The sequence below is a fragment of the Panicum virgatum genome, chromosome 7K (assembly GCF_016808335.1).
Source record: "Panicum virgatum strain AP13 chromosome 7K, P.virgatum_v5, whole genome shotgun sequence".
Lineage (NCBI taxonomy): Eukaryota > Viridiplantae > Streptophyta > Magnoliopsida > Poales > Poaceae > Panicum > Panicum virgatum.
Genome location: NC_053142.1, coordinates 43,806,564 through 43,878,165, shown reverse-complemented (window position 1 = coordinate 43,878,165; position 71,602 = coordinate 43,806,564). Strand labels below are relative to the sequence as shown.

Here is a 71,602-nt window from a genome sequence, read left to right as displayed (position 1 = left end):
TTTTCGGGTAGTGAGTAGCATCGATCCATATGGGGTGATCGTCGTGGAAATTGACCGCTCGATCGTTGGTGCTCGATCTATGTTATGCCGTAAACATTGCAGACAACTATTTTTCTTTGCAAGACCCTTATGGTGACTTTGTAAATGTCAACATTTGCTAGCTTATTAGTCTATAGATTGTGCTAATAAGAATCGGATAAGTGTGCATGCATATGTTATGTGAGCATGAGAGCATCTACATGTAAACCGTGTTCTACAAAAAATTTAAAAAAAAAAACAAACAAGTAGGATGGAACCACCCGCAGTCAGTAACAAAAAAGAAACTTTTTTTTTGGGAATGTAACAAAAAAGAAACTTAGACCGGGTGGGGATGACGACTCCAACCATTTTTTATTAAGAGCAAACAACCGGTTTTTCGATCGAGAAAACTTCTGAACTGTGACAGTGAGTAACCAAGTAGCCCGATATTTAAATTGTGGCGCTGCATGCATGGAACATGCACACTCACTTCGAGAGATCGGGTCAGCTCGCTTCAGATTTTTTTGCAGTTGCTTGGGCTGGCTGTACAGCGAGCCGCTCGGCTAAGCTTTCAGCAGCTGCTGTACACCACGAAGAAATAGCTTGACCGCAGCAGCGGCAGCGCTGCAGCAGCAAGCTGAAGCGAGCAGACCCATCGTCTTTTTTAATGCGACCCGTACGGAATGGCCCCACCACGTCCCGGAAAACTTTGTCTTGTTCCTGTGGAATTTTGGTTGACTGCGAAATGGACATTGGGCGGATTCCTCTGAAATGTCAAAAAGTATCTGTGTCTCGTCCACAACCCTCGGCGGCAAAATGGACATTTCTACTACAAAAAGAAGCAAGTAAGACTTTTTTTTCGTTCGTCCTCCCTTCGTTTCGTCCGTTCCGTCCCACGTCGCCGTCAGTTTTTTTTTCGTTCCTCCTCCCTTCGTTTCGTCCGTTCTGTCCCACGCCCCCGTCAGTTTCGTGATTATCGGTCCGCTGCGTGCGATCCTGACGCCATCCGAACAACCCTCTCCCACGCTCGCCTCGCATCGCGCCCTCCCCTCCGAACATCACGCGCCGCATCTGCTCTGCACGCACGCATGCTCGCGCCGATCGCGCCCGCTCCGATCGGTAATCTCGCCAGCGCGCGTCGCCATCGCCCTGACGACCATGCCCGTGACGATCGCGACTCGCCCTGCTAGTGGGCCGGAACCCAACCTGTACCCACACCGGTCTGTGCTAGTCTCGTAAAAAATAAACCCACTCCAACTTGATCCATTGATAACTAAAACCAACCCACCGTCATGATTATATTACATTATCCCATATACTGTACCAACCCACCCCAAAACTATGGTTTCAACCCATTTGAATATCCACGGTGTATCCACCATGCAGCTTGCATGTACTTGTGCTGGGCTGGGAAAACATCCTCATGCGGATAATGTAAGTCCTCATGCAGATAACATAGCTCTAAAACTCTGACTACGGTGATCTGAATATACACAGTCATAGTTAAAATAGATGGTGCAGAATTGTAAAAAGATCAAAAACAACCTATTTGCACAAGAGCTAATGAGAGCGACGGAGCGACTCTGCTTCCTGCATCCCTGCACCTATTTGCAAAGCATTGATAGCCTAGTTGAATGCTGAGTATTGAAGTTGGATAGAAAAATGGTTGGTTCAGCTCAAGAGAGTTATTTGCTACCATTTCAAAAACAACTTTAGAACAGAATTCAGAGAAACACTACAAAGCATTGATAGCTTAATTCTCATGTCAATGTTTCCGAAGCAGCAACACTTTTGAATTTTGATGAGATGAACTGTGAAGGGGTTGGGTCTGTCAGGAGACCTGCCCTCATACACCTCTTGGGTTTACCATCGGGCGCCATAATTTTTGAAGAACTAAATTCACATGGGAACAAGAAAATAGGGCAGTTACATAGTGTAGCATGAGTAAACAACTTTTACAGCAATTCACTTTCATTAATCTTATTGTCTGACAAGTAAAATAACTGAAACTTTTAGAAAAACAAGTACAGGTCATAATAGATGGTAACATACCTGATTCCACCGGTTAAGATCTTATCGGTTCAGTTGATTCCACCTATTCAAGAGGCTTTCAGTAAAAACACAGCACACATATACTACAAATAAATGCAAAAAATCTTGACTAGTGTTGTACCTGATTATCCATACCCGCATCTTTCTCCATGAACAACCAATCTTTTCCACAAACAAGAGCTTCCAACATTTCAGGAGTCAATGAACTCCTTGCCTCTCCAAGTATCCGACCTCCAAGACTAAAGGCAGATTCAGAAGATACAGTGCTGAGAGGAATTGCAAGGAAATCTCGTGCCATAGTTAAAAGCACGGGATACTTTTCAGCATGTGTCTTCCACCATACCAAAATATCAAAACTCTTGCTGTCTACCACATGTTCTTCTTCGAAGTAGGAGTCGATTTCAGATTTTGGTGCACAAGCCCTTCTCCGACTTGACCTGAACTTTTCAAACTCTTCTTCGATATGAATTCTTTTCTAGAAGCATCATCTATGGCAGGACAATACTCTGAGATATGAGTTCTAAGGCTGCTTGTACCAGATTTAGTACTTAAATGGAGTCCACAATACTTTCACACAGCCTTTAAGTTATCATCTACTGCCACCAGATTTGGTTCAAAGTATTGCCATACCTTTGACCTTCGGTTTGGTTGTGACTGAGATGAAAGAGATAAATCTTGAGTTCCCGAACTTTCTGAGGTGTGTGCAGACATGGTTGATGTGTCTAAGATGACAATTGTTTTAGCAGACCTCGACTTCAAGAAGATGACCTTCACAAAATTATTGACATAGCATCAGCAACAAATCTAACTAGCATTTAGAAAAGAGATAAATCTAATTACCATTATTCAGAACCTAACACTAACAGCAACATATAGACCTATCAAGAATTCAGCTAGTTGACTTATCTGTAATTATGAATTTGACTGTATCTTAAACTAGTTTTGTGACTGATTATATTTTGCTGGACTATTAAGCTGCTTAGTGGTTTGACTTACAGAGGAAGCTTTAGACATTCATTGAGAAAACTTGAAGAAACAGCTCTAATTTGAAAAGTCCAGGAGGACAACTGAATTTCCCGCACATACTGACTCCAGAATAGTGCGATACTGATATCTTCATCCAGAACCGTGCGATGAAGTGGACCAGAGCAACTACTTCGGTTTGAACTACCTAAAAACACAAGAAACAAGCATCCAATAGCATCATTTGATAGACAAATTGTCACCATACGTGAATCAGTAAAACATAATTGAGCCCGAGTTTCGTTTCAAAAAAGAAAGACCCTATCAAGAAGGGAAAAGAAAATGAGGAGAAGGGGATGGGCTTGTGAAGGAGCGCCGACGGGGCAAAAAGCAGATCAATCACCTAGCGCGGAGAGACTGGAAGGGCCGGCGCGGCCGGCGTGGACGGCGGCCGGCATGGACGGCGGCCGGCGCGGAGCGCGGCAGGCAGGTAGGGCGGCCGACGCGGAGGGCAGCCGGTGCGGCCTGCCGACGAAGAGGGCGGCCGGCCGGCGAGGAGGGCGGCAGGACCTTAGATCTGCGAAGGCGGCGTCTCCTGCGACTCTGAGAAAGAGAAACCAAGGACTCGACCCAGCCGGTCAGAACCCACGCTTGACCCGCATCTAACCCACGTTTAGTAAAAACCCAACCCAATCCAGCCCAATAGCTCCTAGAATCCATTTCCACCCGAACCAGTAAGGCCCACTTTAATACCCAGTCAAAAAAACCAAAACAATCTAGCCCACTAGCAGGGCGAATCGCGACCGCGCCCTCGCGGAGAAAACGAAACTCCCGCAGTGCTCGCCTCGCCCTCGCCCAACCTACCAGCGTGGCGGCGGCGCCCACGCCCATGCCGATCGCAGCCAACCAGTGCGGCGGCGGCGGAAGGCAGCACTGCCTCCGCCCCTGGAGGGAGGACTGGCAAATCGACCCCGCCAAGCTCATCGCCCGCGGCACCTTGGCGCCGTACACCGCGGCATCTACGACGGCCACGACATCGCAGGTACCGTTCGTTCCGCAGACATCGCCGTACCTAGCTGCTCCGATCCGTCGCCCTCGGACCCGCGTTCGTGGTCGCCTCCCTCACCTGCACTTGCCTTTGCGCATCTCCCGGTGGCGCCCCGTACGATTCGCTCTTCCTGGTTTCACCATCGGCCCTTCCTCGCCTTTTCTGCACGGATCAATGCTTTGCTGTTTGTGTTGTTGTAGTTTTGTATGCTGGTTAAATGCTTCGATTTGATGGTTTGCTATTCTATGCATGAATCGTTTCCTTGGATTGATGCATTAGGGTTAATTTGATTGGGGGAGAATACAGTTGGAGACAGGGGGCGGAGCCAGCAGATGAAGCCGGCGAGGTCAGTTCTCTGCCACAACGTTGTCAGCTCCATATATGAACAGTACAAAACAGTATTTGTTGATTGATTTTGTACCAAATTGTTGATGTCAGCTGACATCAATCATTACATGTAGCTCCGCCCCTGGTTGGAACTAGAAAGAAATAATTTGATTACTGGTCAGCAAAATGTGCGGCACAGCAAAGGACATTGTGCTTAACCTGTAGACATCACTACCGGAAACCCGACGTATGCCGAGTGCCGAAGGCTTTGCCGAGTGCACAATATCGAGCACTCGGCAAAATTACTATTTGCCGAGTGCCTACGAAAAAACACTCGGCAAACAGACAACACTCGGCGGAAGAAAACTTTGCCGAGTGCCAGCCACGTGGCACTCGGCAAATCCACACTTTGTCGAGTGCCTAAATCAAGACACTCGGCGAACGCACCTTTGCCGAGTCCCGCGTGGGCAGCACTCGGCAACAAGTGTCACGTGCGCCACACAAGCCCGCACACGCCCGTTACAACGGGGCCGCCTTTATTCTTTGCCGAGTGCCTCACAGTGTGTACTCGGCAAAGACAATCACGTGCGCCGCACACGACCGTTACCCCGTTGCCACCCTGTTGCCACGAACGTTACACTGTACGAAGACCGTTACCATTATGATTTGCTGAGTGCCAGACTGGGGACACTCGGCAAAACTTTCTGTGCCGAGTGCCGGCTGTCCGGCACTCGGCAAAGCTCTGTGAATGCCGAGTGCAATAGGTCTGGCACTCGGCATTGAAACTCTTTGCCAAGTGCCGACTTTAGCTCTCGGCGAAATAACAAAAAAATTTCTCCAATGCAATCCAAACTTTTTTCTTAGCTACTATACTATACAAAACACTGCATATTAGAATTTGGTATATTTTTCGTTATGTTTACTATATTTAGTTAATTTATTTGGTTAAAAGGATATTTTGGGAATAATACAATTTTGAACTGCAAATATAGTATAAATGAAGTATAATGAATGGAAAAATGATATTTATGTTATTTAGTCCAATTTGAGACATTTTGAAACAATTGAAAGGGAAATTTGAACATCTTGGTCCTGAAACGGGACAAATTACTGGATGGACAAAATGGTTTTTAATTTATAAAAGTCAAAAGTAATCAGAAATTCTTGAAATTTGTCCTGACATCATGGTTTCATATAGGGAGTCTGTGGTAAAAATTTGAAATGGATTTGCAAAAGTTGTCATGTATGTAGTTTACGAAACGAGCCATCTCCGAAGAAGTTTCCGAGAACTCAGAAGGATTCTTTGAGATTTTGAGTCAGAGTGATGTTCGAGTTAGAGTTTTACTTGCAATTTTTTTTGTAGTCATAAGATATGAAGAATTGTGTAATTTTAAATTTTGGCGATTTTTTGAATCCATTTGACAATTTTTAATTTATTTTTCCAAACTAGAGTATTTAAATTGAATTTGAACTAAAAGTGCATGAAATAATGACATTTTTTTTGTTGTAGCATGCTAACTTTTTTGTATATGCAATAGACTGCATAAATTGGTTCATGTTAAATTTGGGTTATTTTTTGAATTTGTTTTGTAATTTTTAATTTTTTTGAAATGAAAAGAATTAGTTCATATAAATTGAAATATAGCTAATAGTGGTTGAAATAATGGAATATTTTTCGTTAAAGCATGAGTAAGAATTGTTGTGTGAAATGGGCAATGAAATCTTTCATTATTTGAAGAAATTTGTGAAAATTTGAATAGTATTCAAATAAATTTCTGAAAACAAATTCAAAAAGGCCACTTTGCCGAGTGTTATTTGTGATATTCGTGCTATGTACCATGAGATATTTGTACTATAATGCGATATTTGTGATGGATGTGCCGTATATATGCTATATTAAATGTCTGGAATGTATATATGCTTTATTTCTGATGGATGTGGTTATTACATAAAAAACAGAAAAATAAAAAAAACAGCAAGCTTTGCCGAGTGTTATTACCCTAACACTCGGCAAAGCAACCATTTTTTTATTTTCTGGAAAAAGGATTCGCCGAGTGCAATTACTTTGACAGTCGGCGAAGTCTGAAACTTTGCCGAGTGCCGGACGCGTGGCACTCGGCACATATCCAAACTTCGCCGAGTGCCGACCTGGCAGCACTCGGCAAAGCTCGAAACTTCGCCGAGTGCTGCCAGCTTGGCACTCGGCGAAGTTTGAATCTTTGCCGAGTGCCACGCGTCTGGCACTCGGAAAAGTTTTCGATCCCGTCCGTTCGTCCTGTTCGCCCGTTCCGTTCGCCGGTTTGCTGTTGTCCGTCCCGTTTCAATTTTTTTTTGCTGAGTGCGGCTTGGCACACGACAAAGGTTTGCCGAGTGCCCGAGAAAAGGCACTCGGCAAAGCCGGCTTCGCCGGTAGAAGAAAGGCCGTGTGCGCTTCGCCGAGTGCTACACTCGGCAAAGAAGTTGCCGAGTGTTTTTCGGCCTTTGCCATAGTGCATGGTGGCAAAATATGGTTTTGTTCTGAACAGTGCAAGATCCTACTACACTAATTGAAGGTGATAATTCTGCCTGCATCAGAGTGGTCTTTAGTTTGCATCATCTGTTACATGGGAAGGTTTGAAGGCTGATTAATGAAATTGCTATGCTCTTGCTGCCAATGACTTGCATAGAACTTATAAGTGAAACTGAAATATATTGCCATGTGGTCGTCATCTGAAAGATGATCTCTTTGCAGTAGAGATATGAGTCCAGAAGGTAACCATTTATGTAAAGGAAGTACCTTGCTACAAGCATACAACAATCTACACAGTTGCATAAACTGAAATTCTTTTAATGTTCTTATTACATGAACAACCATAATTACATCTGAAATTCTAGCATTTTTTAGTCTTTTCTTTCCAGTTCTGCTTACTTTGGCTGCCTGAACTAAACTAGGATCAGGGCAATTTGCCGATGCTGCAAAATCAGAAAGAGTCATGGCAAGCCTCCAGGCATATGGATTTCTTCATTGTTGATGATTAGCAGTTGAACATATTTGATAACCGTGCAACGATTTTATACTTGTTCCAACCCGGCCGCAGGCTGTCAAAATGTAGGAGCGAGAGAACTGAAAAGCTGCAGAGGGAAGTCTGATGAGCAGAAAAATGAACGGAATAAGAAAAGACGAGAGGCTTATATGAAGAAGAAAGTGGACGCCGCAAACAAAGAGAACACGATAGGTGGTTATATTTTCATCACTCTCCATTGGACTGGTAATATTTCGTAGCTCTCGCTAATTCTTCATGTGTGTTCAATATGCCAGCAGGGGCTGTATTTGAGCATCCTCAAACGGAGGTAGTGGTTAACACCGGGCCTTGGATGGAGCTAACTCAAACGCCCGGGTAGTGATTTCGCATTCATTTTTGTATGGTTAGTATAATAATTTTATTGCAAATGCTATGATTGTTTTACTAGATAGTAACCACCAGACATGATGAAATATTTATACGTGCATAAATGACTTATCCACATGATCCTAGGATAAAACGGTGGAACTTTGAGATGTATGTGTTGGCGTATGAGGCAAATGCGCATCGGAATTCGGAAATTACTTCCTACAAATATAAAACACTATCTTAGGCTCATCACAGGGAAAGACGATATAAAGTAGGATTTGTGTTTTGATATCTGCGTCAATTATCTCAGCAAACATTTTTGTATTAATAATTTCTTAAATTTATTTGAAGCATTGTGACACTATTTTGATATTTTTCTGTTAATTCGCTTTTTTGTTGCCCCGTTGCAACGCACGGGCACGGGCACGGACCTAGTAGAAAGAAAAGGGGAATAAACTGGCAGCAGTGCAGCCACGCATTGCGATTCCTATGCGCAATTGGCCTGAGTGCATGCTGTAAAGCAGCAATAATACATCCCTTCGTTCGCAGTGCACGTCGCCATTCCTGATGTGTGAGTATGTTTCTCTTGCATCTTCTTATCTTCATTCACCCATGGCATGGGCATCTATCTTCTGCTGCTCAGCTTCAACTCTGTTGCGTACTTGCGTTGCGTGATTATCGACGAAGCACAGCAGCCAAGGGGGTGCTGTTACGAATTAAGGGCACAGCCAGGCGTGCCGTCACGTGGCACCATGCTGACGTGTCACTCCATCGTACGCAATACCAAAATCTTTTTCACCCAGGACACGGTGCGAGCGCGACCGGAAATATTGTTTTCCCTGCGAACGATACGCGACCAGAATCGATTCTAGCCACGCGCCTGACTGTGAACCTCCCGCCCACCTCACCCGGCTGGCCCTCTCGCTTGCAAAGCGCGAGCGCGCCCGCCCGCCGCTCGCGTCACGTCCGACGGGCACGGCGAGCGTGACGCCCGCGTGCGCGGCGGTGGCCGGCGGAATCGGCCACGTGAAGCCCCCTGCCCCCGGAGGGATGGCCGTTGTTGGTGGAGAGTGGGAACGGACGAATACTACAGCAGTGAAGAAAGAGAGCACCAGTCGAAGTGAGCATCTCCAAGCCAGAAACGAGGCTTCGCACAGTAAATTAGATTCTCCCTATGTATTCAATGTGTCTCATCAATGTACAGGGGTCGGGTATTTATAGGTGACGATTCACCTACCACCCTCCGTTATTACACCGTAATGCCCTCTAACAACTATATTCCCGGAATATTCCCAGGGTACAACCGTATTTTTACATCATTTGGTAAATTACATCCGAGCCTCTTCTGCCAATTGGGCCCATTACAGCCCATTGGGCCCATTACAAGATTCCCTTCGCGGCTTTGGAAGCGCTTACTCACCGACACCTTCCCTTCTGGTCTTCGACTTCGCAATCGGCACCCTGGTCTTCGCCTCTCTTCGCTTCTCTTTGTCTTCGCCTGTGGCGAACAGGTCTTCGCCGTAGGCACCTCGGTCTTCGTCACTCTTCGCTTCTCTTCGTCTTCGCCTGTCGGTCTTCGCCGTAGGCACCTCAGTCTTCGTTACTCTTCGCTTCTCTTCGTCTTCACCTGTGGCGAACCGGTCTTCGCCCGAAGCTTGAAGCCCTTTGACTGCTCGGCTTGCCGAGCCGGGAGGAGACCTTGTCGTTGCATTCAAATTACGCGCGGGCCTTCGGTCGATGGCCGAAGGTGGCGCCCCCAACAGAAGCCCCTCGGAGTCGTTGCCCATCCTTGGAGGGGCGATGACTTCGACTTCTTCTCCCGAAGCGCCACCCTTCGGGCCTCGACCGATCGCTTCGTGGTCCGTCGAGGCCTGAGTCTTTTTAGTTCAGCTGCTAAGCAACGGACCAGACATCGAGGCGTATTAGTAAATGCATTAAAGACTTAATCAAAATTAATTTGACTTTTTTGTTCGACACGTCGCACGAGGCTTCCGGTGCGAAATTCCGACATTGCCCTTCCCCGCGCGATCCCTCCGCGAAAATTCTGGAGGGGTAAAACAGATTTTTCGCGTCCCCCCCTATATAAGTGGGGGTGCTCGGGCGGGGGATGGTACACTTTCTTTGCTTTCCAGCGCCGAACTCTCTTGCTTCACTCTGCTTTTGTTCCTCTTCGTCTCAGTTTTAGTTCCTCTCCCATTGTTTGTGCCACGGTGAACTCACTTGGTCCTGCAATAGCTCCGAAGAAGAGCAAGTTCCCGCCTACCACCTTCTTCGGTCCGATGAAGATGACTCTGGCGATGCTTGGAGAAATGGAGAACCAAGGTGTACTGACTCCTGGCCTTGGACGTGTTCCACCGGAGACGGACACCTACGCGAAGCCAAGAGAAAACGAAGTGATCGTCTTCAAGGACTTCTTTCCCGCTGGGCTTCGCTTCCCCCTCGATCCCGCTGTCGTCGACATCTTCGCCCGGTACGGCGTCTTCCTACACCACATGACCCCGAACTCTTTCACCCGCGTCAACCTTTTCATGTGGTTGTCAAAGACCTGTCACCTCGCCCCGACCTCGGAGAACTTCGCTCGGGTGATGCGGGTGCACTACCAGCCGAAGAGCATCTCCGTTCGTGGCTCTGACGGTATCTCAACGGAGATGGAGCCCCAGTACGGGTGCTACACCTTCGCCTTTAAACATACTGCTCCCAGCCCCGTCGGGGCGTCGAAGAATAAGTGGTCGGGGGACTGGTCTTCGTTCTGGTTTTACCACAAGGTTCCCCTCGACCCGGAGACGAAGCGTCACCCTTTGGTTGTTCAGAAGCTTGGAAATTTGGGCGACACCCCGAAGGTGGACGTGGCTCGCATCCCTGCGAACGAAGCCTTCATGACCATCCTTCGTGAGGTGTCGAAAGTGCTCAGCATGCATGACATAACAGAAGAGTTCGTCGCATGTGGGTGCTTCCCCCTCAGAGAGGGTTGGACCATTTCCTTTTGGGCTCCTTCGGAGAGGGAAGTTTATGGGCTTCCGATGCCCAACTTTAGCGAAGTCTTCGGACTTCGAAAAGAACATAAGTTTTTTTTGCGAGGACAATAAGAACTTTTGCCTTCATTTTCAGAAATAGATGTAGCAGAGGTGGAGACCCGCGCTGAGGAGATGCTTGGACCAGTGTCCGGCAATGAATATGACTTGCTTCTATCCAAACTTGCCGACGCGCGAGGCAATCGGGTGTTTTCCTTCTTCGGCATCGAATCCCCTCAGCGTGGTGCCGAAGCTCTTCTCGCTGTTCAAAAAGCAGGGGGAAAAGCTGGAGGCACCGGTGGCATCACTGCCACACTTGAGAAGAAGAAACGGAAAAAGGGGGGCTCTGGCCCTGGCGGAGCGAAACGCTCGAAGCTTCTAGATTTTCTGACTTCCTCGCCCCTTCGTAGCGCTGGGGAGTCCGAAGACAACGGGGGAAACGGAAATCCCGTCACCGCCACTTCGCCTCCCATTGCCGCTCGTCCTATTGCGGCCGTCGCTCCACCGCCGAAGCCCTCACGGGCTTTAGAGTACAGCGTCAGGGAGCCAGATAGCGATGACGAACTCGTCCAGGAGATCTAATCTGTCCTGGCGACCTCGGAGCCCCATGCTAAAAACTCAGCCGCAGCCCCTTCGTCTCCGGATTCATCATCGACGTCTTCGGATTCGTCGTCGTCAAGCGGCAAGGACGTGGCGGGGTCCGATCCTGGTCCTCAGGGACATGCACTGCCCCCGAGACGGCCCCGACCGTCGCTGTCGGCGAGGGCGGCCGGGTTCCTGCCGCCGGGTCTTCCAGCCGAAGGCCCGCAATGTTCACCTCGACAGAGAGCAGCGGCTACCACATAAGCACCTCCGACCCTGTTGAGGTGGCTGCCGCTCTCGGGATGCCGTAGGCGAGGCTGATCGGGGACAACATCGTTGACAGTCTTCGGTTTTCGAGCAGCGATCGGGAGAGGAGATTCCTCGCCAAAGCCGGCTCCTCCTTCGGCTTTCCCCTTATGGAGAAGCGCCTGATGTCCACCGGAGTGAGACAAATTTTTCAAGACGTCGAAGACCTCTCCTTAAAGGCCTTCGTCGCTTCGCGTTGCGCCTCCCGTCAACTCAGGATTGACAACGAACGAACTTTACAGTTAGCGAGAATGGAGGAGCGTGTGGTAGCCCTGGAAAAGGAAAAAAATGCTCTCGAGGAGGCACTCGTTGCTGCACGTGCTGAGGCGAAGAACCATGCCGTGGCAGCCGAGGCTTCTCGCCGGGACGCAGTTGCTGCGGAGAAGGCCAAGGAAAATGCTGAAAAAGCTAAAGCTGAAGCCGAAGAGGCCCGGAGGGTTGCCGAAGCTCAACGTGCCCGTGGGAAAGATGTTGTTCAGCGATGGCGCACCGCTATAAGCTCCTTCACAGATTTGGTGCAAACTGACATTCACGGCCTGCTCGCGAAGTTCGCTATTGACCCTCCGGAGATATCACAAGAGGAGAACATCGAAGTGGCGGAGCTCTTCCGCTGGATCCGTGCCTCCTTGGCGATGGCCAGATCTGGCGCGGACTTCAAATGCGAGCTATCCGCTACGGTTGCGGCACGTACTCTCAGTGCTCCCGTCTGCCATTTGCTTCCAGCGGAGAGCAGTGCCTCTTCGACGGGCATCGTGAAGGCTCAGCTGCAACTTCTTCGGGACTCGTGTTTTGAATGGCCTTCGCTGGACTCCTTGTGCCCCGAAGCCCTTTCTGCCCTGCCTAAGAATATCGCCAAGAACTTCGCGAAGTACTTCCATGAAAAGGGGCGGCTACTTGTCGATGTTGAGCCGGAGCGCATGAAAGATCAGGTACCATTTCGTGTTTCTCAAGGTTCACTTTTTGTTACCGTCTTCGTTTATCGACATGCTTGATTTCATAGATTCAAGAGAAGGCAGGAATCTTCGCTCGAGGCTTCCTTGGCGAGGCTGAAGCCGGCAACTTGCGCAGCGGCGCTCCTTGTGGCGGCGAAGACGGAGCCCCTGGCCATGGCGAGGGCGAAGATGGCGGGGGGCAAGCGGATGATGCACCGAAGATCGGCGAGGTGTGATGACTGAAGGCCTAGTGATTTTTGTAGTAGTGTAGCATTGAAAACAGAAGTATCACTGTATCTAACGCCTTCGATGTCTGCGCAGGACCCTGCGTTGGCTCCTGCGCGGATCATCGAAGGTATTATTCCTTGGTGCTTGAACCGCGGGAATTTTTATGTTTCTGGTTTAACTTGGGAGAAGTTCCGTGCCCGTCACCCTTGGCTTTTATTTGATGAGTTTTGGTCTGACCGAGAACGCGTATATGACTATCGGAACTCCGATACAAAACGTTTCTTCGCGGAATTCCAGCGCAATTCCGAAGAACACACAAAAGTTCTATCTGAGCGCCGGCTTCGCCATGAAATAAAACGTCTTTTGGACACCGATAGACTTTATAAAGCGCCCATGGGCCTTCTAGAGCCAAAGCCGGAGCCTGTTGAAGACATGGTTGCCCCGCATGAATTCATGTATCATCGCCAAGGGATTTTTGACGAAGGCTCTTCTTAACGATGGGGTGCCCTCGCTTGCAGGGGTTGAATTTGAAGCATTTCTTCGCCGGACAGCCAAAGAAATAATAGATGTTGCAGTCCGCGAAGTCATATCTGACTTGGACCGCCTTATCTTCGACGAAGAAATTTCAGATGTAACTTCATGATTTAGTTTTCGTGGAGTCTTCGACTTAGCGCGAAGGGAAGAAATTTGTACCTTTCTTCGCTTTTGTGTGAAGTGTACACGTGCGTTTTCTTCGCTATTATTGCGAAGTGTATTTTTTCTTGTAACACGAAGTGTTCTTTTTATATACAAATGAATATATTTATGCTTCCTAGTTTTATCCTTTGACTGTGCAAATTTGTATTTTGCGAAGCGCCACCCCCCTTTGCACGGGCGAGAGGATGAAAGTCATTGACGCCGCAGTCGAGCGTATGTACGTTTTGCGAAGCGCCACCCCATCTTTGCTCGACTTGCGGGGGACGATGAATTATCACGCGTGAGATTTCGACTTTGGTTCTTTGCTCATCGACTTTCCTGCCCTGGGATCTTCGCTCATTAAGATTTTTTGTCTTCGAACTTCTGCCTTGGGCTCTTCGCTTGCAAGGACTTTTCTGCCTTAGGCTTTTTGCTCATAAGGACTTTTATGTCTTCGAATTTCTGCCTTGGGCTCTTCGCTCGCAAGGACTTTTCTGCCTTAGGCTTTTCGCTCATAAGGACTTTTATGTCTTCGAATTTCTGCCTTGGGCTCTTTGCTCGCAAGGACTTTTCTGCCTTAGGCTTTTCGCTCATAAGGACTTTTATGTCTTCGAATTTCTGCCTTGGGCTCTTCGCTCGCAAGGACTTTTCTGCCTTAGGCTTTTCGCTCATAAGGACTTTGTTATTTAGTTGGAAGTAAAGCTAAGGGGAGCGAAGACCCTATCCGGGATTGCATCCTGTGCTTACTTCTTTCAAGCGTCATCGCTTGTTTTATGCGCCGATGACTCCCCTCTTCGCTTGGCGAAGAGGGGTCGACGCTTCGGTGCCTTCCCCATATTCCTGTTCGTGAGAGGTTTTTCTTTTCGGGGGACCTTGCTTATATTTCACAAGGGGTTACACAGGGTTCCACCTCGTTAAAAACCTCACACCTCCGACGTCCAGAGTGAACGTGCGAAGCCTTCCCCCGTGAGGAAAAGAGTACGGTCCATTCGATACATTGTGCGAATTTCTCGCAAACAAAAAATAAAATAAAAAAAATTGCGGAAATAAATATTAAACTGTTAAGCCCCTTCGGTTATTTTTATCCGCAGGCTCTTACATTGTTCCTACATATAGTACTTTTGCAGCATATCTTTGTTCCATGAGTATGGGTCTTCGACCCCTTCCAGTGTGCGAAGTCTGCAGGCTTCTGGTCTCACCATGGAGGCGACAATGAATGGTCCATCCCACTTGCTATGCATCTTCCCTTTCTGTTTGGCCTTTGGGATTCTGCGAAGCACAAGATCCCCTTCTTGAATCTCCCTGGGCTTCACCTTCTTGTTCTTCCATCTTCGAGTTTCTTCTTGGTATTTGCCGAGGTTGATTGCTGCTTGCATCTTTGCTGCCTCGATTGTGTCGATTGAAGGCTTTATGTCTTCCTCTATATTGTCCGTCCCATTGGACGTCCTCCAGGATTTGAGCTTGATTTCTTCGGGCGTGACAGCTTCTTCGCCGTACAAGAGCTTGAACGGAGTAAACTTCGTTGTCCTTGACTCTGTCGTATTGTGTGACCAAATTACCCTTGATAACTCATCTATCCACTTCCCCTTCGGCAACTCGGTAATATTCTTCTTTAAGCCTGCGAAGATGATGCCATTGGCCCTTTCCACCGCGTCGTTCGATTGCGGGTGATAGACCGAAGCAAAACATAGCTTTGTCCCAAGCTGCGTGGTGAAGTCTCTGAATGTGGTGCAATCAAATTGCTTGCCGTTGTCTACCGTGACTTCTTTTGGTACGCCGAAGCGGCACACAATGTTTTGCCAGAAGAACTTCTGCAAGACTCCGGCTGTGATATCTCTGAGAGCCTTGGCTTCGACCCACTTCAAGAAATATTCTACTGCGACTGCAGCATACTTGTAGTTTCCTGGCGCCGTGGGCAAAGGCCCTACAATGTCGATGCCCCATCGAGCGAGGGGCCACACCAGAGGCAATAACTGCACTTCGTCTGGTGGAAATTTGCTGTATGGTGCATGCCTTTGGCAATTTGAGCATTTTCGGACCACTTCGTGCGCGTCTGCAACCGCCGAAGGCCAATAGAAGCCTTCGCGAAAGGCTTTGCCTACCAATGCCCTTGTTGCAATGTGCGAAGAGCACATGCCTGCGTGAATCTCTTCGAGCAACTGTCGGCCTTCTTCACAAGAGATGCACTTCAGGAGGGGCGCGCAGACACCCCCTCGATATAGGTTTTCGTTGATGATTTTGTAGTTGCGAGCATGAAGAGCCATTCTCTTTTCTTCCTTGTCATCTTCAGGGATGAAATGCCCTCGCAGATAGGCCATTATGGTTGCCCTCCAGTCTTCGCTGGTTATGGCGTTGATGAATTTTACAGGCTCTTCGGCGTAGTTGACAGAGCTCTGCTTCAATGTTTCAAAGAACACATCTGGTGGCAACGGATCATATTGAGCTGCGGCCTTCGCCAGTATATCGGCTTGCTTGTTTTACAATCATGGGAAGCTCCGTATGTTGAATCCGAGGAAAAACTTCTCCATGCTTCGGACGGCTGCCAGATACTTTGACAGCTCCGGCTTCAGTGCTCTATTAGTCTTATTGATGTGTCCGGTGATTAGCTCCGAGTCGGATCTGATGGACAGCCTTTGCGCTACCAGTACTATTGCCTTGCGAAGACCTAGGAGCAGGCCTTCGTATTCTGCAACATTGTTTGTGCATCCTTTGAAGTCTAGCCTCGTTGCATATTTCAATTGTGTGTCCGATGGGGCAGTGAGGATTGCCGAAGCCCCTGCCCCAAATCTCTGGTATGCCCCATCACATTCAAGCTGCCATATTGATTCTAACTTTGGTGTTTCTTGCGAAGGTACCGCTGGAGTCCAGTCTGCAATGAACTCTGCCAAGACCTGAGACTTGATTGCTGTTCTGGGGACGAAGTCAATTGTATGCTCCACTAGTTTTGTAGCCCATTTGCCTATTCTGCCGGAGGCCTCCTTGTTTTCAAACATATCCCGAAGAGGGAACGAAGTTGGAACTTTTATCTTGTGACTCTAGAAATAGTAGCGAAGCTTGCGCGAAGCCATGACTACTGTGTAAGCCATTTTTTCCATTTCGGAGTATAGTAGTTTCGAGCCACTCAGGGCTTCGGAGACGAAATAGATGGGGACTTGCTTAAGTTCGCCTTCGATTAATCTCTCTTCGACGAGAGCTGCTCTGCTTTCTCAAAAGGGCTGGACATGACTGCCAGGTTTTCTATAAATGTTTTCAAGGCTTCAAACGCCTTCGCTTGCTCTTCGCCCCATTGCATGTTGCCAGCTCCTTTCAGTGCTTTGAAGAATGGGAGAGACTTTTCTGCCGACCTGGAGATGAATCTGTTCAGCAAAGCCAATCGACCTGTCAATTTTTGAACTCCTTTCTTTGTGGTTGGCGGCTTGATCCGCCTGATTGCCTCGATCTTCTCAGGGTTCGCCTCTATACCCCTTTCTGTGATCATACAACCCAACAGCTTGCCTCTTCGAACACCGAAACACATTTTTCAGGGTTTAGCTTTAGCCCGTGCCGGCGAAGGTTTGCAAATGTTTCACGAAGATCTTGTATGTGATCTTCTTTTTTCTTGCTTCAAACGACCACGTCATCCACATATGTGGAGATGTTTCTGTCTAGCTGATCCCCGAGCACCTTCTTGATCATTCTGTTAAATGTACAGCCTGCGTTGCGGAGGCCTTCTGGCATCCTGATGTAACAGTATGTACTGAAGGGAGCGGTGAAACTAGTTTTCTCTTCGTCCCCCGTATTCATGAAAATTTGGTGATAGCCGGAGAAATAATCCAGCATGTTCAGCATTTCTGAGCCGGCCGCCGCATCGACCAATGTGTCGATGCGAGGCAAAAGGGTATTCATCCTTCGGGCAAGCCTTATTGAGGTTGGTGAAGTTGATGCACATTCTCCATTTCCCATTCTTCTTCGGTACCATGACCACATTTGCCAACCACTCTGGGTATTGCACCTCGCGAATGACACCTGCGTCTAGCAATTTCTGCACCTCACCCTGTGATGCTTTCTTCCTCTCTTTGGACATTGACCTCTGCCCCTGCTTTATCGGTTTTGCCTTCGGGTTGACTGTAAGCATATGCTCAATGACTTCTCGACTGACTCCTCGCGGGTCAGACGAATACCATGCGAAGACGTCTTGATTGTTCCTCAGAAATTGTATGAGTCTTTCTTCTTCGTGCTCCTCGAGCTCCTAGCCGATGATCACCAGACGATCAGGCACATCTTCGCATAATGGTACCTTCTTTGTATGTTCTGCTGGTGAGACCCCTTCGTTTTTATGGTCTCTTCGCATGTCTTCCGCAACAAATGTTCTTGTGTCCTCTTCGGTAGCCTCAATGGTATGCACGGTTTTGTTGGTGCTATACGCGTTATCTTCGCACCTGCGCGCTTCTTCTTGATTGCCGTAGACGGTCACGACTCCCCCTGCTGAAGGTATCTTCATGCATAGATACGGCTGATGGATTACAGCTGCAAACTTCACCAGGGTGTTGCGGCCGAAGATGGCATTGTATGGATAGTTGATGTCCACTACATCAAAGGTTATTGCTTCGGTTCTTTGCGTGACCCCTTCGCCGAATGTGACGTTGAGCTTTATCTTGCCGAGGGCCTCGATTCTCTTGCCTCCGAAGCCAATGAGTGGGTATTGCGATTTTTTTAGATCTTGCTCTGTGAACCCCATCTTGACGAAGCACTGCCATACCAGAATGTCTGCGAAGCTGCCATTGTCGACCAATATCCTTCCGATGTCATTTCCAGCAAAGTGTACTGAATTCTTGCCAATGTTGGCTCTGATGACAAGGGGATCATTGTGAGGGTAGTGTTGTAGCCGAAGATCCGCCTGTGTGAAGGTTATTGGGACATGCGACCACGGAGTTCGAAAACATTTGCCTTCGCTCACATGAGAGACAGTTCTGAAGTATTCTTTGCGTTGCCTCTTCGTCTCATGAACCAGTTCATTGAATCCTCCGGAGATGGCGTTGATGATGTTAACCATGATGCCGGAGGGTCCATCGCCTGCTCTTTCCGGTATCTGTCCTGGCTTGATCTTCGGTGGTGGGGGTAAAGGCGTGGAGCTCCTTGACCATGTGTTGGCGTACTGCGGAGCGGGTAGCATCGGCATCGACTGGTGCGAAGGTGGTGGCATGGATTGTTGCGAAGGCAATGACATTGGAGGTATGTATGATGGGTTGTAGTTGTAAACTGGGAATGACACTGGCCAATTTGGTGTTGGGGTCCAGGCGGTTATTGGAAGAGGAACTGGATGCGGTGGTTGCGAAGTGTAATTTACTGGTTTTGCTGATTATGCATTTTTGCGTTCGAGCTCTGCCTTCGTTTCAATTGTGATTGGGCATTCATTGGTCCAATGACCTTGGTCCTTCCCATGGAAATAGCAAAATGGTGTTTTTTTCCCTTCGGCCCCCCTTTTCTCTTCAGCCTTTCTGGTAGCGGTCTTCGCGATTGTTTCTGTCTTTGCGGTTGGACCTGTCATCATGGCTGGGCCTGTCTTCGTGGCTAGATCTATCTTCGTGGCTAGATCTGTCTTCGCGGATAGATCTGTCTTCGCGGTGATCTCTGCCGCCTTTGTTCTTGTGGTGCCTGGTTTCACGTGACTCCTCCTTGGAGACGCTATTGACAGTTTTATGCTTCGACTGGTCGGAATGCCATGGCTTCTGGTGCGACCTCTCGATATTCCTTGACTTCCTTTTCTCATTCATTTCTTCGAGCTTCTCCCTCTTCGCACGTTCTGATATGCAATATTCTTGCATTATCTCGAACAATTTGGTAACTGTCTTCGGCCTTCGTTGGGTTAAGTACTCCCCACATGGGCCGAGGCTGATCCCATTGACTACTGAGTCGATAATGCTCTGGTCAGTGATGTCTGGCCCTCTTGCGCGAAGCTTTATCAAGCTCTGAAGGTACTCCTGTAAAGTCATGCTTCCTTGCTTCAAGTTAAGGAAGTCGCAGGATGTGACTTCGTCGGGCCTGACGGCTCGAAAACTTGAGCGCAACTGGGAACGAAGCTGGTTCCATGATAGAATGCTTCCTGGGGGTATGTTTGCATACCATCGCTGAGCCAGTCCTCGCAGCGCGAGGACAAGTGCCTTCGCCTTGCACGTTGTGCCTCCTCTGGCTGCCTCTATGGTGGCTTCGTATTTCAGGAGAAACTCTTCGGGGTCGGACTCACCATCAAACTGAGGCGATGAGGCCATTGTATCTCTTCCAACTCTTCAGACAATGGCGTTCTTCGCGGGTGGCCCCTTCGATAAAACCATTCCTCCTCTGGCTCAGACTGGTCAGAGATCTCTTCGACTGGTATAGTCCTTGTTCGGACCCTTGCGTTTCTTGGTGGGTTCATTGCGACCGTGCCCTTCGGCAGTGGCTGCGGCGGCTGCAGTGCCTGTATTTTTTCGAGCATCAGTCGTTGTGCTCTGATCTTCTCTTGTAACGCCTTGCAGCGAAGATCTTCTTCTTGCATCTTGTTGTACTGCTCTTGCCTTTCTGCTTCAGTCAACATTATTTCCTTACCCTTTGCCCTCATGATGATTTGAGGCTCCGCAGATTCTTCCTGAAGAGCTTGTATCTTGGCTCTTCGCGCCTCTTCGAGGCGAGAATCAACCCTTCGCATTGCAGCGATGTCTTCGGCAGAGATGCCAAGGTCCAGCAGATCGACTTCGTGTTGACCTTCTGCGATGTCTTCGATGGTGATGTCTTCGTTGCCGGTTGCGGGCTCTTGTCCGGGGGCGGCTTCGTCTTGCGGAGTTGTCATTGTTGTTGTCGTGTCTGTCAAAGTGGTAGTAGCGTCTCCCTTATTCATCGCCGCCATGTGGTGTGGCGTGGTGTGTCGAACCGACGGGTGGGTGCCAAACTGTTGGTGGAGAGTGCTTCCGGAACGGACGAACACTACAACAGTGAAGAAAGAGCGCACCAGCCGAAGTGAGCAACTCCAAGCCAGAAGCGAGGCTTCGCACAGTAAATTGGATTCTCTCTTTGTATTCAATGTGTCCCATCAATGTACAGGGGTCGGGTATTTATAGGTGACGGTTCACCTACCACCCTCCGTTATTACACCGTAATGCCCCCTAACAACTATATTCCCGGAATATTCTCAGGGTACAACCGTATTTTTACATCATTTGGTAAATTACATCCGAACCTCTTATGCCCATTGGGCCCATTACAGCCCATTGGGCCCATTACATGATTCCCTTCGCGGCTTTCGAAGTGCTTACTCTCCGACGCCTTCCATTTTGGTCTTCGACTTCGTAGTCGGCGCCCTGGTCTTCGCCCTAGGCGCCCTGGTCTTCGCCTCTCTTCGCTTCTCTTCGTCTTCGCCTGTGGCGAACAGGTCTTCGCCGTAGGCGCCTCGGTCTTCGTCACTCTTCGCTTCTCTTCGTCTTCGCCTGTCGGTCTTCGCCGTAGGCGCCTCAGTCTTCGTTACTCTTCGCTTCTCTTCGTCTTCGCCTATGGCAAACCGGTCTGCGCCGTAGGCGCCTCTGTCTTCGCCCGAAGCTCGAAGCCCTTTGACTGCTCGGCTAGCCGAGCCGGGAGGAGACCTTGTCGTTGCATTCAAATTGCGCGCGGGCCTTCGGTCGATGGCCGAAGGTGGCGCCCCCAACACCCGTGTCCCGCACCTCGGGGACGGCCAAGGGTGATGCTGACAGCGCCGTCACCTTAGCCAGTTAATTTTGCTACATATAGGATAAATCCAAGCTCTAGTTTTATCAGAGAATATTGTAACCATGAAATAGCATCACAATTTTTTTTTACATATATCTGCATCACAATATCTAATACCAGCATAAAGAAAAACTATATAACCAACGAGTACCACTTTGCTGACCAGTCAAACACATGCTATCTATCACACATAAATAAGATGCCACTGCAATAGCGGAGGAAGTATAACTTGATCAGATTATTTGCAACTTATAAGCCTTCTCCTATTATTTCTTTCATTCATTAGGTGTAAATGGTCTATTTTACAACTTCATGTCTCAAAATACTGGTGCGATTTCGCTTGGTGCATTTTGACTGCTAATTTTTCACATAATATATCACTTGTGGTCTATTTCTAATTGCAATGGATCTTATTTTGCATCGCATGTCTATATGTTAATTGAAGCATTTATTTGTGAATTGATATTCTTATCTCTCCGATCATACATTAATACATGGTGACACATATCGTGAGTAGTATTTTTATATAATAATAATATCAATAATATATTAATAATCATAGAAATAGTAGTTTAAAATTTTATATTGGTGCACTCTAATATTTTCTTGTACTTATATAATTAAAATTCAGATTTAGTGGTTGATTTAACTTTTTACAATAACATAATTGGATAATTGAATGAAACTTTATGGGATAATTTATATTATTTTTATAATGGCATAGATGGATAATTTACATGAAGACTAGGGGTTTACTTCAGATTTTTTATAATGGCAAATGTGAGTAATTTAAATACATATTTAGGGGGTTATTTTAGTCTATTTTCATAATGACAAATGTGGATAATTTATTAGTAAAGATAATAGATCCAACAACTATTATGATTAGAGTTGTCAAATTGATGGCCAGATGCTTCTGATTTCTGTGGAAATTTTTAGAAGTTCTCTATTTTTTCAGAGTGTCCACGTAGAATCATAGGTGGTTTCATGTGGGACTTCAAAGATGCTTTAATAGTAAATAAGGTTGTTGGGAAAATATGCTGCCAGCCTACAGTCGAATCCATTATAGAAATTTTAAGGAGAAAGACATAACAAGATAGAAGGCCGAGGGGGAAAGAGTTGGGCCTATCGGCCGGGAGCCAGATTCGCATACACTGACACTGTAGATTGGTTGATAACGGGAATTGTTTATTCGTCTTGCGGTTTCTGAGTGAGTTTTGAAATTAATTTTTAAATTAGTGTTTGAAAAACCCTCCCGATATTTGGTCAAACATTGATGGAACATTTAAAAATTTTCGTTTTTGGAACTAAACGCCCCCTCATAGAGTGGTCTTTGCTGGCACCGAGCCAAGAGCTTGCATTGACTGCTATACAGGAAATCAATCAGTTCCGATGGCGTACGGAAAGCAAACAGTTGTCTGTTCATGCGTAGGCGAAGATATCTCCAAAAGCAATGGAGTGATGACGATCAACAGTACAGCGCCTTTGCAAAGAGCTGAATTACGCTTAGGGGTTGTTTGGTTTCAGGGACTTTTTTGAAATTCTTGGAATTTTTTTAGTATTTAGAAGTATTAAATAAAAGTTTATTATAAAACTAACTGCAGAACCTTGGGGCTAAATTGCGAGACGAATCTAATGAGATATACTAATATATGATTAGCCGATGGTACTGTAGCAAATTATGAATTAATTAGGCACATTAGATTCGTCTCGTGAAAAAACACTCAGCTGTCAAAAAACATTTATAAACAGATTTTATTTAATACTATAAAATAGGAAGATTCTTTTTGATGTGATAGAGACTTCTGAAAAAAATTTGGTTCCAAGAGCCTTATGCGTTATCCCATCCCGTTCTCCATTCAATCTTTCATTTCAACGGGCCACAGCAGCCACTACAAATCAGAGTGGGGCACTACAATCGTAGCTACCTACCAGCCATCGGACACTAGATGGTTGCTGAGAATCGTGCGTCGAGGAAGCAGTGACTAGCTGCCATTAACAGGCGTTACCGAGCTGTCGGTCCTGTTTAGTTCTCAAAAAATTTTCTATAATACATATCACATCGAATCTTTGGACATATGCACGAAGCATCAAATGTAGTTGAAAGAAATGACCAATTACACAGTCTAACTGATTAGCACGAGATGAATTTTTTAAGCCTAATTAATTCATAGTTAGATATTATTTGTCAAGTAACAACGAAATATACTACGGTACCAAAACCCAATTTTTTTCACCAACTAAACACACCCGAGGGCCACTGCTACATGTTGGCGAGAGGGAGAAGACATCGTCATCTTTACTCCGCCAAGTTCGTCCCGCAACCCGCAATGGAGCGCAGCCACCTTTCCAAGCAACAGTGTCGCCCGAGGACACCATAATGGCAGCGCGGCCATGGTGAGGTCGGCGGCGGCGGCAGGCCTCCTCAAAGCGTCCAGGTATACACGAATCCTTGCTCTAGCCGTCAAGCCTAATCTTTGCCTCTGAGCTGAAAATATTTTTTTCGCTGGACAGTGGATGCTTTTGCTTTGTTCTTGCATGCTCTATTCAGTTTGATTGGGCATGGCCGTGTCAAAACTCATCCTTTTCTTTTTCTATTTTTTGTTTGAGACACTCCACAGGTATTTTCGTGTCAAAACTGATAGTGGCGTGTCTTTTCCCTACGTCTTAAAATGCAGCGATGCAACCTCCGCTTGCTGACGCACGCGGCCAACGGACGCTGGAGCTTCCTGAACCCTGATGTAGTAGCTTAAGTGCCATCTACCCACGGTTTGCAGCATAATATATCCGATATATTATATATATGACTGTATGTATGTGTGTATATCTCTGCAGTTCCATATGTACTGCCACACGGCCGAATGGAGAGGTATCCCACTAGCTAGGTAGAGAGCCAAGTGGAATTTAGTGGAAAAAGAAGAGCTCCCCCTTCTGTCTTCCACAGCAGAAACACACACATCTACTAGGGCCCTGTTTAGATCGTTACCCGTAAACTCATAAACGCAAAAAAATGTCACATTGAATGTTGGGATACATGTATGGAGTACTAAATGAAGTCTATTTACATGTATGAATGGGCTGTAAATCGCGAGACGAATCTAATGAGTCTATTTAATCTATGATTTGCAACAATGATGCTATAGTAACCATCCGCTAATTATGAATTAATCATATATTAATTAGCATCATTAGATTCGTCTCGCGATTTACAATCCATCTATGTAAAAAATTTTGTAAATAGACTTCATTTAGTATTTTAAATTAGCAAAATTCCAACACAAAATTTTTACATGTAAATAACTAAACACGGCCTACGGGTAAAAGGAGAGAAGTGAAAGATACACTGCATCTGCCGGGCTTCCGGCGGAAGACTGAAGCTATCCCACTGTACACACATGGCGGCTGGACTGGATAGGACCAGTATGTACCTCTCTCCTTACCTCTCCACATCATTCTTCTCAGCTTCCAGGTTCAGTAGGAGTGTAGTAGCTGCAGGCAGCAGCAGCCGTTGTAGTAGACCGTATTAGTTCCGTCACCACATCCATTATTACAGCATTCGCCAATTCGCCATTACCGGCATCGATCTACGGATCACGGTAGCTCCAGAGGCTGTCCCCGGCCTCCGACGGGTCGGGCGAGTCGTCGGAGGAGTTGCGGCCGAGCCTCGGGGGGCTCAGCATCATCCCGGCGGCCATGTTGCGCAGGTACTGCGGCGTCTCGAAGAGCGCCTCGTCGTCCAGGTAGTATTGGGTCCCCGCGCCGCTGCCGCCCCCTTCCTGCTGCGCCGCCGCGCCGCTGCTCCCGCCGGCCGTCTGCTGCTGCGCGCCTCCACGGGCCGCCGCAGGAGCAATGCCGCGGGCCGGCCGGCGATCGGGCTCCTGCAGCGCCGCGGCGGCCTCCGCGGCGGCGGCGCGGATGTCGTCCGCTGAGGTGGACGCGGGCGCGGGGCGTGACGCGGCCAGGTCCGGGAAGTTGAGCGCCGTGTCGGGCCCGCGCAGCGCGCGCGCGGCCACATCATAGGCCACGGCGGCCATCTCGGCCGTCGGGAAGGTGCCGAGCCAGATGCGGCGCGTCTTCCTCGGCTCCCGGATCTCCGACACCCACTTGCCGCTGCGGCTCCGGATGCCGCGGTAGAAGGGGTGCTTCCCCGTCCGCGGCGAGGCCGGTCCGCCGTAGTCGGACATTGATCCGCGCCGAGTTAGGGCCAGGAAGCGCACAAGAAGGAAGTAGGAACTCGGCTATTTAAAGAGACGGCGAAGCAGGCGGGAAGCGAGAGGGACGCGGGACGCCATGGCGCGCTTGGCTTGTGGTGATCTGGTGCCCCGGGAGCGAACAACAAATGCACACCAGGCAATATATGGTGCGTTACTTTCGCGTCGCTCTCGAGCTAGCTTTCTAACATTCCTGCGGTTTTTAGTAATCTCTTCCCCCTGATTGATGATTATATTAGGAGCTATTAGTAGCCAATGGATCTGTGTCCGATGTGATCTGCTTCAGTTTTTTTTGGGGAATCGCAAGATTTACTTCCCCTTTTCCAAACTCCTGGTATCTCCTAACCGGTGCTAAAAGATTCAACCTAAGCAAAGAGCAAAGACATTAGCAGCTTGTGCTAACAAGAACTTGCGTACCACTGCTTCTCCCACTTTTTTTTCCAAGAAATGAATAGAAAGATTTTTTCTTGAGGGGAACATAATAGAATATTGCCTCAATAAACTTCATATACTAATTCCAGTACCCAATCTAATAAACAGATGATACTTTCACCTTATTAATAATTGAGATTCGCACATAGAATATTGCTTGTTAAATTAATATGGCCCCACTCGATATTTGAGTGGGGCAACCGCCCCCTCGATAGCTAGACAGTGGCGCCAACGGCCCCAGCAGGGACGACGGCCGGGCGGAGGGAACGAGGGATGCACCTGCTGCGTCGTCGCAGTGGAGTGCTCGGCGGGGAACCCGACGTCATGGGCTTAGGCCGACCGCCCATGGGACCGGGGACCCGTAGAAAGGCGGAAGGACTCATCGCCGCCACAGTGCCGCACTGCCACTGCGTTGCTGACTTCTCCCCGCTAGATTTGGTGGCCAGCTGCCCAGCTCCTACAGTTCCGCCCTCCGCTATTCGCAGTGTGTGTGGCGAGCACTATGGGGAAGACGAGCCCGGCAACAAAAGCGAAAAGTCTGCGCAGCCTTGTGTCTTCCGAGTGACGACGCGACCACTCGTTTTGGAGCTCCCCCGCCCGCTCTGGCGTGAACTTACTCACTGATGGTCTCCAGTACTAGTAGCTTGTGGCCTTGTGGGCGGCGGCGTTTCCCAGCTACAATCGGATGTCTTACCTGCTTCCACGATCCTCTTTTCTAGTAAGCTCGACAGCATTGGATCTCCTCTCGCACCCTTGCCCTAATAATCGCTAACGCCATGTGCGCCATTATTGTATGTCCGCCTGGAAAGCTGCAGCGCGAGATTAGCGAACCAGCAATTACCATCATGGATCTGCCTGCCAATCATGCACCTGCGAAAGGGAGCTCGCGGGCGGCCTCCTTGATGCTGCCGGCCGGAGCAGCCCAGACGGTGAGATGGATGATGATCCAATCCGAGCGAGCTTATTAGCTGTGCCGGTGGCCATGGCCAATTTTGGCCACAGTGCACTCAGTGCTGGCGCCAACGGACGGCCGGGCGGCCAGATTCGCCGTGGCTCCTGGACAAACGCACGGCGGGGCACCAACTGTACGATGAGAACCGCACGTCCGTGACGCCTTGATTCGGCCCGGTCCGGGACGGACCACCTCCCAGCGCCGCCGTGCCGCCAGGGGCTCCGTACCGCCGTGGCCTGGCGATCCGGCAGCCATAGGGGCCCCCGCCGGCCAACGCGGCCACGGCCAAGCCGCGCTTTGGCTGCGCTCGCCTCGCCGGGCAGGCAGCGCGTGCGCGCTCAGTGGCGCAGGGTACGGGACGGTCTGCGCTGAGCGGCTACCCCTGTGCGCCTGTGCGCCCGCGGAACCCCATGCAGGCCGCGGCGACCCCAGGCAGCCAGCGTACGTAAAGCCCGGAGTGGCTTTGTCGTCTCGTGGGCACTGCACCCTTGCGCCGATCAGCTGCGTAGCGGAAGGCGTGGACACTTGTTGCTCTGGAGGACGCCTGGCCGCGAGTAGCTGTTGCCTGTTTGGTGGTTGCTGATCCAATCCGGAGTAGCTGTTACCGCGGAATACTGATCTACCTGATGAGTACATGACACTCTACGCCGTGCCCGAGCTAGTGCGCGCGCTATATATACTGCGGGTTTTCCATCCCGTTTGCAAGCTGCTCGGCTAAACCGCGAAAGTATAACAGGTTGGTTTTCTGCTGAAATTGTAGGAACGTACCTTAGCCAGTTAATTTTGCTATAGGATGAATCCAAGATCTAGTTTTATCAGAGAACATAGTAAACATGAAATAGCATCACATGTTTTTTTTTGCATATATCTGCATCACAATCTAATACCAGCACAAAGAAAAACTATATAACCAACGAGTACCACTTTGCTGACCAATCAAACACATGCTATCTATCACACATAAATAAGATGTCACTGGAATAGCGGAGGAAGTATAACTTGATCAGATTATTTGCAACTTATAAGCCTTCTCCTATTATTTCTTTCATTCATTAGGTGTAAATGGTCTATTATACAACTTAATGTCTCAAAATACTGGTGCGATTTCGCTTGGTGCATTTTGACCGCTAATTTTTCACATAATATATCACTTGTGGTCTATTTCTAGTTGCAATGGATCTTATTTTGCATCGCATGTCTATATGTTAATTGAAGCATTTATTTGTGAATTGATATTCTTATCTCTCCGATCATACATCAATACATGGTGACACATATCTTGAGTAGCATTTTTATATAAATAATAATATCAATAATATATTAATAATCATAGAAGTAGTAGTTTAAAATTTTATATTAGTGCACTCTAATATAAAATCAATTAGTTTTGATGGCACCGAGCCAAGAGCTTGCATTGGCTGCAATACATAAAATCAATTAGTTTCGATGGCGTAAGGAAAGCAAACAGTTGTCTGTTTATGCATAAGCGAACAAGATATCTCCAAAAGCAATAGAGTGATTACGATCAGTGCGGCACCTTCGCAAAGAGCTGAACTATGCTTATGCGTTATCCCATCCCGTTCTCCATTCAATCTTTCATTTCGACGGGGCACAGTAGCCACTCCAAATCAAAGGGGGGACGCCCACACACGCACACGGTTCAGAAAAAACTGCGAATTGTAGAAACAGAAAGAGTTTAGTGCTGGATAAAGGTGGAGAGCGAAGCTGATCTGATCCACCAACTGTAATACCGATTAATCAGCACAATTCAAGCTTACACAACGACAACCACTCATACAATCACTTATACATATATATGTGTGTATAGAGAGGTATTCCAGTAGCTAGGTAGAGAGCCAAGTGGAATTAGTGGAATAAAGAAGAGCTTCCCTTCTGGCTTCCACAGCATAAACACACATATCGAGGGGTAAAAGGAGAGGAGTGGAAGATACACTGCATCTGCCGGGCTTCCGGCGGAGGGAGGACTGAAGCTATCCCACTGTACAACCAGCCAGTATGTACCTTGCTCCTTATCTTTCCACATCATTCTTCCCACCAGCTTCCAGGTTAAGTAGAGTAGTAGCGGCAAGCGGCAGCAGCGGCCGTAGTATTAGCTTATTAGTTCCACCGCATCCATTATTACAGTCATCGCCAATTCGCCATTACCGGCATTGATCTACGGATCACTATAGCGCCTCTGACGGGTCGGGCGAGTCGTCGGAGGAGTTGCGGCCGAGCCTCGGGGGGCTCATCATCATCCCGGCGGCCATGTTGCGCAGGTACTGCGGCGTCTCGAAAAGCGCCTCGTCGTCCACGTAGTACTGGGTCCCCGCGCCGCTGCCGCCCCCTTCTTGCTGCGCCGCCGCGCCGCTACTCCCGCCGGCCGTCTGCTGCTGCTGCTGCTGCGCGCCTCCACCGGTCGCCGCATGAGCAATGCCGCGGGCCGGCCGGCGATCGGGCTCCTACAGTGCCGCGGCGGCCTCCGCGGCGGCGGCGCGGATGTCGTCCGCGGAGGTGGACGCGGGCGTGGGGCGCGATGCGGCCAAGTCTGGGAAGTAGGAACTCGGCTATTTAAAGAGACGGCGAAGCAGGTGGGAAGCGAGAGGGACGCCATGGTGCGGTTGGCTTGCGGTGAGCTGGTGCCCCGGGAGCGAACAACAAATGCCCACCAGATAAAATATTTTTTTTAGATAATGGATGAAAAGCATCCGGCCTCTACGCCCAAGGGCGTACACAGCCAATTATTACAGGATTCGCATAAATGGAAAAATAGAGGAGAGTGAAGCCGTTCTCAAAGATCCTCCCTTGATGAACTCCAAAGCGATAGTCTCTATGTTTCTGCTCATCAAGGAAAGTGCTGTCTTGGCTTGCTCCTCACGCTACAGCTGCGCCCAGAAACGTAACTAGTACGTCCCCCTGAAAATAACCTGCAAAATCGAATGGTATTTGACTTTGTGAAAAATTATATCATTCCGACATCTCCAGATTGCCCAGCAAACAGCAGCCACTCCCACCCAAATCAAATTTCTAATCTTTTTAGATTGATTAGAAAGCCATGAGCCAAACATATGCCTAATCGAATTAGGTGGAGTCAAACCTGTAGCGTAAGAAATTATCCTCCAAACCATTCTCGCGTACGGGCAGTCTAAGAAAAGATGATCTATAGACTCATTAATATTACAGCCACAACATTTTTGGCTACCCGTCCAGTTCTTTTTAGCGAGATTATCTTTTGTTAAAATCACTCCCTTTTGCAGATACCAAAGGAAGATTTTAATTTTGAGAGGAATCTTTAGTTTCCAAATACTCTTATGTCGAAAAGGTGGGTTTCTATCTATCAGATGTAGATAGAGAGAGCGAACTGTATATGACCTGGATGTGGTCATATTCCATTTGAAATTATTAGGCTCGTCCACTAAGTTGACATGGGCGCATTGCGCTACAAGGTTTTGCCATTCAAGCAGTTTATTATCCACCAACGCTCTCCTGTAGGATACCTGGAGAGGCGACGTGGCCATAACTTTAGCCACTGTTGCGTGTGAATCCCTCACTATATTATAGATTGATGGATATTTAACTTTGAAAGGTCTGTCTCCTATCCATGTATCTTCCCAGAATCTGGTCTTGGACCCATCCTTTACCTCAAAAGAGCCAAGGCTGAACACCTCATCTTTAATCTTCATGAGGCCTCTCTAAAAATGAGAGTCATAGGGTCTTGCCTTTACCTGGGTTAGTGACTTGGAATGTAGATATTTATTAGTTAGCAGTTTTTGCCACATGCCATCGGTATTCAGCAAGTTTACAAGCCACTTAGCCAATAAACACTTATTCTGCAATTGCAGATTTACGATTCCAAGTCCTCCTTGGTCCTTAGGACGACACAAGATGTCCCACTTGACAAGTCGGTATTTATGTTTATCCGATGATCCTTGCCAGAAAAACCTTGATCTAAATTTGTCAAGGTTTTTTAGAACCCCTTTGGGTATTTCAAAGAAGGACATCATGAACATGGGTAGGCTACTAAGTACTGAGTTTAAGAGGACTAGCCTCCCTCCATAGGACAGATATTTCGCTTTCCAACAAGAGAGCTTTTTCTCGAAGCGTTCCTCTATTTTTCTCCATTCAGAATTTAGGAGTTGCCTGTGGTGCATAGGGATCCCTAGATATTTGAAGGGATATTCACCAGCATTACAGCCAAAGAGATTAGTGTAGGTATCTTTCATCTCTTTGGCGGCACCAAAACAGAATATTTCGCTTTTGTGGAAGTTGATCTTGAGACCCGATAATTGCTCGAAAGCACATAGCAAAAGTTTGAGATTTTTTGCTTGTTCTAGGTCATGGTCAATAAAGATGATAGTGTCATCTGCATATTGCAGTATTGATAAACCATCCTCTACAAGATGAGGAATGACACCTCTTATTTGATCATCGGCTTTTGCTCTCTTGATCAGGAGAGTCAGCATATCAGCCACGATGTTAAATAAGATGGGTGACATAGGGTCCCCTTGACGGAGTCCCCTCTTAGTTTGGAAGTATGGGCCGACATCATCATTAGCCTTGATTCCCACACTTCCTCCTGTCACCATACATTCAATCCACCTACACCACTTGGAGGAGAACCCCTTCATGCGTAGGGTTTGCTGCAGGAATGTCCATTTGACCTTATCATACATCTTTTCGAAATCGATCTTAAGAATGATCCTATCTCGATTTTTGGTATGTAGTTCATGGATAGTTTCGTGTAGGATAACTACTCCTTCCATTATATTCCTGCCAGGCATAAAAGCTGTTTGTGTGGGGCTAACCACCGTCTTATCTACATGGTTCAACCTGTTTGTGGCAACTTTAGTGAAGATTTTAAAGTTGACATTAAGGACACAAATGGGTCTATATTGTTGAATCCTAGTAGCGTCAGCCACTTTCGGGATAAGGGTAACGATCCCAAAATTTAGGCTGAAGAGGTTTAGGTCCTCCCGGTGGAAGTCCGAAAAGAGAGCCATCAGGTCATCCTTGATCACATTCCAGAATACCTGATAAAATTCTGCGGGGAAACCGTCAGGTCCCGGAGCCTTATTATGCTCCATCTGAAACACCGCATTTCGCACTTCGGCCTCATCGAATTGATTAGTAAGTGCCTGATTTTCCTCTAGGGAGACTTGGGGAATATCCCCGATTTGATCCTCCCGTAGTGAAATTTCCGATTCATCCGGAGGTCCAAAGAGATTCTTATAATAATTGGTGATATGGCTCTTAAGTTGGTCAACTCCGATAACCCTTCCTTGATCATTCTCAAGTTTGAAGATATGTTGTTTTCTGTGTTTACCATTAGCTACTAGATGGAAGAACCTAGTATTATTGTCTCCTTCTAGTAGCATTTTGACCTTTGCCCTTTCGTACCATTTTATCTCTTCTCTTAAGAGAGACACTAGACTCTCTTTTAGGTAGTGTTTCATATCCAACTCCTGAGCGAAGAGAGGAATCGCCTCCGCTTTCTTATCCAGTTTCTCAAGAATAGCGAGAAATCTTTTCTTCTCTTTTCTATAAGTTCCAGCGGTGTGTTTGGCCCATCCTCTAAGATGTTGTCTGAGTCTTCGTAATTTATTCTGCCACCGCTCGAGAGGCGAACACCCTGAGTTCTCAGATTGCCATATATTGGCAACCATATCGTAGAACCCGTCCCTAATCAACCATCCCCTCTCAAATTTAAAGGGACGTTGATCGGTGTGGTGGGTAGATGCCCTCGTATTCAGGATAAGAGGAGTATGGTCCGAAATATTTCTATCTCTTGGTTCTACCGTTGAGAGGGGATATCTGATTTCCCACTCAGTACTAACGAGAACTCTATCAAGCTTCTCAAAGGTCGGGTCGTCACCCGGACCCGCCCATGTGAATTGGCGACCAGACATGACAATCTCTTTTAGATCAAGAGATTCAATAACAGCGTTAAACAAGTTAGGCCACTTGAAATCAAACTCTCCGGAGCTTTTATCCTCCGGCCCTCTCATAATATTGAAATCCCCCCCCCCCCCCAATTAGATAAGGGAGCGATTCTTTTGAGCACGTGTTAACCATTTCAGCCAAAAAAGCTTGTTTGTTTTGTTGTTGTGCTGGGCCGTACACCGTATACAACACAAATTTGAAGTCATCGTGTTTGGATCGTAGGGTAAATTTCACATAGAAATCTCCCTCTGCGATGGCTCCAATATCAAAAACCTCCAAATCCACCCCAAGGAGGATGCCTCCTGATCTACCGTGAGGTGCCATACTGTGCCAGATGAATTCCCGGCCAGCGCACAACTTTTTTAATGTATGATCAGGAAACTCATCCCTCCCGGTTTCCGAGAGAGCAATAAAATTTATTTGCTCCTCTTTTACTAAGTCCGCCAAAAATCTGTGTTTAGCCAAGTCTCCAAGACCTCTGCTATTCCAGAATACTCCTTTCATTTGAGTTTAATTTTTGAAGGAGTTTTTGGCTTTTTTGGGAGTCTGCTATTTTTGAGATTTTTGGCAGCAGTAGACTTTTTCTTTCTACGGATGGGAGATAGATCGATAATGTGATCCACCTCCGTATCCTGCATGTTCTCATTTAGATTACCACTCACATGGCTGAGAACTGCTTCTAGTCTATCTTCCTTCTCATCATCACTCACGGCATGACTAAATTTAGATTTTGATTTATCTAATTTTTTGCTAGCCTGAAGCACTAATCTATCAATTTCTAGATTTTTGATAGCAATAGTAGAGGATATAATAGCCGAGGCAGTAGAACCTAGGTTGATACCTATATTATTAAGGTTCGAAGTAATGCGATTATCTGAAAAGCTAGTAAAAGACAAACCTGTAGATTCGAGGTTCTTTTTTTCCGCCATTCTCGCAGTCTTCTTCAAGGTATGTTCATCTGCCGTGGCCTTGTTTCTGGCGCTCCTACGCACTGTGGGCTCCTCCACCAAGTTCCGGCCCTTGGCTTGCTGATTCGCCGCAGGACTGTAGCGGCCAGTGCCTCTTCGATTCCCAAAGGTGCCTCGGTCGGCTCCCAGGTAGGCGGCAGCCCGGCCAGTTCATGTTCGTGCTGCACAGTTCCATGCGCGGGTTGCACAGGACCATGCAGCAGCAGCCCGGGGTGTGCCGCAAGGGCTGCCCCCTCCTGCTCGCCCGCGCTGGTATCCACCGGCGAGGCGAGTTGCCCGGCCAACGCGGCTGTCTCCGGCTCCGATGTCGGCCAGTTCCCGTCGCTGGGTGGCGGCATCTCCACCCCAACGGGGCACAGTGCTGCTCCGCCCGAGCCAGCACATGCCCCAGGTGACGGCCACGGAGTGCCGGCCGCCGCATCGGCCGACAGGGAGTCCCCCGCCGATGGAGATACCGTCGGTGAGTCACACGCCGCACCACCCGAGTGGGCGAATATCCCTGCCGGCGGTGATGTTGTTGGCGGTGTTGAGTCACCAGCTGAGTGGGCACCCAGCAGTGATGCCGGCGAAGCATTGCTGTCCTCCGAGGGCGCACCCCGGGGCGCCTCCTGGGTGCTTGTCAAAGTCACCGTCGGCGTGCTCTCCGTGCCCACCTCAGTTGCAGCCACCACGGGATCCTGCACTGTGACATCTATAAAAAAATGTGATGTGTTGTCCTGCATACCTGACCCATGAATTAGGGCCTCAAAGCTCGCTACTTCTTCCGCCGATGGCGTCGAATAGCGGGCGTCAACCGCTCCATCATCATTTTCCATAATGACTTTGCAACAGGTTTCATCCAGTAGTGAGTTGCAGGCCAATGTCAGCACATCCTCAACCAACGCGGCATGATGTTGGGATGGGGGTGCCGCACCACCAAGTTGTTTCCCCGATGACTGGTTGCTGGCGTCAGATGACTGCTGGTTCTTGTTATTGTCAAGTGTGGCATCATTCATATGATGATCACCATTGCCATCCAGACCCTTGTTGGAATCATCTTCTAACAAGTCATCCTCATCCTGGTTGAAAGAGTCATCGGTCACCTCTGCATCTGCCGTGAAGTATACTCGGTAAATGCTCCTGTTCACACAGATATCCACTTGCTTTGCGATCGCCTTGACATCGAAAGCTGCCACTAAAATGCGGACTTCACCCGTCTTCCGAAGATGAACCATATCCACCTTCTGGGTCGCTCCTATGCATGAGCCTACTGCCCAAAGCGGCAAATAAGACTTGAGAATCCGAGGAACGTTGGTCACCGTCACCCAGACCTGATCAAGCACCCTGATGGGTTGGACATCTGCCTCTAGCTCCTCGAAACAAAGTGTTCCCTCCTGGTTTTTGGTAGTAATGTGCGCGAATAGCAACCATCCTATCCAATTCTTCCTTGCAGGGGAAAGGAACAATATAAGATTTGTCTCCATTCACTCGTGCTGACCAGGTCCACTGTACAGGAAGGATTCTTGCCAACTCTGACTGCAGCAGCTCGGCTGAGACGTTCCCCTTTTCAACAGTGACTAGAGAGGAGAAATCTGAATCTTCCAACGTGACGATCTGATTCGGTCTAGCTTGCTGAATCATAAAGAAACCCATACCATCTTCAGCAGCAGCACAATAAGCGACTATCGGTTTTGGTCCTCTGAGAAGAGGGCACCTGTTGGTATAATGATCTTCCAAACAAATTGTGCATTCCAATTTCACCGGCGGTTCTGCCTTGCGCTTTCGCTTTTGCTTGCCCTGATCAGCGCCTTCCGCAGTCTGTGGGGGTGGCTCCACTCTATTAGCGGCCAAACTGGCGCCCAGCCGGGGCCGTCTTTGGAGGTTGCCCTGTGGCGGCGCCTGCTCTGCCGCGGGACCCCCCCCCCCCCCCCCCCCCGCCCGGAACCGCGGCCGCCGCCACGGTTGGGCAGGGGAGCGTGGACCTCGGCTGCCAGTGCATCCTCCCTTCCCGCCGCCCTTGCCCGTGTGGGTGGCGCCCTGGATGCGCCCCCCTCCCACGATGCACCCGTTGTCCCGCCGGCGCTCCGCGACGTCCACCATGTCCACCGGCCATGACAGCCGCGGCGTAGGAGATCGATGTGGTGGGTGTTGGCGGGGTGAGAGCTGCGGTGTAGGAGATCGGATGGTGAACGACAATCGGGGAGACCAGGCGGGGATTTGGTTTGGCAAAGGAGTCCGTGGGCGTAGTTGGTGGCGTCGGCGGCGAGGTATGGATCGCGTGGAAGGCAGTAGGATTGACAATGCGTCGCCTAGGTTTCCCGAACTCTGTCCCCTCTTCCGCACCGGGTGGCTGAGTCGGATGTGACGTGACCCGGTTCGACTCAACCGGATAGGTGAGTTGTTTTGGGCCCGAAGATCCATGGCCACGCCGGTTCTTTGAATTTCGAAATTTCGTGGAAACCGGATCGCGGCAGCGGCTTCCCCGTGCGCTGGACACCAGGGCCGGGATGAGGAAATCGCCGATGGTGGTCGCCGGCGTGATGCGGCGAGGCGGCAGCGGTCCTTTCCAAATCCGCTTCCAAGGTGCCTGGATTCTTCTAGGAGATGAAGAGGAGACCTTCGTCTTGACATCAACAGCAGGTCGTGGTGCAGCGGTTGAAAATGCCGCCGGACTTGGCCGCACGGCCACAGCAGGTCGGGGAGGCACGGCAGAGATCGCCGCCGGAGCTGGACGCAGGTTCGGCTGAACAGCCTGCGCCAGCACCTCCGCATCACCGAGGTCCTCATAATCCGAATCGGATTCAGAGTCCCAAAATTTGCCTGATCCTTCACTTAGATGGATGTAAGGATCCGGCAAAAAATCCCGCTTGGCGTACGACATCGATCGCTTAAAGTAATCCCGATCGATTCCTCGTGGATCCTTTGCCGTAAGATTTCTCAGTGCCCTCCGAATCGATGGAGCCACCGACACGGAGGGCATCCTCCATTGAAACTGGAAGGCGTAAGGTTGGAGAGGGCGCCAGAGACGGCCGCCACCGGCAGGGACCGGCGGTCGCGAGACCACCGGTTGGCAGGCCGCAGGCACCGGCGTCAGGCACCGGCGAACCACCGGCGTCTAGCTCTCTCTACCCTCAGGCGGGTGCAGGCGACGCCATGAGCAAGAGCAAGTTGGGGATCGTCACGAAATGGAAGGCCCACCAGATAAAATATGGTGCGTTACTTTCGCGTTGCTCTCGAGCTAGCTTTCAGACATTCCTGCAGTTCTTAGTAATCTCTTCCCCCTGATTGATGATTATATTAGGAGCTATTAGTAGCCAATGGATCTAGCTTTTTTTTTTCTTTTTGGAATCGCAAGATTAACTTCCCCTTTTCCAAACTCCTGGCATCTATTTTGAACATCAGATTCAACGGCACTTGTGCCAATACCCAATGCAATAGGGGCTCCGATGATTTGCCAGATAGCATGTAGCATCGATCCATATGGGGCAATCGTCGTCGTGGAAACTGACTGCTCGATCGTTAGTGCTCGATCCAGATTATATTACGGGTGCAAATTGGTGCCCTTAGACACACCACCAACTTTTTTTATTGCAAAAGTATTTTATGCTAATGATCGAGCAGTCAGTTTTGAACTACCATTTACATCCTCTAACTATCGCAAAAGGGGAATAGACCCGTAGCAGTGCAGCCACGGATTGCGATCCCTTTGCGCAATATTGGCCTGAGTGCATGCTTTAAAGCAGCAATACTTTCCCTTCATTCGCAGTGCACGTCGCCATTCCTGATGTGTGAGTATGTTTCTCTTGCATCTTCTTATCTTCATTATTCATCCATGGGCATCTATCTTCTGATGCTCAGCTTCAACTCTGTTGCGTGATTATCGACGAAGCACAGCCGCGGGGGGTGCTGTTACGAATTAAGGGCACAGCCAGGCGTGCCGTCACGTGGCACCATGCTGACGTGTCAGTCCATCGTACGCAATACCAAAATCTTTTTCACCCAGGACACGGTGCGAGCGCGACCGGGAATATTTTTGTTTCCTGAGAACGATACGCGCCCAGAATCTAGCCACGCGCCTGACTGTGAACCTCCCGCCACCTCGCCAAGCGCGAGCGCGCCCGCCGCGCGCGTCACGTCCGACGGGCACGGCGAGCGTGACGCCCGCGTGCGCGGCGGTGGCCGGTGGAATCTGCCACGTGAAGCCCCCTGCCCCCGGGGGATGCTTTCCCGGAGGAAAGCGGCGACGGCGAGAGCGACGCCCGCGTCCCGCACCTCGGCGACGGCGAGAGCGACGCCCGAGGGTGATGCTGACAGCGCCGTCACCCGGGCAGGGGTGTTCAGCTGTGCGGTCCGGGCGCCCGACCACACGGTTACACGGCTGGATCTGAGCCGTCTCCGAGTGTGGTGTGAGATGCCACCTATCAACGGCTGTGCACGGAGAGGCACAAGCGCGAAAAGTGATTTGTGACGAAAATTCTTCAGTGTTGAGGAAGATCTCCAGGTAAATCCTGTGAATCACTCACTGGGTAACGAAACTACGCGAGGGGACAATCTTTTGACACAAGATGCGGTGATTGTGCATCACAACCAACTTTAGGAACCACAAGGTAGGATATTTTTTTGCAGCTTTGACACTGAAGAAAATTCGGTCTCATTACAACATTCCGACCTACCACATGGAATGAAATGTACTAAAGATGCTTCATCTGAATTTTGAGATCAAACATCGTGATGTTGCGGTGGACAAGATTATCAACAGCTCTACAGAACTCCATCACTTCGCTCCTACAGTCATGTCTATGTTCAATTCACTGTCGAATTTCAATAACCACTTCTACTGATTCGTTCCTCTCCTGGCTATTGCTTTGACCCCTCTGATCTTGACAAACAGGAAGGACACACTGAGCGGTTGGGTCAACAGAATTCTCTGGGACGGTGGTGAGTTGCTGGATGCTACATGCAGAAGTCATGGCACCCTGCAGCTCTTTCAGTGAGACCCGACATATCGGGCAAGTCGTCTGCTTCTGCAACCATAAATCTAAGCAGGCAAGGTGAAAGTTGTGGCGACATGTCGGTATGATTCTAAGAACATCTTTCTCCTTGTATTCACCTAAACATATGGAGCACCTGTTAAAAACAAACAATCATTAAATTGTTTAGTTGTCTAAAAAAGTAAAGTACACGGCGCTCTAGGCATCATGGTAACTAAGGCTGCTCAAGATTTACTTATTACTTGATAGTACAACAAATGCGACCATTAATCCAAGAAACAAAAGGCATCCTACTTTGCAAATTTGGTCCAAATTATGTTAATTTCAACTTGAATTGGCTGCAAGTATGCACCAACTCAGGCGATTCTTGTCAGCTTCTAAATTTGCACTTTGTTGCGTTTTCAGACAGAGCATTCAGGCTTAAAGATATGCAGGAGCTGTACAGAGAACAAAGCAGAAAGCTGTTCAACTTCAATTTGCTTTATGTAACAAATATGATTCTATATTACATCTTGACCTACAATCTCCAATACGAGCATACGCACATACATGTGGAGTACTTATGTTTCTATGTTTTATCTAATGAAACTTCGAACCAAGATTCAAATGAAATCAATCACAGGTGACAAATTATTTAGCTCACTGCCTTCACAGTGTAGCGAATAAAAAAATTTCAGCAACAATAGTTATTTCACATTGTAGCGAATCACAAGGGACTGTGTTGCATATACGTTGAAGCACATAAAAATAATAACTGATATTTAGTTCAAATGAAGATATTTATATTAGTTACTTACTGAGCATCATCTTCGGAACAAAAGGCCTCACAGTTATACTTCATTGTAGGAATTGCAGCAATAACCAAAGGTTCCAACCCAGAACGAGTATGCTCTGCCTGAACAATGTATTTGGTAATATTCAAATAAGTTCAGCAAGAATAACAATCAGGATCAGGAATTCAGAAAATACTGTTTCATATGTAGTAATACTATCAGTGAAGAAAAAGTACTAGTTTAACTATGAGGACATAAGAAATCACTTGCCAGTTACCAAAAGACTAACTATTAAAGATGTGCTTTGTGAAAATGTACAACAGTAACTCTGAGAACTATGCTCTTGACCAATTGGCATTCTCATTTTTAAAATTTCATACAAGTACGAAAAAAAAGGAACACGCAATGGGCACTCGACAATGAAGTTTGCTCAAGAGAGATGGATTCCCAGACATCTGGTCAACATAGCAGAAACCAGGGTGAATTGAAATACATCATTGAACAAGAGCACTAAGCTTGAATTAATGTGAGTTGCAGGTAAAAAGAAGTGCAATAACACAAACCAATCTTTTCACTCTAGAGCTCGTGCATTCCGAGCTCAACCATTAAGCCACGACAGCAAAAAATATTTTGTCCGTCAGATGAAAAGTTAACGGTGAAGATCCATTTACTATGTGCCATTCGTGACCTCGTCCTCTCGGATCACGGTGAAGCTTCCAGATATCGCAAGGCTACACCAACGGTGCTTTCTTCTCGGCCCACCTCTTGGCGCCGCGCTGCGCCGCGCACCTCGTCGTTTCCGCGGGCCCGCGCCTACACCCGCACCTGGTGCTCCTCATGCAGCTCGTCTCCCCCTACACTGCCACGGGCCACCTCGCCAACGCGCCCCGCGCCTTCCGCGCCCATCTCGCCGCCGCCAACCTCCGCACCTACGCGGTCCTCGTCTCCACCCTTGCGCGGTCACGCCCGGCCTCCCATTCTCGCTCTTCGAGCGCATGCCGTGGACTCGGCCCCGGCCCCAACCTCATCTCCACCGTCCTCGCCACCTGCGCCGGCCTCCCGCCCCTCTGGGGCTGCTAGGTCCACGCGCGCGCTGCCAAGGCCGTGCCTCTACAGCAGGTTGATCGATGCGCACACCAAGGGCAGGGACATGGCAGCATCCAGGAAGGTGTTTGACGGAATGCTTTGCCCAGGCGTGGCGTCCAGGAACGCGCTCCTCATCAGTTACGCCAAGAACAAGATGTATCTCAAAGCACTGTCGGTGTTCAGGGAGGTGGCAGGGCAGGGGTAGGAGGTGCTTCTGGATCAGGTGAGCGTGTCGCCAGGTATGGGTGCTCGCGGAAAGCTTTGGTCCTGTTCGATGCTATGGATTGCAGGCATGGTGTCTTGCCCGATGATGTGTCCTATGCTACTGCATTGCAGGCATCAACATGTATGGTGTCATGGGCTCTTGGAGCAAGCATACATGCCTCTGTAACAAAGACTGCAGGGTTCTTGGACAGTGATGGCGTTGCTAGCTCGCTTATCACCATGTACTCAAAATGTGGCAGCTTGGGCGATGCACTTCAACAATTTGAGATAGCAGAAGATCGCTTGTGTGTAATGTCATGAACGACCATGATCACTGCACTGCAGCAGAATGGACATGGAGTACAGGTGGTTGATAGGTTTAAGAAAATGCTAGAGCATGGCATCCCTCCAGACCACATCACATTTGTTAGTCTTCTCTCTTCCTGTAGCCACAACGGAGAAAGGACGCAAGGACTTCAATTTGATGACCCAAGTTCGTAAGATCACACCTTCGACTGAGCATTATCCCCAGTATTTCATTTCCTTCATTCCTCCACCAGTTTTAATTAGACAGAAGAGAAGTGTAGGAACTCAGATAACAATGGCTCAACACCAGCTACAAAGGCGACATCTAGAAAGATGGATCTACATATAAATCAATTCATGAAAAAAAAAGAGAATTGCAGGACATGCACATGCCAACACACACATACTTTATTTATCACACTAAGTTACTTTTATATTGGTAGCTCAGCAGGATTATTACTCGAGGTAGATAATCGAACTCAATAAAAGTAGCTTCATACTCACCAATGCGCTGAAATAAGCTAACAATTATATCATCTAAATCTAATGCTACATTACACATGCTAAATAACGGGTCATAACCGCGCGCCAAAGGCGCGCCATATTTCTAGTATAGTCTAATACTGTGAACTTAAAATAGTTTCAGCTGGACCTATGCAGATATTCTTTACATTGCTGATTCTACTGTTGCAAAATAACATGAATGCAAAATTTGCAGTATGTTATTTAAGGGACACCAATTCGTAAAGAATCTAAAAAAACTGGCCTCTAAGACGAAGGAATCTAAAGCCACTTTGCGTGCATCACACCCACTGGTAAAGCAGGTTCGCCACTTGTGTCCCTATTTTATTCACCCCTTCGATCCGCTACGCACTAAGCTCATAATGCATAGCAGTTTCCATGGCCAAAACTAGAAACATATGGGACATGCTAAACGTCTTGGCTTGCCAGGGCAGTGCCCAGCCATCAAGGCACCAACACCGGAAATGCTCATCGAACACTCCATTTTCTATTTTCATAGCAAACGAAACGTGCAATCAGTGGGTCGATGCCTTTGTTGCCACAGGAGAAAATTCCCCTTTTGAGGAGGACGACCACGACTGCCACTACGACTAGTCACTCAGCGTAAGGACGGCAGGAAGAATACTTGCAGTTGTCAACAGCGATGGAAGGGGATCGAGGCGTTGCACGCACCGCGCCGTCGAGATCCGCGGAGAAGTCCAGCGACGGCGGCGGTCCGGAGTCATCGCCGCGGGCGCGGCAGCAGGCGAACCTCGCGCAGACGAACGCGATGAAGGCCGCGGTCATGCCGAAGCCGAGCGCCGCGCTGACCAGGTTGAGCCCCGACCCCAACATGGCTGCTGCTGTGGTTGCGATCCGAGTTTCCCCCCACCTCCCCTCGTCCCCTGTCCCCACCCGCCGGCCACCTCGACGCGCAGGCGGCGGGCCTACCGCTTGAACAGGCGGCTGCCGCTGCGGCGGATGGCGAGGAGAGCGGTGAGGTCGCGGCCGCGGGCGCCCATTTGGCGGGGGCGCGATGAGGAGCTAGCCGGGCGCTGCCGCTCCTTGGGCGCGATTGTGCCGCGGGGAAGGAAGCGGCGGCCGGCGGCGAGGCGCGGAGGAAGAGGGGATCGGTGGCCGGTCGACGCTGGAACTGGAAGGGGGCTGCTCCTGCTGCGAACTGGGCGAAGTGGTTTCTCCTCGGAGTCAAGGCTTGCCTGCGACTCGGCGTGCCGGGAGGCCGGCAGAGCGGGGCCGAAACGAAGGCGACCGGCGGCGTGGGGCCCGCTGCGCGGCGGCAGTTGTGGGCTGGCTGGGCTTTGCCGTGAGAAGGCTTCCCACTTGGTGGTTTTTTAATTTCTATATTTTTTATTTCCGTTTTTTACAAAAATATATTTTCGATATGGAAATTTACAGCGACCGCCCAGCAGCCGGGCGGCCGGGACCTGGCCGCCCGGCAGCCGGGCGGCAGGGGCTTTTCCACAAAAAAAAACACGAAAAATAATTGCAGACAGGTCCTTGGGACCGGCTGCCGGGCGGCCGGCCCCCCTGGCCGCCCGGCTGCCGGGCGGCCGGCTCTCCCTCCCTTTATATAAGGTTTGGCTGGTCCCCCACCCCTCATTTGCATCACTACAATTCCATAAACCAAAAAAAAGAGAGGGAGGGAGAGAGGCGAAGCCCTGCCGGATTTTCGAGCCAGCGACTGCAGGTAACCAAAATTCTTCTCCGCTTTACAAATAGCATGATTGTGTGTCCAGATATGTCGAGCAATTATTTTTGTTGAAACAGTAGATTAGCAATCAATTTAATATCATCATTCTGTGTCCAGATATGTCGAGCAAGCTTCGTTTTCAAGTTCATTATGGTGATGGATATATTTCTCATGATGCGTATGGAGTAGATCTATCAGCTTTTGAACGAATAGAGTGCGGAATAGATAAACCCTTAAAGAGGTGTTTTGGTTCCATACGCAAATGGCTTCACGAGATATTCAATGTTAATCCAAAGACTCATTTCCTAACCGTTCAGACTGTGACAAATTGGGGAACTGAATGGGATTTCTGGGAGTTGATGCTTATAGCAAACACCGAAGAATGGCGGACTTACATGCAAGCAGCTCTTGACCGCGGGTGGCCTCTTGCAATGCTAATTCAGATTCACCAGAAGGCAGCCCAATTCGGTGAAGGATCAACAAGTACATCATCTCATATGAACCAAGCAGTGGAACAAGAAAATGAAGATCAGAACATGCATGTCACAGAACCTGAGCCGCAAGGTATAGCTAATCAGGTAGGAGAAAAAGAAGATCAGAACGTGCATGTCATTCAACCTGAGCCGCAAGGTTTAGCTGATGAGGGTGAGCGGATACCTGGAATTGTGGAAGCTATACAGAATGAAAACCAAGAGACTCGAATGATGGAAGAATGTGAGGACTCATCAGACGATGAGGACTACCCGTTGCTAGGTGAATGGAGAGGCAAGGGTTTTGGAAATCCAATGATACAGGATATTAGGAGTAATGAGTATGAATACAGAGAGAATGAGGTTGTGCAGGGGGCAAAGTATCCTAGCATTGAAGCTGTGAAAGATGCTGTGAAGCTTTGGGCTATATCGTTGAGGAAGGAATTCAGAGTTGTGAAGTCTAGCAGCAAAGAATATGAGGTGGAGTGTGTCAATGGCAATTGTACATGGCGAGTACATGCCTACAAGGGCAAGTACAAGACATACTGGGAGTGTTCAATTGTTACACCACATACATGTAGATTAACTGTTGTTGCTCAAACTCACCGTAACATCACATCCACTTTCGTTGCCAAGAAGATGTATGGGGTGATTCTGAACAAAATTGATAATTAGGGACATCGACGACCGTTTTCAATACAAAATCAGCTATGCAAAGGCTTGGCGGGCAAAACAAAAGGTGTTTGAGATGATATTTGGCACATATGAGGCATCATATGATAACTTGCCTCACATGCTGTCAGCAATTGTGCAGAGAAATCCTGGAAGCGCGGCTGATACCTACATTGTACCGAGTTTAGATGGGGGACCTGGGTTTCTGCTTCGTGTTTTCTTCTGCCTTGGTGCATGTGTGAGGGCATTTATGTATTGTCTTCCTGTTCTATGTATTGACGGCACATTCTTGACAGGAAGATATAAGGGGACAATACTGACAGCGATTGGAGTTGATTGCAACAAGCAGGTGGTTCCCATCGCCTTTGCTTTTGTTGAGAATGAGAACACAGAGAGCTGGTACTGGTTCCTTGAACGTGTGAAGATTCACGTTGTTGCTGGAAGGTCTGATGTTTGCATCATCAGTGACAGACATGCTGGTCTTCTAGCAGCTATAAGGCAACTACATGAAGAAAGTCGAGGACAGCCTCCTCTATAGCCAGATGTTGTGAGTAGGTGGTGCATAAGGTATATGGGTGCAAACTTTTATGAGAGCTTCAAGAATAAAGAACTTATGAATTTGTTCAAGAGATTGTGCACTCAGAATCAGCAGTGGAAGTTTGATGCATTGTAGCAGGTGCTAGATAACATGTGCGCCGAGCTGCTAAAGGAACATGCCTCAACCTCCAGCCGGAGACGTTTCACACAGTGGATTAAGGATGCACCTAAGGAGAAGTGGTCAATTCTATATGACACTGGTGGTCGTCGATATGGGATCGAGACAACCAACCACGCAGAGTGTTACAATATGGTAATGTGTCATGTTCGTGGATTTCCTCTTGTTGGCATAGTTGAATTCATCATATACGGATGCACAAGGTACTTCAGAGAGCGGTACCAGGCAGCTGCTGTCTTACTTAATGATCCAGGTGTGATTTTTTGTAATAGGGTCACTAACTACATGAAAGAAAAGATTGAAAAGGCTCAATATCACAAAGTGGTCTCCATGGGCACAAAGGATCAAAGGTTTGAGGTTTCATGCAAGGACAGGACAGGGCAGGGTGTCCGCAGACAAAGAGTCGTTCAGGATTGCTTGATAACGCCAGAAGGCAAGGTTTTTTGCAGATGCAAGAAGCCACAGCTTCTTCACTTACCATGCTCCCATGTCATTGCGGCATGTTCAGAATCTGGGTTGGATCCTGGGGTGTTTGTTTCACAATATTACAGAAAACAAACCGCTGTACACACTTAGGGCCATGAGATATATGGCATAGGCAGTCTGGGATCATTCACTACACCAAATATCTCTCCAATGTACATTCCCAATCCAGATGCTAGGAGAGGGGTAGGTCGACGGCGGACACTTCGTATCCGTAACGGAATGGATGAGTCTGAGGCAGGAAAGAAGAAAAAAAGATGCAATCTGTGTGGAGCAGATGGTCACACTTACAAGAAGTACCCTAAAATGCAAGAAGATAATGCTGATGCTGAGGTTGGACCTTCTGGAAATCCCAACGATGGATTGCCTCCGGATTTTGGAGCCCGTCGCGTCTAGATTTCGTTATGTGTGCATATGTATTTGAACCAGATGTATGGATATGTATTCCGACATGTATGTCATAATTACATTTCGTTATGTATGGATATGTATTTGCACCAGACTGTAGCATGTAATATTACCAAGGTATTTGTGTAGTAACATTTCTTGGTTGTAGTTCTAAATGTGTAGGTTGGTTCAATTATATTGCTCGCTTGGGTTTTGAAAGCTTTATTTGAATTGTTATGTGTTTTGCTTGATGGTCTGTTACTGGTTGACCAGATGGGATTGCAGTGAAGAATATCAAGATAAGAGCATCCGTAAAGGAGAAAGACATACAATTTTGTAAACAATGGTACGATTATAAAGCAGAGGCCTAAGGCGTTCGTACCACTAGATACTTGAACAATAAAAAGCATGGCATGTGCAACACGATAACCTCGTGTTGTGAGTAAACCTAACATGCCTTAGGAAATGTAAATTGCCTGGATTACATGGTGATGCTTTACTGAGCGCACCGGGGATATTTTCCCTTCCTAATAGCTGCAGACCCTGCTTCCTTAGCACGGCGGGCCCTCTCTCTCGCTTCCTCTCCCTATCAGCTTCACGTTCTTCTGCCTTCTGACGTTCCACTTCTGCAATCCTCTTCTGAATCTCTTCCTGGTTTTTCTTGCGCTTCTCCTCCATCTGTTCTTCATGCAGCATTCGTTGCCACCTTTGTGCAGCCCACCTTGCTTAACGCTCCACGTGGTCATTATCCTGCTGAGATTGCTCGGTGTCTAACCACTGCACGAAATCACGTAGAGGCGGTGGAGTCTTTCCCCAAATCATGTTAGAAGTCATTACTAGATCTGAAAGTGACAAACTCTGATAGTGTTTTGTAGTACCTTTGCTCGGTCCTTGCCGTAATGCTTGGGCGGGTCGTACTCGTAATTCTCGCACATGAAGAATCTCTTGCCAAAGTCGTCCCCCAAAATCCTTGATTTCATTAGTTTGCACAAGAATCCGCAAAAAACACATAGGCACCTGGACTCCTTGGGGGACTGTTTCCGTCACCTTATTCCATGGAATGTAGGTGGATCCTTATGATGCCATGGTGTTGAGCCCTGGCAATCACAAGTGAACAATCAGATTACTAATATACTATATCAACGCTAATCATTATCAGTAACTACACCTAAATGTACCACTAATAACTCCTAATAATAATTAAACTGATTGTTAAACTATTTTCTAACATTTTCTAAAAAAATTCTAACATTTTCTATAATTTTCTACAATTTTCTAACATTTTTCTAATATTATCTTGCATTTTTTGATTTTCTAATACTTGTCTAAAAATTTTCTAGTATTTTCTAATACTAAATCTAACACTAAATGTACTATATCAACACAAATCACTATAAGTAACTGCACCTAAATGTACCACTAATCACTCATAACAATAATTGAACTGATTGCTAATCTACAGTTAAAAAAATAATATGTAGAAAATTTTAGTTATCTAAAGTCGCCGGTTTGAAAATCCGACAGGGCTTCGCCGCTTTGCCTCTCCCTCACCCCTCCCTCTCTTTTCTTTTATTCTGGATTTTTAGTAAGCCAAATGGGGGGTGAGGGGCAGCGAACACCTTTATATATGGGTGGGAGGCCGGCCGCCCGGCAGCCGGGCGGCCGGTCCCAGAGACCTGTCTGCAATTATTTTTCGTGTTTTTTTTTTGCGGAAAAGCCCCTGCCGCCCGGCTGCCGGGCGGCCAGGTCCCGGCCGCCCGGCTTTCGAGCGGCCGGGGTATATTTCTGTAAATTTCCATATCGAAAATATATTTTTGTAAAAAACGGAAATAAAAAATATAGAAATTAAAAAAACCTCTCCCGCTTGTTGTGTTGGGATAAAGCGATTTTCCGGCGGCGCTACGTCGGTCGGTTGTCCTGTCTCTCTGTCCACACGTGTTCCACGATACGTCGGTCACGGCCCATCCTGGTCTGTTAGCACGGCCAGGGGGACCGGCCCATGACGAGCGTGGGTTTTAGCCGGCACGGCCATGGTGGTGGTGTCCGCGGCGGATGGTGATTGGCCAGTTGCCGCCAGCCCACCACCGCACCGCGGCTCATCCGGTGCCGCCCAAAACGTTTGCGAAACCCATCGCGCTGCTCATCTCGTGCAATCGCTGGTGGAGCGAAGAAACACCACGTCGGCTTCCGGAGCTGCTTCTTATAATCGCTGGTGTCCGTGCTTGTTGCCCGAACCATGCACGATCAACTACCAATAGAACCTCCCTAAAAAAAAACTACCAATATAATAGAACCCACGTCGATTCAAAAAAAAAAAAAAAAGAACCCACGTCTTCCATTTGCACACATAAGGCCGTCTTCGGGTGTGACATAATCTTTGTGCTATTTCATACGGGAAACAATATAATATTGTTTTAGTTTTATGCATCCTCCGATCATGATTTCCCCGTTTGTCTAATCCAAGCTGTTTATGAGTTGCTATGTCGAAGGCATTTGTGGCCTGAAAATAGAAGCAAAACGATATGGGCTGGGCCGTATATTTTTAAGTCGCTGGGCCGAGAATAATGATATTATTGTTCTAAGTTTGAAAACTTCTCTTCGTAGTATGAGCGCTTGTAAACATTTCTCGAACTGGCATCCAACTACAGAAGTACTGCAATGTTTCATATATATGCATAGCCAGTACACAGAACAACTAAAACGAGATAGCAGATGCCAAATGCTTCGGCTAGCCATCCCATCCCATCTCTAACCGAACTTGACTTCATTGTAGTTTGTATATATACCTGAAGCTGACTTTTCATATTTTATCAGTGAAGTGGTCGCTGGATTTCTTGCGATAATTTGATTCTAATTGACTTGGTTCGTGTCCACTGTCAGACGTGTCAACATCGTTAGTATTAAAATCAGCTGTACTACTAGTATACTGTATTTCAGTGTGGCTACCACTAGTCTTCTGCATGTTTCTGCAGTCTTCTGCTGCAAGTGCGTAACCCTGCTACTGTTGCCGTTAAGTTGTGAACACCGCGGGGCACTTCCGCGGCCTTCGTCCACTCCGGTCGGAGGCCCCTCTCCTCCGTGCTCCCCCAACGAGCAGGGAGGCTATTGGACGGGCGACACTAGCAAGTACCAAGTCGCATACAATAATAGCACTGTTACATTATCGACGCCACTGGCAGTCAGGATCATGCACGAACGAATGGCCGCTGCAGTGTCGCCACCATCAGCGTGAACTGACAGCGGCGAGCGCCAATCCGAATCGAACCAGGTGGGGGTGCCAATCATCGCTGCTGGTAGACTATGGCAGTTGGTTGCCGTGTAAAAGCAAATTTTTTTTTCGACGAAATCTTACTAATTTGAAGTACTAAATGAAGTCTATTTAAATTTTTTTTTGCACAGATGGGTTGTAAATCGCGAGACGAATCTAATGATGCTAATTAATCCATGATTAATCAATAATTAGCGGATAGTTACTGTAGCATCGCTTTTTCAAATCATGGATTAAGTAGTCTCATTAGATTCGTCTCGCGATTCACAGCCCATCCATGTAAAAAGTTTTATAAATAGACTTCATTTAGTACTTCAAATTAGTAAGATTCTTTCATAAAATTTTGTGTTTTTGTGTTTTTGCGTTTACGGGGTGGTAATTAAACAGACCCAATCGCACCATCAGATGGTCAACCCGCCTAGCTACCAGCCTGCGATCGAGCTAGGCTGGAACCATCGAGCTCGCCGCCGCTCCCCGTTCGCCCTCTCCTTTGGAGATTCCGATTCCGTGCCCGAGGAAACGCAGGCCTCAAATCAGTCTGGGACACGAAGGGCCCTAGCGAGCCGAAGCGATCCCGTACTTTTATTAGCTTATCCGGAGTAAACAATACTTATAGTAGGCTAAAATAACTCATCCGGCCTAATAACAAAGATGACTTTGATAGTAAAGAAATAGGCTTATCCTTGCTAATACATTACGGATTTTAGGCGGCTAACTCGCGTACAGTAGCAGCGGCATGGCTATGTTCATTGTTGCTCGTTGTTTACACGCATATAAAATCTTATCTCCCTGCAGGTCTCACTTTTGTTGTACTTCTTTTTCTTTTTGTGTGGGTGTGCTCTACTAGGGCCTGATGATATTCTCCTGCCGGCCCAACAGCAAACGTGCGCCGTCATCAAGGAGGATAAGGGAGGAATCCGGAGAAAAGCTATCCCTCCGCCTCTCCTGCCGTGCCGCCGCAGCTGACGATCCTGGATTAATGCGGGTTATATTAATAAATCCGGTGCTATTCAACCCTTAAATTTTATATTTTTTAAAGATCCCTTAAATTTTATATATGGCGGGTCGATTCGTTCGAGGTGGTGGGGAGGAGGGCTGCTATTTGGCGACTGTGCGCCACAACAACCATGTGCCGAACAAGTCCTGCAGATAGGAAGCAGCGCACGTGCAGTGGCAGCAGTAATAGCAACAAACATTTAACTTCTCCAGTAACAAGTACACCCTGACATTTCTAGTTGCGTGCTCTACTCTACCTTCTATTCTATTTTTTTTCATTTTTGGGACAACGGCTGAGTGGGTGAGTGAATGAGCGGGGGATTTTACATACATATGCATGTAGAAGTAGTAAAAAAAGAATGAGAAAATAGAAACAAAAAAGTCACAAGATTTGATGAAGAAAAGATGTAGAATAATTCTCCATTGTCTCATGTTTAGGCGTACAGGAGGATAAATAAAAAGAAACTGATTGGTTGTCGTTCTCCAATATAGAATAAACAGCACGTCCATATCCGTCACCCAATATCGTTATCTTTTTTAACCATAAACTGCATCTTCACTCATAGAACTCCATGGTAATGCTCTAAAAAAATTTGAAAATCAGAAAATTAAAACTCTTGTGCTCAACTTTTATAATTAGTTTTAAAATAAGCAAAAATATATCCACATATGAACTTACATGCATGTTTAGTTTTTTTATCTCTACAAAGGTGTCGTATTTTTCGTTGCATGGACATGTTGGTAGTAGGATATGCATTAATGAAGCAATTTTGCATCTTCTTATTGGGAAAAATACAAATTATATTTAAATATTTGTATACATAAAAAATAATAGAAATAAAGAGAAAAAAATGTAACCTGGTTTGTAGTTCAAAACAACTTTGAGGTCTCAAGCTATAAACTTTGTACTACAGTAATAGATTCTTAGTTTAAAAACTTTTGAACATAAAGCTATGATTTTTTACTATCGCATTAATCAATTTTATTAGCTTTCCAAAAACTTTGAAATATGAAACTATGGACTTTGTATTAGAAAAATAATAAAATTTGCAGCTACAAAAAACTTTGAAATACGAAACTATGAACTGTGTAGTACCATAGTAATAAAGTTTACAGCATAAAAATTTTGAAATCCAAAACTATAAACTTTGTACTAGCACAATAATAGACTTTATAGTCCCCTTCAAAAAAAACTTTGAAATATGAAACTATGGGCTTTGTACTAGCACATTTTATAATCACAAAAAACTTTAAAGTCTGAAACTATGAACTTTGTAGTGACACACTAATAAACTTTGTAGTCCCAAACTTTAAAATACGAAACTATAATTTTTGAATAAGTAAATATATTTTGAATACTCATGAACCATGAAAATAATATATCACGAATAGACTATTTATGAAGCAGGGTGTGTGCTGAATTTGGGTAAAAAAAGAAAACACATATAGAAAAATAATAAACATTTACAAAATAGATCAGAGCATATATATATATATATATAAGAAATATTGAAATGCACATATATGTAATGTGTGAGAGTGGGATAAACTTACATCTCTTTCATATGACACAATGTGTCTGTACCAAGACCCCCGTGGGAGAAGCCCAAGACTATCCTTCTCAAACTGTTATGCCATAACTATTTGTCCCATATAGAAAAACCTCAACTTTCATACTCTAGCTCTTAAACAAAATATCTGCACATTCCCAAACTATCAATGTACAGATCAAAAACTTTCTATCAAATTTTAAGGAACTTTGTATAATTAAAAACTTTATACCCCCAAAGTCAAAAACTTTCAAATCATATATCTAAAACTTTACACATAGTACTTGCAAATTACATTATAAATAGTTTTTGAAAAATTAAATCATTAATCCAAAATTTTGTTTATCTGACTTTAAAGTAAATGTCCTACAACTCTAAACTCAAATATTAAAAACTTCATATGAACTTATATTTTATCTCTAAGATATTCATATTCATGGCTCAAATTCAAAAGGCTGTGGAATCATATGCCAAAAGAACATAGCGCATCCTACTATCAAGTGTCTTTTAGAACTTTATACAAAACATATTAAAAACCTTCACCTCATACATCCAAAACTAACATTTAACCTACACATCAAAATATTCCAACTTGATATTATAAACTTATAAATCATGTATAAAGAAACTATCTTCATACATAGAAAAATAATGAAAATATCAGCTCTAGGATGCTAAATGAATATGTGTTATGCATCCAAACTTTTAAGAATCTGGTCAAGCTCTTTCTATTTGAACTGTATAAACTTTTAAATTTTGTATACAAACACTTTAAAAATGTGGTTAACCTATAAACAAAAAACTTCCTATTCAAATTCTAAAACTTTGAAATCATGTACAGTAACACCATATTCTACTAAGCTTTACTATGTAGACAGAAAGACTTGCTAATTTAACAAAAGAAACTTTTGATACTAAATTTTTTGATATATAGAAACTCATATAGAACAACTTTGATATTGAAAACTTTAAAACTCATAAATAAATATTTTGTAGCAAACTTTTATATATCAAAATATATTTTACTAGAAATTTAAAAAAAATTATCCAAACGTTCACATTGGAATGTTGTAGACTACCAAATTCTAAGTATAGAACTTTCTATTGGAATGCTGTAGAATTCCAAATTCTGAGTATAGAACTTTAATAATAGCATTCAAATTATATATTTTTTTATTAGTGGAAGTGACATTATGGTCCCAAACTCTTTAAACTTTGTGCTAGAGATCTAAAAAACTTGAGATCAAGTTATTGGCAGAAATTTTATCATGAAATTTTTGCAAACACATTTCAAACTTTGTACTCCTAGATCCAAAACTTTGCAATCTATATTAGAAACTTTATGATTCAAATTACTTTGCACTCCTGAATATAAACTTTAGACTGTACCTATGTAAACTTATAAATTTTAGACTATAACAATGTTAACTTTGTACTCTCAACTCTAAAACATTAAAATTCCAAGAAATTTACATTCTAAAATTTAGGAACTTCATATCAACACATTCTTTTTATTACGCCAATTTGGTTGTAGATCTTGTAAATGCTATTCTCAATATTCACAAATTTTTGTGAAGTACCTCCTTATTATCAGTACTACAAACTAGAAGAAAAAATATAAGTAATCAGCAACACTATAAACTCTAAAACTCTTGCAAATAAAAAACATTATATATGGATATTTAAAACTTTTTACAAATAGATTTAGAAAACTATACATGAAAACTTTCTAGACAAATAAAAAATCTTTGAACTCTAAAAGTCAATAAGTTTGCACTTCGAATTCAGGGTATTTGAAGTCACTAGTTAAAATCTATTTACTAAAATGAACTCCAAACTTTGCCCTCTGAATTAAGAAAATTTCAGTTAGCATGTTGTAAAGTTTGTCTTCTCAAATCCTAAATTTTGTATTTTGAAACTTTATAATCTAAATAGTTAGAACTTTCTAGTGGTTCATTTCAAACAGTATACTCTCGAACTAATACTTTGTGCTCGTAGATTCAATATTTTAGACTATTAGATCTCGATACTTGAAAGGTTTTATTTCCTATTGTAATGGGCATTTAACCCAGAAAATTTCTAGTAGGGCATTTCAAATGTTGAACTTCTGGATCCAAACCTATTTTAAAACTTTGCATTCTAAAACTATAGCAATCTAATGAGTACATGGCTCTAGAGTACAACTTTATGGTCCCATTCATGGATAAGAAAGTTGTTCCTATGCAAAATAAAAACGGTATGAGCCATAAAATTGAATCTAGAAACTTTCTACTAGTACATTAAAAAAATATACTCCTAGAGCCAAAACTTTGCACTCCAAACTTAGGAACTTACTGTTTACACATTTCAGGAACTTTAAAAAATATACATATTTAAAAATTTCATACAGATACTTTTAAGGCTTATGAGCAACATGTATAAAACTTCACATATGTAGGTCAATTAATTTCAACTACATGATTTAAAAATTTACACATCCTTAGATTTCAAGTTCTATACATAACAGTTTGTAAAAAAATATGAAAAAACTTTAAGTGCACATATTAACAAAAAAAATTCTAGAACCCCTACTTTTCAATGCACATATTAAAAATTTTATAGAATTCCTAATTTTCTAACAAATATAGTTAAACTAAAAATTTAACATTAGTATTTTTAAAAAACTTATGAACCAGGTGTACAAAACTTTACATTTGTAGTTTAAATAAATTCTAAAAACATAACTAAAAACTTATCCTTGACTTTCAATTTGTACGCACAGCTCTTTGCAATAGAATATAACCAAACAATTGACTACTATATGCAAAACTTTATAGGATACGTACTCTTGACATATAATTGCAAAAACAATTCCAAAATGTAAGACATATAGGATGCTGGTGTTATGGTGCTACGTAGGAGGAAGATGCCATGGTTTTTGGGGCAGGCAAGATGGGGCGATGCAACTAGATGCAGTTACCTGAATCGAAGGTTCAACAATGGTAGCCGTGGTTGATGTTGACAAGAGTAGGATCAATTCTCCCAGCAGTTCACTGCCAAAAAGCAGTGGTGAAGACAAGTGCGAACCCCTTCCATCTCATTGGCGATCCCCTTCGATCCATCTCAATGCTGGTGAAGCTATGGAGCGGCGACCTCGGCGCAGCTGCCTCCCCGTCTCTGGCGAACTTCCCCACGATGCAGGCGAAACGAATGGCGCAACGAACTCGGCGCGCATTCCCTTCTCTTCTCCGGCGTACTGTGCCTCGATGCAGTCGAAACGAAGGGGCAGCGAGCTCGGGAGCGGCAGCCCTCCTCGTCTCCGACATACAGCCCCTCAGCGCGGATGAATCGCACGGTAACTGCGGGCGTGACGATGAGATCGACGCGGCTGCCCTCTTTGTCTCCGGCGATTCGCCGCCCCATCTCCCTCAAATCTGGAGAATTTGGTGATTGGATCCCCTTTCGCCTGCATCTCGAGGTTGAAGGCATGGGGAAAGGGGAATAAAAATGCGTTGGAGTTTTTGAAAATGAGATGGAATCTGAAATGGTATCTAGAATACTAAAGAATAGGAAGTGGAATTGGGAAGTGACTACCGTTCGCTGCGATCTCTGGTAGCGCACGCGCGCTCTATAAGAATTTCGGGTGGGGAGTCAGCGTACGTGTACGTACGTCCCGCGGGGAATTTAGGCCCCGATGAGCGACCAATAAGAGTGCGGGCGCGACCGTATTGGATACCAGCTGAGGGTGGGACCGGAGAATACTGCTAGGATAGGATGGGCACATGACGTGCTAGCAGGATCACGTACGTATGCCGCGGGAGTCGCCGATGGACTTTGTGCCTGTATAGGCTGGTCCATACGGGATCATGTGATGGCTCCCGATAGGATTAAGTTCTTTACGCAATCTTCTTCCGGATAATAAGCTAGTAGTAGCGCTTAATAATTCGCAGTAAGCACTGGGCGTGCAGCTGAAGACCGGGCCGGAGGAGCAGGGCACGCGTGCAGGTCGGAATGAGATGGCGGCAGGCCTGGCGCTGAATGTTCCCTCGGAAGGAACCAATTCAGCGGTCCAGCTTCGCCGCACCAGGCGAGACCGCCGCGGCCCCGGCCGTTTTAACGACGTACCAACCACGCCCCGGCCGGCGCGAACCTTCCTCCCGCAGTCACGCGCGACGCCTGCGCGCACCGCAGCTAGCGCAACGCCAACGCGCGGCCCCGGGGGCGTCCACCTCGCGCCCGCTAGCCGCAGCTGGCGACGGCGACGGCGACGGCGGCGCGACGCGGCCCGCGTGCCCCCGCCACCACCGCTCGCGGGTCCGTCGGCCGGATCCGCCCGTGCCCCCCCGCCACTAGACACGCTCCCCGGTCAGCCCCCCGCGCGCCAAAAAATCCACGAGCCGCTCGCCCTCGTCTCTCGGATCGGCTCGGCTCGGCGGCGGCGCGGAGACCGCCGGGGCGGCGTGCGCGATTTCCCTTTCGCCTCTCGCCACCACCTGCCCTGTTCAAAGGGGAAGCCAGGCCCGGTCCGGCCAACGCGCGCCCGCGACAAAAAGGATGGTAGTCACGGAACCGGAAGCGCGACGAGGGGGAGGAGTGCGCGGCTCGCCGGCCCGGCGCGTTGCCGTGCCCGGCTCCACCACGGAAAATTAATTAGACCCGCGCCAGCCTGTCCCCGGCGGGTCGTCGGCGCCCAGTGCGGAGCTCTGCCCCGCCGTCACGGCGTCGTGGTCAGCCCTCAGCCGATACGTCTCGGAAGCTGAAACTGGTCGCCGGAAGCGAATCCACCTGACTGGCCAGGAACCCGCGCTCACACCACGAGGAAGTCGTTCCTTCAAGCCTCCTCCGATGGGTACGGAGTATTCGGCGGCGGCCGGCCTTGCGCCGGGATTGCATATACGGGACGGGACGGCGGCGGAGAAGGCGGCCGGTCAACCGCGCCCGGCGTCGCTTTTACGAGTCGGTGGGTCGGGGGCTGCCCCCCGATCGCGACTGGAAATGCATGCAGGCCGGCCGTGGCGGCGCCGGACTCGCGCGCCCGTTGATTCGTCTTGTGTATACAATGGAAGCGGCGGCGGAAAGTCGCACGAGCAGCTACTGCTGCAGCAGTAGCAGCCTAGCACGAGTCGGAGGACGAAGCCCTGACGGCATGAAACTGCTGGCGCCACCATCACGATGACATGGCTGAGCGGGACGATCGATCGAAACAGATCGGATCATCACCCGTGCCGTCACGCGCTCGGCGGCTACGTCGACGATGCCCTCGCCGCAGGCTCCCGGGTTTGTTTTTTTTTTTCTCTTGACGATATATGGTTCGCAACGTGGTTTCAGTGAGGATATGCACGGACGGACGCCGCAACTCGAGCGGAGGTCTGCGTGAACTGGAAGCAAAACTAATTTCCTGCTGCTAATAATAGACGACGCCCAAGTGTATATGAAAAGCTGCATGCGATTTGTACGTCCAGCCGGCAAGTGGCCTTACAATATGAAGTTTGCAGTGCGGATATGAATTAGTATGGTGAAAGACCGCTGAAAGTCCAAAATAATATTGGCCTTGACAGGAGACATTAGTAATGTTCTACGATCGAAATTATATAGTGGAAGGATATACGTACGGCCTGTGAGAGTGAAGTCCCGGTACACAGAGTTCCAAACCACACATCTGCGTAGTGCTTATTACTAATTTTACAACAAGATGCTGTTGTCTGGGTTATCGCAAAGTATTCTTTAATCTAGGCCACGCGCATCAGCAGTTGTTTTAGTTTACCACGCCTAGCCTGCATCCATTAGACACGAAAAATAACTTGATCCCAACACAGCTATAAAAAGAATTGGAACAGTCAAAGCACGGTTAGGTTAACAATCGACCCAGAGTTGACAAACATGGCAAGGTGCAAAAGGGTAATCGGCCCTAGGCGTTTTGACATACTCCGCCGGGCCAATCGGATGATGCTGCGTTCGATCCCAGTCGTCACCCATCAGTCATGGCGAGATGTGTGGGATGACTGATGAGAGCCGGAAAGAGAGGCGGCCCATTGCCGTGCCAGCTCGCTGGGGACGCCTCTAGGTCTCGCCCCGGCGCCGGGGGACACCCAAGGAGCTTGGTTCGTTGGAGCGATACGCCGATTGGGGAACGGGCGTTGACGACCTGACTTGATCGGCCAGGCGTGAACTGACGAGCCAGCTAGTAGGTTCCTCTCATCTAGTACTACATCAGTTCATTGATAAACGGATGACTCCAAGGAGAGACGATCTCGTCCTCCACGCCAGGCGTGGCCGATTGGACGACGTACAGTACGCCAACCGTGGGTGTTTTCAGTACGTGCATCGTGCCCCCTCTCCCGATCAGAAAAAGTTCAGAATTCAGAGCTCCTGCGACCCACGAACTGAAGGAGTACAATGATACTGGTGTAGTTTTTTTTCTTTGTCTCGGGGGCTCGGGGCGATAATTTTAGTATCCCATACGGTGCCGAGAATAAGTATATTGTATTTGGAACAGCTGGTGCTGGCTTTTGGGGGCGTCGAAGCAGTGCCATCTTCTCGGGGCTCCAAGGAGTGGAGTCGAGCAGGATCAGGCGTTCGGCGAGTCGTTTTTTATGCGGACTGCCGGTGCCATCCGCTCCGCAGCACACGCGAGCGGAGCAGAGCCGAGCCGAGACCCGAGAGCCGGTGCCATCAGCCCATCAGCCATCTCTCCGCGCCCGCGCTTCTGGCCGGGGGGGCGGCTGATGGCACGCTGCCGCTACAGCCTACAGGTGGATCGATATGGACCCTGCACGTTGCTGCTCTTGCCTGCCCGCGCCCTGCCGGCGTGGATGCCGGGAGCACAGTGGGAATCTTTCTCATTGCGGCCTGCGAGGTTGGGGTGTAAAAATATAAACATTTTTAAAGGTAAAATATATAAACATTTTTGAACGTCCGGTTGGTTCTAAAACTTGGTAAAACAATTTATTGTGGTGTTGATTTAAGGAGCAGAAAATAAATTAAGCGTTGTAGTAGTATATGCCATCGTCATCGCCAAATATTCCTGAATTTTACTACTGCGCAGTGAGATGCGTATATTTCTACACTAAAAAAGTAGGCCACGTATTTCGCAGGAGAGACCCCCCCCCCCCACCCCATCGTAGCCCTCGTGGAACCAGAGTCCGACTCTTCTACGTTGCGTTTAGCACGCATGTTCTTACCGGCCAGGCTTCGGTCTCGTTAAGCGAATCACGTGCTGTAATTCGAGCGCCTTTTCGCCGCCACGGCACGAGAGGAAGGTGGGTTGCCGTCGTCCCGACGGCCGACGGCTGCGCGGCGCGAGATCGCATGGCGGGGCCCCTGACCTGGCCGCTTGGTTTGGCGACGCCCCGCGACTTGGACACCGGTGTTTGTGTCGTGCTTGTGCTACTCGGTAGCCCCGCGCCGGCGACCCGGTCGTCACGCGGCTCGCTCGCTCGCCTCCCTGGACCAGACACTGACCCACCCGGCGGAGGCCGGAGCAAGCAAGCTGCGCCGAAAGCCGTGAACGGTTTGTTCCCATCTCGCTCTCTTTTCTCTCTGATGAAAATCTCTCTCTCATAAAAAAACCAATAATTTGAAATGAGAACAGAGGGTGAAGATTTGCTTCATACAGTACTGGAGTATTTTCAATCTCTTTAATATGACAATCGGAAAAATCTTTACATGCTCATTAGCAAATGGTGAACAAAATTGGCAGTCTGTCAGCCTCTGATCCCTCCCCCGCCAAAATATTGGGAGAAAATGGGGGAAACAGAAAAGGGGGGAAAAGAGTATATTAGAGGGAGCACACATGCGGGCATGCGGGCATGCGGCCGGCGCTGTAGCTATCAACACCGATCCGAGTGATCATTCGCCCGCTCCATGTCCGTGTCCAGGAGCAAGCAGCGCGCCTTCTCGTCCCCGCCGGCCGCGGCAACCTTGGCGTCAGCGCCGGTGAGCAACCTCGAGCGCTTGGCCTCGCTGGCCCAGTCCGTCCGGCCGATGACCAGCATCATGCGCACCATGCAGGTGGCCTGCGCCGCCAGGAGGCCCAACCACAGGCCCTTGAAGCCGTACTGGAACCAGAACGCCAGGAGGAGCGCCACCGGCGTGCCCACGATGTAGAAGGACCGGAGGTTGATGCTGGCGGCGTCCTTGGGCCTGGCGCTGCCGCGGAGCACGCCGCAGCCCGTCGTCTGCGGGCAGTTGCCGAGCTCGCACAGGCCCAGGATCGGCAGCACCGACGCGGTGAGCGCGATGATCGCCGGGTCGGCCGTGAACATGCTCGCCCACACGTTCCGCACCAGGAACGCGAACGCGGAGGCGAAGCCGCCGAACGCGAACCCGAGCATGAGCCCCACCGTGGCGGCGCGGCTCGCCTCCTCGGGCTGCCCCGCGCCGAGCTCGTTGCTGACGCGGGTGGACACGCCGGAGCTCAGCGACGAGGGGAAGATGTAGATGAGCGACGTCGTCTGGATCAGAATGCCCATGGACGCCACCGTGGCCTGCGGGTTCACCAGCAGGCCGCACAGCAGGATCATGATCTCGTACCACCACCACTCGAGGCAGACGCTCACGCAGCTCGGAAGCGCCAGGCTGATGAGCTCGCCCCAGCCCCGGAAGCTCTCGCCGGAGAGCGCGAAGCCGCCGGTGCGCTTGTGGACGCCTTTGAAGAGGATGTACGCGAGGAGGAAGAGGAGGAGGTTCAGGTTTGCCAGCACGGAGGCGAATGCCACCCCCTTGATGCCGAGGCCCAGGACGGTGACGAGGACATAGTTGATGGGGAGGTGGATGGCAATGGCGAGCGCCGCGCAGACCGTGAGCGGCAGGTTGATGGACTGCGTCCTCAGGTATATCCGCACGGGGTGGATGAATGCCTGCAGAGCGAGGTCCGGGAGCGAGGCCAGAATGTAGGTCTCGGCGGCCGCGGCGATGCTGGCTTCCTGGCCGCACAGGAGGAGGATAGGCCGCATGTGCATCCACAGGCCACTGATGGGAACGGCGGCCGCGGCGAGCAGGAGCACCGTCCGCTGCATGGTGGTGCCCAGGAGCGAGAAGTTGCCCGCGCCGAATGCCTGGCCGCATATTGGCTCCATGCCCATGGCGAGGCCGGAGAGGACAGAGTACCCGGTGATGTTGGCAAAGCCGATGGCGAGAGACCCGCCAGCAAGTGCCAGGCCGCCGAGGCGACCGAGGAAAAGCATCGAAATCATCGACCGGAGGTAGAGCAGGAGCCCTGTCAGGATCATCGGGAGGGCGAGGGCGAGAATAGACCGCGCCTCGCCGCGCGCGTCGCTGGACGACACCGACGGCGTCGTGGGGAACGCGAAGCCCAGGGACAGGGACACGGCTTCCTTCGCGGCGGCCGCGAGCCGCCCGGGCGGCTTGCTCGTGAGCACCGGCACCTCGTCGGCGGGCACCGTGATGCGGACCTCCCCCTCCTTAGCGAGCAAGGGGGGGAGCAGGGCGCGGGCCTCGTCCCCATGGGGAGGCGCCCCGTCCCGGCACGACGCCATGGCGGCTGGAGAAACAGAGGAATACTCTGCTTTGGTGGCTGTGGCAGCGCGCGTGCGGTTCCGCGACCGCGAGGGAGTAAAAACCTTTGCGGCGGCGCAGGTAACTCCCAGGCGATTCACCTTCACGAGACCGTGCGCGGGTCTGCTGCGGGGAAGAAGCGTCTCGCCGCTTGTCTCCCCTTTGGAGGCTGGGGATGCTTGGTTGGTAGAGCCGTGAGCAGCGGCGCGGGGGACTCGGAAGCCCGGGGCCGCCATTTTATAGGCGTCGGAGGGGGAGGGCAGCAGCTGTGCGAGCCTCGGTGATGGCACGGCGAGGCTCCCTTCCGTCACTGGGTTCTCTCGGTCCATGACAGCTCTTGGATCGGCTCTGTGTTTGTCTTTGCTGTTGCTGTATCTTTCAGGTAAGTGCCGCCCCCAAATTTCTTTCAGCTCCTGCCTGCATTTTTTAGGGTGTATTTGTACAATATCTTGTACCGGTAACGTACTACTAAACTAGTTCTTGACACCATTTGTTATATCTCTGTCCTAGGCATACATGTTGGCTGTACTGGTAGTACTTTTATATTGTATTCTTCAAAAAAAGTACTCTTTATATTGCGCTTCGGTTACGTACACAAGTTTTTTTTTTGCAGCTTCAGTAATTAGCATTGATTAAAACATTAGTGTCAGTGCTCTTGGGAGTAAAATCAAGTCTTGATATTATTTATAAGGTGTTTTCTTCTTTAAGAGTAAGTTACCCTTTTCGCGGATGTTAGAGTTTTGTTAAAAGTTGTTTCATTTGACAGATTTTATCCATTTAATGAAGAACGGTGTCAGGGGGCAAAAAAGTCAACAATTAAATAAACACCCTACAGATGTTACTAGGATACAATTAATTTCTGTCAACCGGCTCAGGTACAGAATTGTTTATAAGACAATTTTCTGATAACCGAATCTTCGTTGCATTTTGGCCGGTCCAATACAAAGCTCCAAATGGAAGATGAAGATAAGTCGTGAGCCAGTACAAAGCTCCCCATTTTCAATCTGCATATGGATGAGAAATGGAGGCCCGTGCAAGAGATCCCAATTGTTTGATTCCCTTCATTGTGTTTGACCCGTTTCGCTATCTTACTATTACTAATTGGAGACTCTTGTTGAAACATCCAAGTAAAGCCACCTAAGATCCTAGGTGGACAGTCTAAAAAAATAGAGAAATTCTACCTCACAAAAATTAAAAACATCTGGTCATCAATCCAACAACTCTAATAATAATAGCCATTAGATCTGTTATCTTTTTAATAAATTATCCACCTTTGCCATTATAAAAATAGACTAAAATAACACCCTAAATATGTATCTAAATTACCCAACTCTGCCATTACAAAAAATAATCTAAAGTAACCCCCTAATCTTCATGTAAATTACCCACTTATGCCATTATAAAATAATATCAAGTAACCCCTAAATTTTCGTATATATTATCCAATGATAAGATAATAAAAGTTAAAATCAACCCCAAATCCGAAACAAAATTATGTTATTATAATAAAATCTTAAAGCACATCAATATAAAATTCTAAATTACTATTTATATCATTATTAATACATTATTTATGTTATTATTTATATAAACATATATACTAACCATAAGGTGTTTGTCACCATATATTCATATACAAGAGAAGAGATAAGAATACCAATTTTCATGTTGTTCCCATAGCTCAAACAAGGTGCTCAATTAAACACATATCAAATATATATGGAGGTGTGATGCAAAGTGAGAAAATTATTAGTAACTAAACCTATCACATTTATTACAATTATATAATAATAAATATGTATTTTTGCAGTACTGGATTAGAATATTTAATTGGTTAAAGAGAGCGTGAGATAGATAATTATTAAATATCTCTAACTAGCCCGCGCGGGAGCACGAATTGATAGACTAGTGATTTAACAATTGCAAAACCTGCTACTAGGGAACTTGTGGTGTGAAGAGCTGACTTGTGTAGTTTTTGCAAGCGATCATCATGGAACTTAAGTTACTAGCAAGTAGTTGTAGTTCAATGAGTTCGATCTGTAAGTTTTGAGATGAAACTGATTCGAATTTTGCTTTCACTTGCGCTTTGATCTTGCTACAGGACCACACCACGGGACGACTACTATTACCTTAAGCACCTTTGGACTTTTTTTGGTCAACTCGTATGTTAAGGCCGGTGTTCGGTTGTGGGTTGACAAAACATTTGTTTTATATACAGGTAAAGCAGAAAAGAATTGCATGACTGCAGGCCAGTTACATATTAAACCTGTGTATAATAACGTAGGTAGACGGTCAACTAGCCTGCGTGCTAATTCAAAATATTTCCCAAGAGAAGACTGTAATTTTTCAACACTTGTCGTCGTGGCATCACACCATGCCTCGTTGTCTTGCAGCTGATGGATGGGGAATACAATATCAGACACCCACAGTATGATAAACAATGCCATCTTCGTTTCCATACACTACTATCCTTTGTTGCTATGTCATCTCTGTACTTTTGCGGGGGGGGGGGGGGGGGGGGGGGACCTTGTCAATGAAAAAAAAATAGGGTGAAGCAGGCAATTTTTCGCTGTGACTCGATCGGTAAGAGCTCGGCTTAGACCAATGATTGAATTCGATGTGGGAGAAACAAAAGGGCATTTAAATATGGTAGCAAACGTTCCGCGTTCAAACAATATGATACGTGGGTGACGAGTTTTGGTCGGCAAAGGCCATAAAAGCCATATTTTCTTTTGGTCCCTGACTAAGCTTATTTTAAGCTAACTGAGGAATGTTGAGTACTCTATCCTGCTTGTGATGAGTGAATTGTCAACCGTGCGGTGTGATCGTGCGTTTGGTCTTTGGTTGCAGGTACACGGGCGTTGAGTGTCGACGGAGAGCTGCCGTGGAGGAGCTGTGGCCGATGAACCGTGCGGTGGACGGCGGTGAAGTGCAGCCGAGACCGGAGCTCAGGCCGGGCGGCAGCTATGGCGTCCACTCCTGGATCGAGGGCGCAAGCGGTGACGGAAGGCGGGTTTCTTGGTTTCCGCCACAAAACCAAGGAGGCGGACAGCGGTTGAAGACGCCAAGTCGTAGAGGCATGGGCGTCGGTCTCGGGACTGACGGAGGCGACGGACGTCGACGGCGTCTAGAGCCTCGCTGCGGGCGAGGAGGTGACGGGCGTCAGGCGGCGTCTATGGCCGTCAGAAGGCCGAGGCGGGAACGGTGTTTAGGGCCACGGCGTGGAGGCGGGAATCTTCCCGCGCGTGGAGTTTTGGTTGTTTTCTCAAAACCGGCCACCTACCTGGGTTTCGCAGACCCCCCAAAACCGCGAACCGGATCTTCATCGACATGGCGGCATCGCGGAGAAGGCTTCGAGTCGAAGAAAGAAACTCCGCCGTCGGATGAGATCGTGTACATATTTCCGGTTTTGCCCCTACGGGCGTTTTAGTGTCTAGGTTGAGTCGATGGTATTTTGGACCCCTGCGTGGGCACCTTAAATACCCCTCACCCTCTCCTCTCTCCCCCTTGCGCCAGCCACAGACAGATAGCACGCCACCTCCCCTCCCTGGCGTCCTCCTCATCTTCCTCTCTTCCTCCCTTTCTCTTCTTTAGGGTAGGATTATGAGTATGGATTTTTGAGTCCTTGTACTGAGATTGAATGGGAAAGGAGGCCCTTCCCTCCTTGTGCCCTCCGGGGATTTGATTTCGTTTCAATCTCATACATCTTGTGCTTTGTTTGTGATGATTTTTGGTTTTCGTTTGTGTGATCATGAAGCACGAGATCGTAGTCCTTCTTTGAGCTCTTTGTGGTGAATCCATCGCTCTTTACTTCATACAAAATGTCTAGAATTCACGAGTTCTTTCGAATCGAAGCTTTTCACGTTCTAGGAAAACCCCGTTCTTGCTCAGGAATTCTTCGGTTCCTCCCAAACCATGGAGTGATTCGTCAATTCCTTCCGTGGACATGTTCACAAGTCCTTCGTGATCATGCCTGCAAAATTTGAACTCCTTTGGACTTGATTTGATCATCTAATCATCGAAGTTTCCAAAGATCGCGGCTGGAAAAACATTTCTGGACTCTGTTTTTCCTATCACCGGATAAACCGACGCTTTGAAGTTGTATGCGTCGGATCAACCAGTGAGTAGGTTTTTCGCATGTTAGGGTTTTCTGCTCTTCGCTTGGTTGCACGGTGCATTAGCTCCACGTGTATCGGATCAACCGGTGTTACTTATTTGCGGTGCTGCTTTGAGCGTTTAACCGGCGTATTGGAGTTTCTTAACGTCGGTTCCTCCGGTGCTCTGCTGGGTCCTTTTGTTGCCTCTCTGGACAACTGCACCAGCGTTTTAGATTTGCTTACGTCGGTTTAACCGGTGCGTGTGCAGTCCATTTTGGTGTTTCTCTGGACAACTGCACCGACGTTGGGCTCCGATTTTGTCGGATCATCAGGTGTGTAACACCGGTTGAACCGACGTTGTTCAAACTCATCTGTCGGATCAACCGGTGCTCACTTTTCTCTCTACTGCCGGCTCTGCTCATCGGTTGAACCGACGCTGTTCAAATATGTGCGTCGGATCAACCGGTGAGTTATACCGTGCTGTGTCTTGCGCTGTTTCTTCGCGTTTGCTTCCGCACTTGTTCACGCTTTGTTCCTAGGGGTGTTTAGTGTTGGTGTAACTCTTCATAGCTACTCCACACGTCACCTAGGACTCGAGGGTTTGGGTGTACACTTGGGAATCAACCAAATCGCTTATGGAGGTGAAATTTTTATTTGACTCTCATTCACCCCCTCTCTGGTCGCGTTTTCGGTCCCTCACTAACAACGCCTGCTATAGGTGGTAGTGAAGTCGTCGTAACACAGTTGGAATCTCTAGCTAGCCTTTACTCCGAATGGCCAAGGAGCTTACAGAGAAAGCAAAGCTTGCATTGGATAGACCTTTTGCCCTCGCCCCCAGAGGTTCCCTGCATCCGCCGCGCGATCGTACAGCAGCTTGCAAGTAGAAAACAGGCAGGGCGTTACTAAAACTGTGTCTGCTAAACTGTGGACTCCCCCTCTCTGGACTAATAAGCTGTTTCGTTTCCTAATCAGGCAACGGCGGCTATTCTTTCTCCTCCTGGCATCCAGTTGCGGCCGTGGTATAGTAGCCTCACCCAACCTTTTTGTTGTTGTTGAAAATTTAGCCTCACCCAACCTACGTACACTAGCACATGATCCCTTTTTAGAGGATCCGCCGCACGCTAAGAATAGTAAGGCAACCCGGCGCCGCGCATATGGATGGCACCGCACCACCATTCCATTAGCTCGTCTCGGAGAGGAGGCACCGGAAGGAACATGCCATGTTATGCTCGAGGAACTCTAGGCCTCTGCCTCTCGCAAGTTGCACGCCCAGTCCCTAGCTAGTAGTAGCGAGGCGCCGATCGATCGGGTGCAGCACGTATGTGCGCGTCGCCTAGGCGGCACATATGGTGTGGCATGGGGAACGCATCTTGGCAACAAGTGGCCGTATTATAACCGGGCACCCAGAGGTTTCGGCTCCCGGGGTCCATGCATGGCTAGATAGTGCAGTGGCAGTGGCAGTGGCAGTGGCAGCAGTATCGGCAGCATTGGCCTCTTTGTCCTGGCTAGTGAGTGACCAACCGGCCGGCATGGTCCATGGGCGGTGGTGCCACTGCGCCTGGGGCGGCTATAGCTTTCCTGAGCTAGCTAGTAGCAGCGAGCGAGAGGCTGTACTGTACTCCTATGCTGCTGCTAGCTCCAAGGCTCTCGCATTGTTTTGTTTGCCTTGGCGAGGTGGTTGCGTGCGTGCGTGGAAGAGATGGTCCGTTCCAAGCCGCATGGCGTGGCCTTTCTTGTTGTATCTGGGGGCGGCGGGGCGCCGGGGGCGGGGGCCGGCGCGGAGGCGCCATTGGCTCCGCCCCGGCCGAGCGTAGCCTCCGCTTGTCGCGCTGGACTCGTTTGTTGCGTTGCTCGCCTGGCCGAAGCCAGCGTCCACGAGGCGGGGGCGCGGCGCGGCGCGGCGGGCAGCTGAGGACACGACACGACACGACACGACACGAGCGCGCTTTTCCGGAGCAGCGCCAACGGAAACGCTCGGCGCGCGAGTGATATCTTACTCTAGTAGTACATTACACGAGCGAGCGCTTGGGTTTCTGCTCACCTTGGTGTCGCGCAGCAGGCACTAGGAGCCTCGTTTCTGGCTCACGCCCGAGCACGAGGAGGGTCATGTGGCGAAACCCGCGGTCGCGCGGACGATCGAGAAGGTGACAGCAGCTGGCCGGGGGCGCGCGTCTGTTTTTGGCCTTGTCGACCCCGCCTCGCCTCCTACGCGGCACAACAAAGCAGCGGCTGGGCTGTCCTCAGCTTAGCCTGGTGCGGGTGCGGCGGGGACGCTGAGGCCAAAAGAACGCTTCGGTTTGGCGCGTCTGCCGTCGTCGTCGGCGGACGGCGGTGGAACTGGAACCAGCGGGCGGGTGCGTTTCCGGGCGCCTTCGGGGTTGTTGGGTTCCAGGGATTTTTTTTAATTTTTTGGAACTTTTTAGTATTTAGAAGTATTAAATAAATGTTAATTATAAAACTAACTGCAGAACTCTGGGGCTAAACTGCGAGACGAATCTAATAAAGTATCTTAATATATGATTAGCGAATGGTTACTGTAACATTACAGTAGCAAATTATTAATTGATTAGGCTCATTAGATTCGTCTCGCGAAAAAAGCACTCAGCTGTCAAAAAATATTTATAAACAGATTTTATTTAATACTATAAAATAGTAAAATTCTTTTTGATGTGATATGGACTTCTGAAACAAAAATTTGGTTCCAAACAAGACCTTCGTCCGCGGCGTACGTGACAAGATCTTTGGATTGGATTCAGCGCTGCGCCCCCGCCAACATGGGTACTTCACCGGGCATGCGGCGTCCGGTTCCTCGCCCAGGTGCTGACAGGTGGGGCCCGTGCGGTTGGATGCCACGGTGTCCAGATTTTTTAGCAGAAACTACAGCTAAGATTATACAGAGTTTTGAGCAGTACTAGTCCAATTTGTCCTTGTGTGCGCAGCGCACCTATGCGACTGCTGTATTTGGATAGTATTTGAAGTATTGTGGACGGCGAGCTTCCATAAAGGAAAAATCTAAGACGTGAACAGTCGCGCGACCGACCACGGTGGTCTGCTACGGCCTGCGAGGGGATGATGGACCGCTGTACGGGCCCATCTCTCTCACTAAAAAATATTTTATCTCACTCATACGAGCTCCGTTTTAAAAACCGATTGCACTATAGTGTTCTACTCGACGAGCCGAACAAAACTAGATCTCACTTACATATGTTTCGATGACTTTTTGCAACTGTGTCAAATTATTATATGCTATAACATAAATTGCATAGTGTTGCATACATAGATTGTCACAGTTCTAATATACAAGTTGTCATAAAAAATAGCATTTCATTTACATGAGTTTGTCATAAAAACAGAGTATCCACCAACAACTCATGTGGCAACTTAGGTGTAGGACATCCTTCTGTATTTGTGGCAAATTATATGTTATATGTGCAGCAACTTGTGTTTGTAGCAACTTATCTGTTATATGTGTGGCAACTTATGTGTAAGGCACCTCTTGTTCTCTGGCAACTTCTATATTACAAGTGTGGCAACTTCGTATAAGATTTTTTTTTGGCAACTCATGTGCATGACATTTTTTCTGGTCTTTGTGACAACTCCTGTGCATAACAAATTATGATTTCATGGTAAATTTCTTTTTTTCTTGACAGCTTGAACAAAAAAATGTTATTTTTTGTTGCAACTCTTATTTTACAAGTGTGACAACTTATGTGTAGACACCTTGACAATTTATGTGATAGCATATAACAACTTGGCACGAGTAAAAAATATCATTAAAATATATGCAAGTGGAATCTAGTTTTGTTCCTCTCGCCGCACAGAACGCAATGGTGCAAACAGTTTCAAAAACAGAGACCGTATGGTAGAGATAAATTATTTTTTCCTAGAAAAATACATGGACCTCACTTTTTTTTGGACAACACATCACCATTTGGTCTCCCGACAGCGATGGATCGCGCTCCCACCCAGCGCGACCTATAGCGCGTTATCTTTGTCCTTCAATAAAGTACGCAGTGTTTGCTCATTTGTTGACACGGCTAGAACAAGCCCTGAAAAAAAAAATCAGAGTATCGAATACCCGCTCCGTTTTTGTAGTTTATCCGGGCGAGCCTTTCAGGCAGCAGGCCAAGAAAGCTCTAATTAAATCCACGAGAAACAAAACAAATGAGCGACCATTACGTATATATAAAATAAAATATTGGCAAAGAATAAACATCTGCATCGCGAGGGAATTTCCTACGTGTTGGCACATCAGATTAAGGCCGTCCGTCCTTTTGAAGCGTTCTGGAGGAATTCCGCTGGGGAATCCTTCCGACCGGCGTAATGCGGACAAGTCAATGCTTATCTTTTCAGATGTGCGCCGATCAAATTATCCTCCCCGTTTTTCTTTTCTCTCTCCAGACATGGGATGGGACGAATCATTTGCGCCAAAAAAGATGGGAGATGGGAGAGAATATTTGGCGCTGCGGCGCGCATGTGCCCTTGTCGCTGTAGGCACTCTGTTACCTTTGCAGTGGACGGACAATTCTGCTTAAGATTGACAAGTCTGTTAACCCTGCCCAGGAATCACAGGAACGAGCACAGCCATGTCTCCGAATGCGGATGCAGGGGATGAGAGACGCGACAAGGCCCGATGCCCTCCACTTTTTATCGTGGTGATGATCTCAGGGCATCTGACAAATGGGCGGCTATGAAAAATTGGAATCCAATACCGTCAATTAGTCCATTTCATATTAGCATGCGTCTGGTCTAAGCAAGGATCTCGTGGTAAAAAAAAAATTACGGCAGAAAGCTACCGCTTTGTCAGGAACCAACACAACAGCGCAGTACTTTGCTGTTTTCCCCCTCCGGCTCCACTTGTTGCTGCTTATCATGTTCCTCCTTTCCTATTCTTGTGTAACTGTCTGCATTTTTTTCACAACTTACTGTACGAACTGTTTTCCCTTACTGTTTTTTTTAAGAAAAGTTATCACGATATAAATAATGCTACTTTACATGTCACATCAGTTCCTATTTTTTTTATAAAAAATATGTTATGGTCTTTAAAAAGCTGTGTTTTTTTAAGTAATTTTGAAAAACTGTGTAGCTTAAGGGGATGGACGGTGACAGAAAGCCCGAGGTCTTCATGTAACTGGAGCCTTTTTAGACTAGGAAAACGGAGAAAATCAATTCTGTTGTCCTTGCACGGTTAGTGAGTCTTTGAAAATCGCCTGGCGGTATTAAAGATGGGTGAGAAAAAAAGTCCAGTGAAAACAAATAGAGTTGGAATTTACTGTTTCCGTTGTCAGCCAAATCACAAACAGTATGTCAATTAAGAAAATGATATCTTAGTCAACGAAAGCAAATCACTATTATTTGATATTCAAAAGACGAGGAAACTGCCGCACACCAGTACAGAGATAGCGGCTTCACGAGACTATATTTATAACTGAAAATATTTGAGAACTTCTTTGCATTATCTCGAACGGATTTGCGTTGTTTTCAATAGTTAGATGGTTTCAGATGGTAAATGTTCAATTGCTCACTAATAGCGCAGTTTTGTATCTCTCTCAGCTCTGTCTTTAGCAGAGTTGGAAGACTTGGGTTTATTAATTCGTAGTAATGATGGCTCAAAGTTACCAAATATTAATTCATAGTAACTGGTAAAATAAACCTCGCCCTGTAACGATCTAGTGTTCACTATTCGCACACTCTTCGGCTATTGCATAAAGACTGATGATGTGGACGATGGTAAACGCCTAACATATTTAATACGCCTTGCGTGAGGTTTTGGAGGGCACAATATTTCTCACTGAAATATGGACACATTAATTGGCATTCAGACGAGTCGATGCGACATTAAACCAGAAATGTCACGCTATTCTACTGCAGGTATATTAATTTTAGAGCATATTCACGCTTTGTTTTGGTGTGACCCCCTTTTCATTTTTGTTTATTGCAAGGCTACAACTATTTTAACTCACAGCTGCGGTGAGTTTACTTGGGGTTTTATTTTTCACACGTGCACAAATGAACCCTGATCTATGCTTGCAATAATCATCTCGTGTGTGCCTAGCTAATTGTTGTTCTTGTTCTCTCTAAGCCACCAACCCACCAATAACCGCTTGCTGTGCACCACAACATGTCCGTATCGTATGCAGTAGTTTTTTTTTTCCTCCCCTTTTGCTCAGGAATAGCTCCAAGCAA

At 47.7% G+C, this 71,602-nt stretch overlaps 3 protein-coding genes and 2 pseudogenes across 3 annotated transcripts; all 5 read right to left on the bottom strand.

Moving 5' to 3' along the window:
- Positions 1 to 24,459: 24,459 nt before the first annotated feature.
- Positions 24,460 to 26,523, bottom strand: LOC120641501 (ethylene-responsive transcription factor ERF027-like). The gene has a single exon (XM_039917670.1). The coding sequence runs from the start codon at positions 25,411 to 25,413 to the stop codon at positions 24,814 to 24,816; it is 600 nt and encodes a 199-aa protein (XP_039773604.1). The 5' UTR covers positions 25,414 to 26,523; the 3' UTR covers positions 24,460 to 24,813.
- A 1,978-nt stretch (positions 26,524 to 28,501) lies between these two features.
- LOC120640286 lies at positions 28,502 to 30,507 on the bottom strand (annotated as a pseudogene).
- Positions 30,508 to 33,707: 3,200 nt separating this feature from the next.
- On the bottom strand, positions 33,708 to 35,551 carry LOC120640285 (annotated as a pseudogene).
- Positions 35,552 to 38,303: 2,752 nt separating this feature from the next.
- LOC120641500 (putative RING-H2 finger protein ATL62) lies at positions 38,304 to 42,803 on the bottom strand. Its single transcript, XM_039917669.1, has 3 exons — positions 42,266 to 42,803; positions 39,500 to 39,597; positions 38,304 to 38,838 (listed from the first exon to the last, which is right to left on the bottom strand). Exons 1-3 carry the CDS (start codon positions 42,425 to 42,427, stop codon positions 38,520 to 38,522), a joined length of 579 nt encoding a protein of 192 aa, XP_039773603.1. The 5' UTR covers positions 42,428 to 42,803; the 3' UTR covers positions 38,304 to 38,519.
- Positions 42,804 to 59,404: 16,601 nt separating this feature from the next.
- Positions 59,405 to 61,663, bottom strand: LOC120641499 (protein DETOXIFICATION 49-like). Its single transcript, XM_039917668.1, has one exon. It carries the CDS (start codon positions 61,646 to 61,648, stop codon positions 59,633 to 59,635), a length of 2,016 nt encoding a protein of 671 aa, XP_039773602.1. The 5' UTR covers positions 61,649 to 61,663; the 3' UTR covers positions 59,405 to 59,632.
- Between the last annotated feature and the right edge of the window lie 9,939 nt (positions 61,664 to 71,602).

Excerpts from the sequence above, each read along its gene's own strand:
- LOC120641500 (XM_039917669.1), bottom strand. The coding sequence starts at position 42,427 with ATGTTGGGGTCGGGGCTCAACCTGGTCAGCGCGGCGCTCGGCTTCGGC. Across the intron at positions 39,598-42,265 it reads CCGCGGATCTCGACGGCGCG|GCAGAGCATACTCGTTCTGG; the intron begins GTGCGTGCAACG and ends TACATTGTTCAG. Across the intron at positions 38,839-39,499 it reads TGTTCCGAAGATGATGCTCA|GTGCTCCATATGTTTAGGTG; the intron begins GTAAGTAACTAA and ends TGTTTTTAACAG.
- LOC120641501 (XM_039917670.1), bottom strand. The coding sequence starts at position 25,413 with ATGTCCGACTACGGCGGACCGGCCTCGCCGCGGACGGGGAAGCACCCC.
- LOC120641499 (XM_039917668.1), bottom strand. The coding sequence starts at position 61,648 with ATGGACCGAGAGAACCCAGTGACGGAAGGGAGCCTCGCCGTGCCATCA.